Genomic DNA, 65,542 nt, shown 5'->3' with positions numbered 1-65,542 from the left:
TGAATTATGCAAAGACCCATGCATGATTCACATCTGTCCAAGCTTGGAGGTAACACACGAACTGTCAACTAAGTAACATGAACCAGTGGGGGATGTAATTGCATGCCTCTCATAGAATACATAATAACTGATGCATGTGTGTACATGTGTATGTGTGTGTGTGTGTGTGTGTGTGTGTGTGTGTGTGTGTGTGTGTGTGTGTGTGTGTGTGTGTGTGTGTGTGTGTGTGTGTGTGTGTGTGTGTGTGTGTGTGTGTGTGTGTGTGTGTGTGTGTATGTGTGTGTGTGTGTGTCAAGCTGATTTACTGACCTTGCCGGGGCCCAGTTTTCATTTCAGTTGGAAGTGATGGAATTTCTAAAAAGGCTATCTCCACCAGTTTATTCAATAATATATGAAGCGGTGGCATCATCCTGACACCCTACACCCCTCTCACTCTCAGGTCTAGCCATTAGTCCAGTCATGAGTGGAGAGCTGGAGAGACAGGCAAAACGGAGCAGCAGTGGGCAGGTGGAAACATCGATGAATAATTTAAAGTGAACCCAGTGTAGTTTTGAAAGAATTCTCCCTGTCAGTCCTCCAGCTTCGCTCAGTCCCTCAGTGTGTACAGCAGTGTGTACAGCAGCGTGGACTGGCAGAGGAAACTCGCTACTTTGCAGGGCACTTTGGCAGCACCACAGGGAGTCTGAGGATGACTCTGTATTCCTACTCCTTGCTGCTCTGCTGGCTGGTTCTCCCTCTACAAGGTAAGGGTTCATTGTTCTTCGGCCTACTTCAGCAACAAAGACGTTGAGTTGGAGACAAGTTGAGGCGAGTAGACTCTCTTTATCACAAACTGCCGTCATTATTTTGTCAGATTTCTAAGCACAGCCAGAAGGAGGGTCATAAAATTGGATCCATCAAATAGGCCTGAGGCATATAAACTGCGAGTGTATTTAATTATGTGTTGTTCATCCTCGAGAGCTGACGCAGTCCATTCCCGACAAACTGTGAGGTCTTGTAAAAGTTTTTTGAAGACACTCACTAATAAACATCTGCCCACAGGGTGCCTGCAGGGGAGAGCTTTTGTCAAAGTGTACCAAGCAACATTAGAGCTTTTCTCCCTGTTACAGTAAGTGACTGTGGTTGTCTTGTGTTACAGGTTTGGAGATATTTGACCCTGAGGAGGTGGAATACATCCGCTCCCATGCTACAGCAACAGTGGGAGGGTTGGTCACCTTGGACTGTGGCTCCACCATGCCTAATATCTTCATCTGGGGATTCACCAAAGAAGGGACTGATAATAACATAGCAGTGGCTTACAACTATGGACAGGGTCCTAAGCTCCAGTCTCAGTCCGGCAGCCTGGGCCGCATACGGGTGCCGGTCAACACATCTGCTTTAGTCATAGAGGAGCTCCAGAGGGATGCACAGGGAATGTACACCTGCCAGGCTCTGTATGATACCGATGAAGGAGCCAGGATTACTTTCTATTTCACCCGGCTGGATGTAGAAGATGAATGATGATGACTTTACCTCCTCAAATTCAGCTTTTTGTGTATGAGTTCATCCAAGTTCCCAAACGCACATATCTTGATGTTATCCAGCCATGAGGATAGTTTAGGTCTTACTGTAGAAGAGGAATCTGACAGATTTGTTTCAGCGTTGACACATTTCCTCATCAAGTATTTCTTGAAAAACAATACAAGTTTGAAAGAAGTTGGTGTGTGCAGAACAATAACAGCAAAGACCTACTGAGTCGCATGATGGAGTTGATAACTTGACACTTGAGCTTGATATTTAGGGACCAAAAAATAGCCTCTACATAAAGCACCACAACTTTATAGAATTGCACAACAACATAGCATTAATGCATTGTTTTAGAAACATTGTTGTGGTGATAATCCACAGACCTTGTTTTTATTGGAGACACTCTCTACTGACAAACGAGTCAGGAAGAACAATGACATTGTTTTCTGTGTATTCTCCAGATAAGCTGGAGAATACAGTTTATCTGGAGAATACAGAAAACAATGTCATTGTTCTTCCTGACTGGTTTGTCAGTAGAGAGTTGTCTCTGGAAAATAATGAAGCTATTATTATTATTTATTTATTTATTTTTTTTTCGGATGCATTTTTTAATGCAGCACCAATAAATCAAGTTCCATTCAACATTTTACTCTGGAGGCAAAAAAAAAAAACAGGAAAAAAAAGTCAGCCTTCTCCGTGACTAAGTATCATTAGAAGGATAATGGGAGAATCTATTTTTTCTTTTTTTTTTGTCATTTGGATGAATTGACCTTTTAGCATCAGACTGGACTGTAACACACACTGAAACACTTTGATCAGTGAAAGACTGCACTGTTGTCTCCTGCAATCTTTGTAGCCATATAAACTTAGGAAGCGTGACAACATGTAGACCTGAGGTTGTGGTTTCCATTTCAAATACTTCACCAGTTTTGTATTGTGTTCATTATTAAAACCATCTGGACCGTGGGTTCATTAAGACAAGACTATTTCTTTTGTTTTTCTTGAAATATACTGTTCATTACTGTTTCTGTTTAATGCCAATGACCACCCTGCCGTGTGGTTTTTCTTCCTTTAAGTGTGTTAGACTGTGCTTATTAACTACTGTGGGTTGTCACTTTCAGCAGGGTGAGAGACTGAGGCATATTGGAGCAAATGGATATACATTGCAGAATTTCAAAGCATATTGCTCAAGGCTGAAATGGCTCACTCCTGAATAATGTCTGTGGGATATTGTAGAATCCTTGCACATAAAACAATCCTCATTAATAAATTATCCCTATCAAAACAAACAGACTGCATTGCTCAAGGTCTTGCACATATATCCTCAAGTGCTCAGTGATAGAGATGACTGCATAGCTGCTTTATTTTTCTGCAGCCTGCTTGTCATCACTAGGCTCATTATTGATCCGGAGTAGACTGATTATGCTGGAATTGTGCGGTTTGCTAACGGGAGAGTGGGGATCTGCATCTGGGGCAATGGATGCAGCTGGGATAGAGATGAAGCTGTATTTTTTTTTTTTTTGTGTCTTAATCCTGATTAAATGCAGCAGGTGGAGTTGATAAATGCAACAATTTGACAACCCAACATGTGAGTCTGATTACAAATAAATAGCTGATATCTTTCAGGGAACAAGGAGATCATTGGTCTTATGCTGCACATGAGCTCATCATTTGCAGTGACCCACTGGAATGCTGTTGGAGTTTATCCAACCACAACATGCTTCCCTTGGGGTTTGTGACATCTCAAGGATAAAACTGCCCGGGGCTGAATCAAGCGAGTTAACAACACACTGCCCGATTCATAAGAATTGCATTCATTCAGGGTGTGCTGGAGAGGGGAGAGGAAGAATGGTGGGCGGAGGGGAGAGGGACTGGCGTTAACAGGTCGGCTCTGCAAGCAAGGGGCAGAAATTCCAGAACGGACAATGAGTTTTCTTGTTCCCATGGGCTCCTTAATGAAGGGGTGTAGCTGCGTGGGTAGAGGGTGCAGGGCAGGACTGAGGGAGAGTGCCGACTGACAGACGTGGGAGATGGAGAAGCAGCTCATTTAGAGACAACCCTGCCCTTATCTTTTCCTCATCAGCCCAGCCTGCATCTGTCAGCATCCCCTCTCTCTCTCCAGACCATTTCTCTTTCATTTCCAGCTTCATTTCCTTCCCATTGTTTGGTCCCTTTTTCTTCCAGCAGCAGCAGCAGCAGCAGTAGCAGCAGCAGTGAGGGATAATGGCGACTGAAATAAGCCACTGCATTAAAAATTGAAACAAAGCTTGAAAAAGAAAATGGCCAAAGGCTGGCAAGGTCTTTCCATCATTCTTGAGTATTTTTTGTTTTGGTCCCCATACTCAAAAACAAACACTTTCCTGATCAGTGTATATGTGAAACACTTTGAACGTTTCAGGATTGAGAAACTGAGAAACTCAGGCAGGCTATTCCTGGGGGGAAATAAGTGAGTTTAAGTCAAGACAACTGGGCAAATGCCACCAGCCTCAAAGCACAACAGCCGCCATGAAGACTAAAAATAACGGCCGGAAGAAGCTGTGCCACGCCTCAGCAACAGGCGAGTAAATCTGTGTGCCAGGAATATCCCGTATACCATCAGGGAGAGGAGAGATGCCAGACAAGCTAGGGCCTGAGGACTGGCAGCCGACTCTGGAGCAAACACGGGCAGACAGGCACCAGGCATGGAAAGCCTGCACCACAGTCATCCTCGGTGAAGCACAGCCAGCCCTGTCATCTCCCCCGCTGCAATCCTATCAACTCCAATCAGCCAGCACACCATGGAGATTATTCTAAAACCAATGGAGGATTTAAGCCTTCAGATAATGGGTTTGGCTGACTCAGGCTGAAACATGAGAAGAGTATATTACAACTGTTTTATGAATGAGTTGTCTGCAGCACAGAAGGAGCATCATGCAGCAACTTCTGATGACACAATCTCAACTCACCTATTTATGATTTGTGAGTCCAGTTTGTTGTCTGTGGTGAGTTACCACACACACATCACACCGCTTTGAATGTTGGCAGCTCAATGCAATGAAATTGAATGTCATTCAACCACTTTTTTCTGTGTTTGCTCTCAGGGTCGCCTTACTTCAAATCACGAAAACCTAGTTTCCCACTTAGCCCCTGATGGTATGTGGCCATGCAGATCATTTTGGTTTCATATATCACAGTTGTAACATTGTGAGATGTCTGCCTGTGAATCAGCCTGGAGGAGGTAAAGAAAAAAAACATGCTGCTTGTATTCCTGATGACTTTTGCTTGAAAACAGCACAGCCCCCTCAGACACAATATCCCATTTACTCCAGAATATCCATGTTCACACATTTCTTCTGCTCTGTCAGTCAAATGAAACAAAACTATCCACATCTTACCATAAACCACGTCAGGACAGTAAAAAAGAAAGGTTTGGGTGATTATGTATGACCCTTTCATACCAAGAATGCCACACTGATATGTTTCCTCTGAATGGAGCATTTTCTGTTGTTTAAATGTTTTGTGAGAGAATTTGACCTGGTCACATAAAGCCCACCATGCTTAACAACTCTGTTTTAATGTAACTACCCGACTCCTCCAACAGATTGGGGCCAGTAGGTCAACAGTCCTCTTGGAGCAACAGTGCATTTTGCGTAAAGTGATGAGCTATCAAGTATTCACTGAAGCACAGAGCAGCAGCCTCAGTCTGAACAGTGAGGGGAATGTTCACCCTGTTCAGGGGTCAGTGCGGTGGAACAGCCCATCACAGAGCCACATCAAAGGGCTGCCAGAAATATCGATGGGTTTGAACCGAGGCCGGGAAATTCACTCTGGCAATCGTTCATCTGGCACAGCTGTGCGTAGTCGGGGGGGAGGAAAGACATAGAAAGACATGAAAATAGGCTGTTGTGTTACTCTTCCATATCTTCTCTTTATATTATTACAAAACTTTACACGGACAATTGCTAATCTCCACACTGAAGTGGAACAGGGACGAAACAACAAAAAATAAAAGGTTTTTCTCATCCAAAAAGGCATAAATAATATAAAAGACAAACTTTTTTTCTTTAAAACAGATACATTCATATGAAATAATATTTTACTACTACAAAAAATAAATAAGTCATCTAAAAAGTTTTTGATCTTTTATGAGAGTCCTCCCTCCAGTGGGAAACAGTTTCAGTCTTTAAGTAACGCTCCCTTTCCTCTTTGTGTTACTCTCCATCTGGCTTTGCTCTCAGTCTCTCTTCTCACACGAAGCTCAGCTCAGCTCAGTCCATCCACAGTTTTGTGTCCTTGTCACAGTAACATGCAGTATCTCTGACTATCCCATGCTGCTTGTCCTCCTTCCTCTGTGGTATTTCCACGACTTTCTCTCTCTGCCCGGGTTCCTCTAAATCCCTCCACACTGCAGGAGAGTGTGTTTGTGTGTGGGCTGTGCTCAGACCTCCTGTGGGCCCGGCTGGATCAGCTCTCCTGCCAGGCTGCTGCTAGAGATCCACCCAGGCTTTTCGTCACAGTCCAAGTCTGGCAGGCCAAGACTCTCCCAGCATACCACAGGCCCCTCCATGTCCACGCACTCCAGCTCCTCCTCAGCTGCACAGAGAGAGAGAGAGTCTTTGGTTTAGACTTCATATTAAAAACGACAAGCACAGATTCTGCAGAGGCCCACAGTATAATTTGTGGTGATGCTACATAGTTTGCCCGCTCACAACACAGGACTGGTAATAATATAAAAACTTGTGAGTAAAGCATGTAGAAGACTTGGATTTCACAATCGTGCTGAACCATGACTGAGTAGAAATAAATGTTTTCACTTTACCATCACTGATGTTGCTCTAATGTCCAAGAGAAATAGTTTGAAAAGATCAATGGCACTCACATCTGTCTGGTAAATATGAAGCTACAGCCAGTGGCTGATTAGCTCAGCTTAGTTTAGCTAACAGACTGGAGGGAAACAGTCTGGCTCTGTCCAATGTTGACAAAATCTTCATCACATTATCATTTTTAAATATCACTATCAACATTTCACTCCTCTCTCAGGCTTCTCTAGTACAATAGCAGATGGGTGTCAGCCGAAGAGAGGAGGCTCTTCTGATTGGCTGACTATTTGCTAAATGATGGAATAACAATAGAGCAGATAACAGGTAAAATACTCAGAGAAACAAAATCCTGTTTTAGGTCCAGGTGGGTGGGGCTTGTGACTCCTTTTTTATGACATCACAGAGTTACAAGAATCCTGCTTTTATTAAGGCTCATTTTCTAAATACCGGGTGTGTGCATTTCTCTGTGAACTGAGCACTTGCACTGTCACATTATAAGCTAGTAGAACCTAGACCGGCTTTATAATAAAAAAAATAGACATTAATTTCTATAGATTGTGGGGCCTTTAATTTCTACACAAAAAGAAGTTCAAAAATGTTTCTTTTAATTGGTCTGGATTTCTAAATGGAAATCAAATAAGTGTGTTTCAAAAACTATTCCATTTGAAAATCATTTGAAAGTAACAAATTCAAAATGTGTTACTGTTAAAAGTTATTTGTTAATCATTTTAGTCATTTAATTTCACTGCTCTGCATTCCTACATTTATGATGATATATTTCACTGCTTACCATTTCTACCATCAAACCGTGAGAAGACATTCTTACAATCAAACATGAGTGCAATAAAAAAAAATACTATGCAGTATTTATATCACCTTATAGCTTTATTACAGTCAGACGGGAATATTTAAGCAATGCATCACGACAGGCCATGGCATACGCTAATTATACCACAGCTAAGGGACGTTGTTCAGCCCAATATGACGATAACCACCACCGCTAGTACCCACTTCAGTGCCCACTGCAACGTCCCTCCTACTCGTCGCAGCATAGCCCTTAAAGTTCCTGGTGCCAGTGACGACCAGCGCTTCACTCGGACTGTATTTCTTTTTTTTTCTTTTCTTTTTTCAGTCCTGACAACTGCTGCCACAGTCAGGGACAGGAGGCGTGCATAGACAGCTCAAATTAACCTTTCCGTTTTATAATCAAAGATAACCAGTAACTATCTGTGCCTTCTTTTTTTGAATAAACTGAAAAACTAAACTACATAACGAATGCTGTAAAAGCTGTGAGAAGTGTCTGTTCTCTGATTCTCTGGTGGTAATTTAAAATACAAAGAAAGATTTTGTGGATTTTGTTGGCATTGAGAATAAAAACATGTCTCACCAGTGTTGTCTGCTGGACAGTTTTCATTGTTCCCAACCAGACAGCAGGAATGCTGCGAGGGCGAGGACTCCTTGTGCTCATCTGGCTGGTACCCTTCGTCGGCCTCCTGCTCACCAGAGTTCCTCTGGTTGTCGGGGCCGTGGCACTGCGATGAAACCTGGCCCAGGGGCACCATCTCCAGCCCGTCCTGCTGGCACGGCGCCACGCGATGCATTAGAGGCAAAGTGCCACTGGAGAAAGTGCCATTGGTCTTGTTGTAACATCTGCTCAGAGACATGGGAGGATGGAAAGAAAAGTGGGACACAAACATACACTGGTTTATAGGTTGACAACACTCAGCAGTGATTCACTCACTGTGCCAGCTCTTCCTCTCTGTAGATATCTGTGGGTTTTCCGCCAGACACAGAAAACCCTTGTGTTAACACTCCTAACAGTGTCCAAAACAATGACAGCTCTAACACAACTGGAGCACTCTTGCACAGCTGCAAAAAGCATTTAACAGTTGAACCGGAGATTAAAGGTCCAGTCTCGCTGCCTCTAAATAACTGTGACACACTGTGGTTTTGCTCTCTGGTGAGGTTCCCATTTCCCAAATGCAGACGCTTGCGAGCAGTGATCTTCACCATGTTTCCCTAAACTCTGCTTCACTCTGACGGTACATGATTGGATAGTGACCACACCCCCTCTTTTCCCAGCAGCCGGAGGTAAATAAACACAGGGCTCATTAGGTCTGCTGGCTGGGTGCACACAGGGTAAACTGTGATGCTGGGGACCCTTAAATACATAAACAGGACTAGCAGGAGGGCAAATGTGCGTGTGCATGTGTGTGTGTTTGGGGCTGGTAGGGGTTACAAGCAAAGTAGAACACTTTGTCTCAGCTGTATCGTATGTAATATGAGTTATGTTTGATTTTCTCAGGCCAGTTCATCCCACAGTCACTTTCACTGAAAATATAGACAACAGAAACAAGTTGGTTTACTATGTTGTTGCTTTTTGTTCCCACGTGATCAAATGTTGTGCTTTCTGCAGCTTAAGGATAGATATCACTGTAGTTTCTAGTATGAACCTCATGAAATATGAAATACAGACATAATATGAGCCAGATATCCATAAACACTCATTGAAATAATAAAAAAGAGACATTTTCTGACCTGTTGTTGTTGCAGAGGTTCTGACAGCTCATACAATCAGAGGACTCTGTTTGAGGAAGAGCTGTGTACATGCCTCCACCCTGACAAGAGAACACAAACAACAGACTTAGCCAAGCTTAACCAAATTTTTACCAAAGTGAAACACCACACTTCATTCAGTGCTTGAAAGCAACGATTGAGACGTCCAGGGCCTGAGGTCTGGAGCACTTTGTGGCATCTGTAACTGTGACACTCACATTATGGTGGTGGTGAGGGTGAGGGTGCGAGTGCTCGCAGTCGCGGGTGCTGTGTGGCAGGGTGCCATCATGGCCGTGTGGGTGGCCAGGTGAGAACAGGCCACCAGAGCCGTTAAGCAAGGGGAGTTTGTGGTGGAGGTGATGGCACCCTTGAGGTAACATGGGGCCACTGTGCCCATAGCCCCCGTGGACACCCCCATTGATGCGGCCGGCACCAGGCAGTGTGGTGTACTCAAGAACATGGCCGTTCATCTCTGCTGGCTGGTACAAGTAGCCAGGAGGGTCGTACTCTACAGCGGAGAGAGAGGGAGAGCGGTGAGGACTGCGGTGGAGAGCAAAAAGTCTGATCTGGTTGATAAAAAACAACTTACAATAAGCTATAGCTCATTTACTCTTTTGTAACAACTGCACATAGGGTGAATATTTATAGAACCGATTTGAATTTAATAAGGCTTAAACTTATGTGTAATCAATAGTGGGGCCCCTTTAAGTGATAGGTATCGCCACATTTGTCTAACTGCTAGCTAGCTGCCTGCTTCAGCTGAATCAGTCACCGAGCACAACCACTTGGCTGTGTTTTTGGTGCCAGTGCCTTTAGGGAGATTTTACATGAAAATATGACTAACAGACAGAGGGGAAGTCTATACTCCTGCTTTTTGAGTTCAATAACATTTTTGGCTCGTTTATTCTTATGTTAGCACCTGTGCTGCTCACCATACATGGCTTGCTGGCTTAAGTTGTTACCAACTAATCAGTAAAAAAAAAAAAAAAAGGTTAGCGGCAGTGTACTGTATGTCTGCCACCGTTATTAAACTGAAATGCATTTAAGACTGGACCCCACACACACTCTGGATTAGCTTGGAGTTGGGTAGAGGCTCTTTATCCATCTTTATATACAGTACATTTATGGTACAGAGATGCTTTTTTATATTGGTATTGTTGGGCTGTTGTGTTCAGCGTGTGAAGAAGTTAAAATAAAAAAATATACTTTGACAGACAGGACTGAAGACAGAACTTTATGATATTGTTTAGTATCTATATTAAAATGTAAACTTCCATGCAGCCACAAAAAAGTTTCAGCTATTCCCCAAAATGTTTAAGCTGCTAAACTATTTACTGATCCAACAGGTCTGGTAAAGAGTCCATCCTACAATTTACAGGTCTAACTGTCATTTTAGAGTGATCACAGGTACAGTAAACACAACATATGAAAAAATGATGTTTGGTTTAAAACCACATTATACAACATGTTCTTTTCCATAAACTCACTGTGCATGTTGTGCTGCTGTCGATTCCTCCAAAGGCACATGGCAATAAAAGCCAACAGGATAAGCACCATCACTCCCAAGACACAGCCCACAATCATGTAGAGCAGTCCTCCAGGAGGGCTGGGCGGCTCCTGTGGATGAGGGCCTGGTGGGGTGATTGGGTGCTGGCTGGGTGACCCCGGGGACTGACGTGCTGCAGCAGAGATGGAGGAGGAGACAAGAAGCAGCTTTTTACCCACTAGCAACAACCAGAAATGACACAGTGCCAAACTATAAAATGCGAGCTATTGTTGCTGGTGTCATAAAACCTAGTACATTTATGTTGTGTAATTATGCTGATCATACCCATCGTTAAAGCTAGAGCCTTCGCGGAAACACGCCTGGATGTATGATAAAGCGGGGGGTTTGGTTGAAACATGTCTTTTCGTATGTGGAACAGTCTCTTGTCTTACCTCTGGTTTCACAGATCATGACATTGCTGTATTCGCTTTCTCCCCCATCATTAAAGCACTGCATCTTGATATCATAGGAAGTCTCAGCCTGGAGGTGTCCAATCATGTGCCAGTGTTTTACAGCTGAGAAAGAACGAGAGACAGAGGAGGAGGAGACAGAGGGGGACAAAGGTGAGAAACCACTTCCTCTGCAAGTCAGTGTTGACTCACGTTGCCTGTGTAAACTCACACTCGGTGTTCTCTTCCAACCTCTTCGTGCCTCACACTATCATGCAGGTCATGTTCTTTAAGGCTCTCTTGCTCTCTCTCTCATTCACTCCCTCCCACCAGGCCTTCTCTCTTACTCCATCAGTCCCACGAGGGCCCAGACAGTTGCTTTATTCTAGATGAGCTCCATATATGGCAGCTTCATGTTTGTGCTGGCTTACCTCCAGTATTCCCATTACACACACACACACACACACTGTAATACCGCACAAAATCAAACTACTATGTGCTCTGCAATCACAGATGAGACGACAATCTCCAACCTGGAAATGCTACATTTCCGACAAATGAGGCTGAAATAAGTTGCTGTTCTTGCTGTGTTTTGTTTAATATAAAGTGTAAAAAAAAGGCTGCACATGTGTTACTTCTACCCCAAGGTAGATTTGAGCACTTGTGAGTGACCTGAAACCTGTTGCTAAAGCAAAATCTCTTCTGTGCTGTAAAACTAAATAATACGGAAGCAAAGTTTAATTTACAGATAAACACCGATTACAGGCAGGTAGGGCAGTACTCAGACATGTCTAAATCATGACTGTGAAACTGAGAATCAAAAACAGATGAGTGCCATACACAGCAGCATTACACACTAATATACAATTGTTTGAAATTCTGTGGAAATTCTGCATCCTCCTGACATCAAAGAACAAAAACAAAACTTTCTGACTAAATCTAGTTCCAGCACATCTTTGACCTACAAATCAACAAAACAGTGTTGACTGGGTAGAAACCTCTGCACACATCTGTCTCCAAGGCTGTGGAAAGATGTTGAAGAGTTGGACAGAGTAAAAGGACATCCCTCTTCTCTCTCCTGTACCAGGCTCCACTGTTAGCATTCCACACAACAACCTGAGCCCCTCTCCTCTGACTGGGCTCGTATTTCAGCTCTGGCCCATTAGTTGGCAACCATTTATTAAAAACAGATTTCAGAAAGCCCTGCTGCCCAGGGACAGCTCGCTCTATAAATCAAACGGCAAAAAATGCCCCTCTTCACTACACCCCTCTCTTTAATGCTGAGTATCCATTACCCCTCCAACTCCCACTTTATCTGCACCGCGTGAGCTCTACGTCCGGCAACGGATGAGGCTGTCGACAAACACTCCACATAAGCTACACACTCAATTTGCAGTGAAAACGCACACACACACACACACACACACACACACACACACACACACACACACACACACACACACACACACACACACACACACACACACAAACACACACACACACACACACACACACACACACACAAACACACACACACACACACAAACACACACACACACACACACAAACACTAAAATTTGCATTGCAACCTACCATCCACCACATCCCTTTTGTAGTCGCTGTCGTTGTCGCTATCTGTGGGCCGGTAGTAAATATAGAAACCTTGGATTGGAGTGTTGTTGTTACTCGAGGGACTATACTGCATTGGGATGGAAAAAAAGATTACGTTAGACTACAGCAATCTGGTGAGCAATTATTATACAAAGAGAGGAAATTTTCCAGCAACTAATGGGTGCTTGTTATCAGCAGATGTACAAGGACTGCAAGCGAGATTGTGATTGCACTGTCTGTCTGAAGTTCAGGATATAATGAGACTGTCTGAGGTTGAGTAACTGCGGGGAACTATCTGCATCCATCTGCAGCTCAAACTGTTGTAGGCGGGAGAAACAGCTTTGAAGAACAACATAGATGGACAGGGCCTCTTAATCTCAGTGAGAGCGGAGCTCTAATCAGCACAGCCGCTCAATTAAAGGTCTGATTGAGACTCAGCTGCCGGCAGCTTAACAGCAGCTTAAACACAGGTGAGCCAGCTGGAAAACACACTACGTCAACCAGTGTTTACTACATTATTCTACCACTGGCTGGTCTTACACAGTAGTCAAACTAGATTATTGACTTTTAAGGTACTTGCACTCTTTTCCATTTTATGCTACTTAATCCTTTTCCTTCAGCGCTGGAAACCTAACACTTAATATCTGGGTCCAAGCCACACTGGAGTGTAAAAAACTCACATGACTTACTTCAACTTGAAAGCAAAGCTATTGACCAAGCCTACAGATTTGACTGTGTAATGACCCAGACCTGTGTTTATCTAAACCTGTGTTTATCTAAACATAACTGGCAGTGAATGCATCTGAAATGTTACCAACAATCCCTCACTGTATATGCTCAGCTACAGTAAGCATGGCAGGACAAATCTCCACTAGGAGAGTTTAGGTTTGTTTGTTTTTTCCTGTATGATCTTGTCATTTCCCTCTCCTACAGCTGCTTGTTTCCCTGCTCTCATCCTTCAAGTGAAGCATCTACTGGATAAACTCCACTAGTCTTAGACGTCTTAAGTGTGTCAGCGGTGTACTCACAGTCCAGCGCAGCATGATTTGTGTGTCACTGATGGCGTCTGTGGATGAAATGTGAGGTCCGACCACGGGGCGGTCTGCCATACGCGGGCTGGCCTGGGGCACCTGATACGGCTTTGAGGGAATGCTGTGGGGACTCTCGCCATACATGTTCATGGCTACGACCCGGAACCTGTAGGTGGAGCCTGATAGAGTGATACAAAGAGAAAAGCTCGGTTACAGTCCAGTGGCGCTGAAAATAAATAACTGATCAGCATCAATTGGTATCCATCAACAAATCATAACCTGTTAGGATTTATCGTCATTAAGTTTGAGGTCATTTAGCCAAAGCTGAGAAGTAAGACATGGAAACAAATCTTCAGATATTTGCTGAATGATGGAGTCAGTCTTGCAGGTAACATCATCCTGGATTAAGATTTACTGATCAAAATCTTGGTAGAAAAATAAAGTTAAGACAGATAAGCAAACTAGTCACTGGATGATCATTTTAGATTAGTGTGTTTTTCTCACTGGGCTAAGGATAAAAAAAAAACTCTTATCTGGGCAGTGCAATCATGTCACGCTCCACTGGACTGTGGAGAAAGGTTTTGAACTATGTGAAAACTCACCAGGCTCCAGATTGCGAACTTCCACGGACAGTTTGAGAGGCGAGATGTTATCCGCAGCCACAACCCACTCCGCGCTGCGGCCGCGCCTGTACTCCACGCGGAAAGCCGTGATCGGAGAGCCACCGTTCGCCCTCGGGATCCAGGTGACGTACACCGAACTTTCGGTCGCCATGGAGATGGTTGGGCGATCAGGGGCCTCGGGTACTGGGACAGAGAGTGACATACTTTGAGTCGTGCAGACTTCTGTGAATCAAATTACAAAAAAAACACACAGAGAAGCAATAAGATCTGGCATCACCGTGCCCCATCTCATGTGAGGGTGGAACAAGTTCACAGAGACAGAGAAGAGGAAAGAATACACAGTGGAGTGGCATGCCATGGAGGAATGTATACTTACTGCCTGGGCTCTTAGCCACAAAGTTAGAGAGGGCAGGAGAGAGTGAGAGAAAGAGAAGAGGGTTAGTGAAAAGACTAATGTGAGTTTCAGCTTGTAATTTGAGTAATACATGCAAACACACACACACACACACACACACACACACACACACACACACACACACACACACACACACACACACACACACACACACACACACACACACACACACACACACACACAGATGTGGCCCTGAAGCTGTGTGAAATCTCAAAGCCTTCTGCTTACAGCATCCTTCATCTAAAGAGACATAACTGGGTGTCAACGATGGCTTCACGAGAAACAAAACAGAACACATCTAAACATCGAGCTTAGAGATGTATTCAACACAGACTGGTCGTGAACTATCGACGCGACAGAAACATCCCACAGTCAACATCTGTGCACCATCCAGCTGCTGCAGCAGCAGCAGCAGCAGGTCAACAGTTTACAGACGGTGTCTACATCTACCTCTATCGTGTATGATGACGCCAAAGTGTGTGTTGGGGGTTTTGTCCTCCGGAGCTTTAGGGGGCATCGAGACGACAGGGGCCTTGGAGGGATTCTTGTTGGAGGAGGTGCTCTTCTCTGAAAGAGAGAGGGAGAAAGAAAAAAAGAAAGGTTGGGAGTAAGAAAACAAGGCTCAACAGGTTTTCAGGGCTATCGATTCCACCGAAAGCACAAGGAACAGCTCCGGATGTTGGCTCTGAAATCTAAAATTTCCTCCCTGGTTCTCAAAGCTGCTCTGCTTTTATCAGGGCGGGGATCAGGTTCCCACTTGACAACTCCTGGACGAGGGTGTGATGTGAGTGTGTATCCAAAAACAGAGCAGTCACTTGACACTTCTTGATAATTACGTTAAACCGATTCCTAACTAAAGATTAAAAACACAGCAGCAGCAGCAGCAGAAGCTTCCACTGAGAATACAGAGGTCATGTTCTTGTTATTATTTCTGGGTGTTTGCAGTTTTCAATGGACCCTGGAAGAGTTTTAGTTCTTCAGCTGCAGACAAATTACACGTGGCAGCTTTTAAAGGCTCATTTTGAAATGTTTTGTACTCACTATTTTTAGTTGAGTTATTAGTGCTTCTGAATTGAAGTCGTACTTCAGTAAGTGAAGAAAATATTTTAAGAAAAGTATCTTTCACAAAGATCAATGTCAAAGAAAATACAATAGAGTGGGTGAATTAATAAATTCAGCTCAGAACAAAACAATTCACAGACAGACTTGTAACGATCAGACAAATATTTCTTAGTAAGATGATGTTGGCAAACTCTGGTGAGTCTGAAGCCACATCATAACACATGGACACAAGAGCCTGGTTTTTAGACTGGGTGGCTTTTTTTTAGTTCAGACCATTTTGTGAAACAACCACCCTAAGGATACAATCATATCCATGGTTTTTGGCAGCATTTGACATATTTCTGACCACAGAACATTTTTTCAACCCTGCTGTGGTGCAGCATTATCGTTAGGTTTCTCAACAGTTGTTCTTTCTTATATTTGTCTAAAAAGCAGAAAAAAAGATCATTATGAATGTATTCAGGGTTATGATTGTATAGTGGACCTGGCTGTCTGTCCCCTTCTCTCCTCTCCTCTCCTCCTCTCCTCCCCTCTCCTCTCCTCTCCTCTCCTCAGTATATTTTTGAACTGTCATTTTCTGTTGTACTTTGTAGTTTGGCCTTGGTGTCTCGCACTCTCTCTGTGTTTCTGCAGATCCACCGGAGCTCCATCTCTCTGCACCAGCTGCCGCCTGCATCGCCCCCCCTTTCACCCTTTCCCCTGCTGCTAGACCGGCCTCCCCTCCCTTCCCATGGACCAGTCTACCACCCAATCCTCCCATCGAGCTGGCCAGCTCCCCCCCCCCCCCCCACCAGAGACTGCCTTCATCAACTCCTGCTAACATTTCCATATTTCGCACATTCTGTGACTTAAACTGTAAACTGTTTTCTTGTCTGTAACAACATCTATTGCACGTCTGTCCGTCCTGGGTGAGGGATCCCTCCTCTGTTGCTCACCCTGAGGTTTTTCCTCAGTCGATGTGAGGGTCTAAGGACAGAGGATGTTGCTACAATGCCATGTAAAGCCCTTTGAGACAAACTGTTTGTAAAAACGGGCTATACAAATAAAATTGCCTTGCCTTGCCTTGCCTGTTTATTATGTTTCATTTCTATGTGTGATAACTAAACTGCTTTGTTGAATCCATGTCTTCTCAGCCTCTCTCATCATCCGCTCTACGTCGGTTATTGATTTTTCTTTGTTCCGAACAAACTGTGGATGAGCTGACTTTATATTGTTCAGTACTCAAAGTAAACTTAATGTGATTCTATGGCTTTACTCTCAAGGTAGAAAAAGGGGGCGGTGAACGATGCATGTTTCTTTTCTGATAAATTACTTCCTGAGACTCTGTTGAATGTCAGTGCAAAATGTTGAGTCATGAAATGAGCAGATGCTCTTTAACTCAGAGGAAATGACACCGAAACCTGACATTTACTGTTGATGTTTGAGGCAGCTGAAAATTTTCCTCGTTCTCTTGAAGCTTTGGTGGAAAATGTGGAAAATGTGGAATGTGGTGTCTTCCAGTGGTCACTTACTCCCAGGAATATGACAAGAAGCAGCCTAATGTTACACTGCTAATAACAGATATTTAAACAGCGTTGGAGGGTTTTTGCTTCATGAGCCAGAGGTTGGACTGACCCTTGCCGGTGCGGAAGGTGAGCATGGCTGGCTGGCCCTCGCCTGCTGAACTCCGAGCCACCATCAGCACCTCATAGAGACTGGAGGACTGCAGCTCTGACAGCCGCAGGGTCTTCTCGCTGCCAGGGACACGAACCGTCTGCCAGCTCCCAACCACTGTTCCCATTTCATCGACCTGACACACACACAGAAGACCACACACACACACACAGAGAGAGACAAATATAAACACATGACTCAAAATGACAGAGAAAAACATTATCATCTGATGGCCAATAATAATCCTCCACAGTTCAGTCTCTTTCTGAGCCTGGACGGCGACAGGGAACGGCCTCGCAAACAATGCCTCAGAGATTTCTGTCACAATTTCCAACTCCAGCAAAACCGAGTCCCGCTGCCAGCAAAGTCTTAACCAGTATCGCTGCAGTTTTATAGTCAGAGCGAACTTATTACTGAAGCAAACACAGGATTTTAAAAAGGAAATGACCAACGTTCACTCGGTCCAGCCCTGGCCCTACCTTCTATATTTAATGAACTAATTGCATTCGCTCATTCTCAGCTGGTTTATAGCAAAACGCTTCAGGGAAAAGTCATGCATTTGAGGTAAACCAAAATAGTATGGACAGTATAGACAATGACAAGACAGTAGTGAAATGTGACTTTTTTCTCCATCACCTTACGGTACTTGACAAAATAATAGATTGGACTTCCTCCATCACGGCCCGCCCTCCACTCCAGATCGTACATGTCAGGCTTGTGAGTCTGCGGTGGGCTGATGATGATCGGAGCCTCTGGTGTTGGACCGCCGCTGCTCCTTTCAGCTGGCAGGCTGACTGTGTCGCCCACGCCATCATCGTGGCCCTCGTCACTTTGCATGGGCGGGAGAGATGGTGAAGCCTCCGGCAGCACAGCAGCAGTGGAGCCCGGATCTGTCAGTGAGGAAAAATACAATATAAGAGGTCGTAACAAAATAGATCACACAACTGTTTTAATAGTTTTCATTTTAAACAGTCTGTCGTTGTTGTTTTAGTTCAAAATGAAATTAATAAGTGAAAGAATATTTATTTTCTTTGTCAGGATAAAAATGTCTCAGTATTTAGATCAAATGAGTTGCATTACACACTAGTTAACATCTCCACAAAGAATGATTTTGGATACCATTTTAGTTTGGGGTTAATGCAAAGAAAACCTCCAGTGAGTAACAACCAAGTGGATTTAGTTACTGAGGTAGTTTAATGTCCATTTTATACACTCCTCTCAAAAACCATCTCAGTGTAGTTTCACATCTCCTGTCTCAGGCTTCTCTCTGGAGCTCTAGTAACAACAGGTCATTGTCAGCCAATCAGAGAGAGAAGGCCCTGTGACATCATGATGTTACAGAAGTCCTGATGGCTTGTTTTAAGGCTCAGTTTCTGAATACAGGCTGTGTGCAATTTTCAATGGATTGAGCACTTTGGTACTTTTACTGTCTAAATGCAAAACTTGGACCTACTTTACTGAAAAAAAAGACATGGAGGGCAGTGAACAGTTATGTAGTTTCATTATATTACATTTCAGCTCGAAAACATTTTTGTCTACATCCTTAAATGTAACTGTAAGCAGTTCATGAAGCTGTTTTTTGGTTGTGCTGAGTTATGGACGCTCATTTCTGTAGTAGCTGCATCATGTATTAAAGACTGAAGCAATGGTACCAATGCTACTCAGTAACTAACAGAGGTGGCCCAACTGGTCCACAGGGGACAGCCAGCACAGGAAAGTTTTACATTTGGAAGAAATCTTTAAATCTACATAAAAAAACAAGAACACCCTGGATCGCTGCAGCACTACATAATCATGCTTTGTTTGTTTTTTTCATTAAATCTTCAGCAGAGCCAGAGAAGTCCACCTGGGCAAATCATGCAAGTTTTGGCCATATTATGGCCGACACAGTTTGGCAGAGTCTGGGTGGAAATTTTCACAGGCGTTTGGAGGACACAGAGCTCAGCCCACGACAGCAGGGACCTCTGGACTCTGAGCCTCAGCACACAGGTCAAAGAGCAACATAATTGAATATTAAAATCTCAACATGCGAATGAGGAGGTTAAAACAGCGAGGCTAGCCACAGGCTCACGCTGCAGGGTCCGCGGTGCAGTTTTGGGGTGTTTTAGGTGTGTACAGCACAGGTTCACTTTGTAAAACAAACAGGCCCGGAGCTGGTAACACTAGACCTGATCCTGGGACTGTGGCCAGCTGCCACACATTCCACACGCCAACCATTAAAATACCGGAGAGAATCAGACCCCAGCACTACACCCTGTCCTACACACTCTCCTGCTCGTTCCCTCCCTCTGCCCTCCAACACCCTCTCCTCTCCTCGTAGCCTAACCACAGACGGGGCTCCTCCTCCACACACACTGGTGCAGGAGGCAATTAAGGCCACTGCACCCTCATGATGAAGTGAAGCGATATATCTCCGGTAAGTGCTGTTACACCTGGACAGAGAAGCGCTGCCAGGTCCTTCCCAGAAAAAGGTCAGTCCATTAGAGGAGAACACCTGGGAGTAAATGTGATGTGATCGTAAATCACCAAGGATTACCAGCACAGACAAGAGGCTCAGATTAGACAGTGCTTTACTATTTAGAAGAGAACTCAATGCTTTTTTTTTATATTCATAATAGCCTGGATGACAAGACGGTTTCTTTCTGATGTTGCAGTCTAATCTAAAAACCAAAGATGTTCAGTTTTTTCCATCACTTAAACCAGACCAAATCTCCAAATTTCCAGATGGAGTCAGTGCATGTTTTGGAAATTTTGCTCAACAACATCTATTAATCAATTATCACAACTCCTGATTAGATTTCTCTCAATCAACTGATCGAATAATCTTTTAAGCACCAGTTGTCCCTATGGTGCAGCTGCTTTGGGAGCAGGTAAGCACAGTGTGTTGATGGGAACGACAGGGAGGAAAAAGCCAATCACGTGACAGAGTGAGGACACCGCATCCATCTCCCCAGTGGTACATCCCACTGAATAAAGGAAAGCAGGGAGTTGTTATAGTGATGAAACCAACGATACCAAACATAAATCCAAACATATTTCAGATTGCTGTCTGTGGTGGATTATGATAACAGACTGCACACCTCAGTGATAGTGTTTACCTTGGATGCAAAGGGCATTCGATAAGCTCCAGTGCCTGGTACCTGGAAAACGACCCAACACAAACCGACCTCAGAGTGTTTACCTCAGTTGCGCACGTCCTTCATGCTCTGTGTTTGTGTCTGCTGCTACCGATATCAAAGCTCATTCCTCTTACTGCCGCCTGGGGAAGGGGAGCAACTGTTTCGCAGCGAACCGTCCGGATTTTTGTCTGATTCATACTCCCTTTGTACCACATGTAGCCGTATTAATCAGAGGGCCGAGCTGAGGAATGGGGCCCTGGCGTACAGCGTTTGGGGGATTTGGGGGAGAGTGGTGGGGGAGGGTTGTGATGTGTTAATAAATAAAAGGCAGTTGTGTATGATGTTGACAGCTGGGTGGTCTGGTCCTCGTCATAACCCTCCACAGCTACTCCTTACATTCCAGCGTCCGGGGGCTTATCCCCGACGGCGTGCACAAAGCTCACTCTCACGCTCAAGCTCAGTTCAAGGCTCAGGAGGAGGGCGGCCTTGGCCAAGCCTCTCCTACCAGCCTCAGAAAAACACACACTCGCACACACATTCAGGGAGCAAGGACTCCCCGCAGGTACTGTATACGAGACCCTGCCTGGTGAGATGCCTTAACCCCTTTCTAACTCTGGCATGAATTCTGTTCTGTAACTCCTCCCTTTGGTATCTGCAATGTACTCAGCTCCACAAGTCCTTACTGTACTGTCATGATTATGAGGATGATAACTGTTGACAAAACCTTTAAAAACTTAAAATTTGGTTCCAATGTCTCAAATGTGAGGTTTTTCTGCGGGGTAAAACATATGTAATTTGTATACCGACTCCGGGAAACTGTGATGTGTACTAAAGGTTTAATTGTTCAATTTATTAAAAAAATAAATAAACATCAACAAATAATTGTTAGTTGAGGCAAAAATGCCCCAAAAGGTCACATTTTGGGGCATATGTGACATTTCATAATTGGTTGCCTGTGTTCTGTAAACCTATAACAAATAATACCAAACCCTAAATAAGAGATCAGTGGAAAAAATGAATGGATAAATACCTGACTGTATCGAAAGCGTTGCAGATGACTGTGCCGAACCAATCCCGTTGTCCAGCAGACACTGATACACGCCCACGTCCTGCGGTGTCACGTCTGTAATAACGAGTGAGGATCCAGAGATCTGAAAGCGGTGTGACGGGATGATGGGATCAGCGTTGAAGAGCCATGTGATGTTTGGGGAGGGGCTTCCTCGTGCTACACAGGAAAAACGACCAGAGGAGCCAGGAGAGACGAGTTGGTTGTCCAGGCCCTCCACGACAGACGCCGGCTCTGTGGACGACAGGACAAAAGCATGAAGCTCACCATCATTGCCCGCTGCAAACAGACTCTGTGCCGCTTTGCTTTCTTGTCTTTTCTTCCTACCGAGAACATTCACAGTGTAGTTAGCGCTGATCACAGTTCCCTGCTCAGTCTCAGCAGCGCAGGTGTAGCTCCCTTCATCGCTCCTCGTCACCATCACAAAGACCAGGTTGTTGTGCTGTCGTTGGTGAAAGGGCCCAGGCGTGACCTCCTTACCAAACTTAAACCATTTGGCTGCTGGTGCACGACCACCAGACACAACACATTCCAGCGTCAGCGGCTGTGACTGCTGCACCAAAACAGTCCTGGAGGCTGTGGGGTAAACTATCCGCACTGAGGAGGACGAGGAGGACGAGGAGGACGAGGAGGAGGAGTCTCCATCTAAACAAACAAACCATGTTAGTGGACAATAACAAGAAAAAACTGCTGATGCGTAAAAACGTACAAATCTTCAATTAAACATCACCTGACTTACTTTTCACTGATAGCTTGGTGCCATGAGGCTGCATGACGGTTTCCCCAGTAACAGGGTTGAATGCACCACATTTGTACATCCCCTGGTGCTGGGTGGAGACAGAGATAATCTGAAGGTTTCCAGATGGAAGAACTAAGTAGTCACCTGAAACGACAAAAGATGCAGCATTTTCAATATTAACACAGACAAAAGATGAATTATTGAATCATATTACATCCAGTGATGATAGGACTGAATGATACATGAAAAAGTCATGCTGTGGTGCAGATGTTGCTATTGCGTTGTCACATGAGAATATCGATTTTTGCATTTGATTTTCTGTGAAACTAACTGATGATGTGATTTAAATTGTTTGTTTACCTCTGGAGAATATGAGGTTATCTCTGTAGCACCACCAAGCTTCATTTATGGTGTGTTGTGACACACAACGCTTATCAAAACATAGGTTAGGTCTTATTTCTATTTCAATGATATTTCAATTAAAGCAGAAGTAAGTGGTCCGGTCGTTTTTGCTAATGCTGCGTTCCAGGCAGGCTTTTGAAATCGTAAATTACAGCTTCAAGTCACAACTTACGACTTTGTAGTGTTCCAGGCAACCCACTCGTGTTTTTCCGACCTGTTTTACCGGTGAAAGTCACTATAACGGCCACTCGTAACTTCCGACCGGTGAACTCGTACCAGATCGAACTGATACGACTTCACGGTCGGAAAAATACGAGTTTCCTTGAACGCACCATAACAGTCCTCGTCCCTACGTCGCCACATTCACGGCGTCCCTTGGCTGCACACACAGCCCTGCATGCCGTTCTCTCTCCTCATTGGATAAAAACCGTAGGATACGATAAATGTTTTCTCCTCGGCTCAGAGCAGAGCAGAGGGACTGAGAGACCCGTGTTTCAGACCAAACACTCTATGTAAGTGATTGCTGTCGGAAGATATAACTATTTAAGACTTATATTAACACAAATATATCACTTACTTCTGCTTTAATTGTGCTGTCTAAATTGATATGAACAAAAACTGTGAGGTAATAAATGTTCTCTCAAGTCAACAGAGAACATTACAAAACAAGAAACTTTATCACAAGTTGTAACACTCATTGGTTTCCTCCAATCGAACAACAGATATTCGATATCATGACTATGAAAAATGAGGCAGAATTTATGAAATGGTATTGTCTCATTGTTATATAGACACTCTGGTTGAAGGCATCATTCAAAAGACAAAACAAAACATACCTGTCGACTCCTCCATCCACTCCCCTCGTACTCGTAGTCTAGGGAGAGCTGGAGGGACGCTGTGCGGTAGAGGACACTCGATAAGAACGTTGCTGCCTTCCTGCACTGATAATGACCGCCGTCGGCCATCTTCATATTCTGAGATTTCTGCATGGACAGACAGAGAATTTTTTTTAATTTTTTTTGGTTAACTGGACAATCTGTGAAGAGAAGGAGATGCTCAATATGTGCCGAGCCTCAGCACAGACAGGAACGAAGGCCAACAGGCTGTTTGAGTTGAGCTGTTTGTGTTGGATCGCTAGGTTTGTTTATTGTTGCAGTCAGTGATTCTATTGAGCTTGATACAGTTGCAGATCAGGGTCAACCCCTTTAGTGTAGTGTCCAACAGCAAGCAGCATCCCAGCAGGAACATAACACACTACACAGGAAAGCCCACAGCTCATTAAGGATACCGGTCAAGAGGCATCTGGAAGAGTGCCCGAGTAAAAAACTCCTACTGCTTCCTTCCCCTCCACCACTCAGCAGCAGGCAGCTGAGGAAAGGCATTCTCTCTAAGTGTTCAACACTCACAAAATGGCCTTCCTTTTCTCAAGGCAACTTCCTCTCTTTCTTTATTCACTTGCTTTGAAGTGAGTAGAAGTGTGTACAGACCTGCCATGTCTACGCGTGCGAGACGGCTGGCGATGGCCGGCCCGTGGTCCAAGCGTGCCACACACTGATAGGCGCCAACATGGCCTGGCTTAAGGGAGGAGATCTTGAGGGAGCCACCGTTGAGGTCCACACCGGACAGGGTGTTCCGGTCTAGGGGACGGCCTCTGAAGCGCCAGTAAATGGCAGCTGATGGAGGACTTACTACGCAGCGCAGATGAGCTGTAGAGCCTTGACTCTGAACCACGGAGGTCGGCTCAGAGCTGAAGGAAGGGTATTGAGCTGGTGAGGAGACAAACAGAGACGGTCTTCAATCAGTCATTTTTTCCAAGATGGTTTGTTAGTTGAAAATAACATCAGGTGCTCAAAGGAAACCACAACTCTTATTTACAGGACAAATAAATATCCATGGTTTTAAGGTGATAAAATAGTGAATGATAATCACTGTGTTGTTTTTGTCTTACAAATCAAAAACTAGCTATTATGAATTAAACCTTTTTGCTAGTGGTAATGTCTTTATCCTGTTTTCTTCCGCCGTGGTGGCAAGGAAGCAAACCCTCTTTGCTTCTTTAATCTGTCTACACCTAAAGTTTTCAACTGAAAAGCATATTAAAAAGTCACATATTATTACTTTATAGTAGCAAAAAATGATTTTCTGTCCAACTGGGGGCAGGAAACAGTCTGAGCCCTGGATATGCAACATTAGTCTCAATGTTTATTTTCCAGATGAGTGTGAGTATAAGTTTTTTTGTCTTCAACACTTGAAAAACACATTTCATTCTTAAACTGCTACAACAGCTCAATAGCTCCATGCTGCTACTGGAAATAAAAAGAATAAAACTAAAGGCTGATTAGACCTGCAAAGGAGGAGATAATATTAAAGCTCTTTTTTCTGTTATTAATTGAAAATATTTGCAGTGGAACTTCAAATGCCCCATGTTTTGGACCTTACTAGTATTTTAGTCATTCAAGAACCAAAAAACATCTCAGTGTAGTTCTACATCTCTTTTCTCAGGTTCCTCTCTGGAGCTCAAGTAACAACAGTTTGGTTAGCCAATCACAAGAGAGGGGGCTTCTGAGCCTCTCTTTGATATTTCACTGTATTAATAAAAGCTAGACTTGGTTTATGACATGAAAAAAAAATACTTTATACAATGTTGGACTTTGTAACTAACTGTTGGACAAATATATGTTGTTAAGCAACTGGAGGAAATTTGGTGTTTTCAGGAAAATGTATCTCTCAGAACAGGACAGCAACTTACATGAGCAGCTGATAAGCAGAGACTGGCTGAGACACAGCACAGTGGACAGGAGGACCCTTAGGCCACTGTCCATGGTGCTCCTTGACCCCTGTCAAGCAGCCGTGTTGTCCAGCACGTACACCTTCCTCTGTTCAGCAAACCTGCAACACACAGAAAGAGATAAGAAACACATGAAGCCACAGCTCTGCCAGGAAACATGACAGCATGCGCTTGAATGGAAGAAGAGCTGAGCCAGGAATAAACAGCAAAATAATGTGGAGGGAGATTTCAGAGGCGGATCTGAACTGGGGGGTGTGGGGATCCAGTAGATTCCAAATGAATCCTATACGACAATCCTTCTAATCTTCACGACACATCCTCTTTACACGCTCCTTGATCTCCACCTCCCACCCTCTCCTCTGACCCTTCTTCTCACCCACTTCAGTGTCTCCACGGAGGCTGGAATGTCCAGCCTCTCTGCCCCCCTGCTCTCTCCCACTGGGCCGCTGAGATCTCCCGCTAATGGAGTGGCTGTGGAGAGACTGTCGCCTCACTCTTAATATCACTCTCTTGTCACACTGTGTTGCTTCCTCATTGGTTCACTGTAGCCTGAAGTGCAGGCCCAGACACACACGGGGAGACAAGAGAAGAGGCAAAGTGAGAGACAGAAAAGGAGTGGAGGGCACGTAATTAGGAGCATTCCTCTATCCTTTTCAACCCCGACCCCCTCCGACCGCGGCACCTCCTCCCCTTTTTTCTAAGAGTAATCCGGGCCAGCTTTGATCCCAGGTTGCTGGTTGGTAACCAGGGTTTGAGCCTGAGGCCAGAAGGACAATGGCTGTCCAGCTGTGATATTCACACTGGCGCTTCGGTGGCTCGCAGACGTTAGCGGAAGGGCTGACCAGGGCTGAGGGGTGGGTCAAATTAAAAGGATGATGTCTGGGTGGGATCAGTGAAGCTGAACAGGTTTCTAACCCTCATTCTCCAACCTAAACATTGTTTCATCTGCTCGACAATCGAGCGGGTCAATTTGTTTAGCCTCCTCTCGAGACTGTACCGTAGGTTGGTTGATTATTGTCATTCATCTGTTGATTCCCTTTCCGTAAAGAAATGAGGAAAACTTAGATTACGCCTCTGAATTGCTTTGAACACCAAGCATCAGCTGTTTCAGCACTGGCTGTGAGTGATGCTGACGGCTGTTCCTCTGGGATCTAACCAATAAGACACAGATGCTTTGTTCATGCCCTCATTCTCACTCTCTTCATCTTGCTCTCTCTCTCTCTCTCACAGACACAGAGGGCAACATGAGAGGATGAGGAGGGAAGAGGCAGGAAATAATAAACTCTCCCAGCTCCTGGGCTCACGCCCCCTTCTCACCCTGAGGTCAAAGGTCAGAGAAGAGCAGCGAGAGGGTGAACCAGCGGGTGTCTAGTGGCTCTGGACCAGCCCCCAGAGTTCACCTCAAGCTCTCTGTTTCACTAGTAGACACACACACACACACACACACACACACACACACACACACACACACACACACACACACACACACACACACACACACACACACACACACACACATTTTCACTGTCCTCACACACACATTACCAAACTCTACCCACAAAACGAGAGCTTTAAAGAGACATTAAAAACCACTAAAAACAATTGTGCTGCTTTCTCAGTAGCTCGGATTTCAGACTGAACAATGACAATCTGTAATTTTGATGTTAGCATTGGAGATACTACATTATGCATGTGGTGTATTCCCTGCTTTTCAGCCTCCAGTTCAAGTGTGTGCATTCTCATTCAGGCAGCTCAAACCCACATCTTGCAGGCGAGCATTTCTCCATCCCACGAGTTGCAACAGGCCCTGTACACTGCCCCCATGTCATCAGTGGAAACTATCTTTCTCTCTCTGCCGGAATAATGATATATAATTACAATAATTAACAACAGTGCTATAAAAATGCACAGCCAAACGCGGGCACATTGGCACAAGGAACGATGAGAAACCAGAGCTGATTCTGTAACTCCCTCTCTCTTTATCTGCCTCTCTCTCTCTCTCTCTCTCGTACTTTTAACTATTAACTTCCTCCCAGTGGGCGTAACCGTTGGGCACCACAGCTCCGACTGGGTGCCCTTGTGTAAACACACACACAGCTGCCTATCTGCCCCATCGATCTGGCGCAACGAGGAAACACAGGGGCATCATTCCTGCTCTTATCTGTTTGGCTTTCCTCTGACATCCGCCACCATGAGGCCGCCTCACTGGAGACAGACACTGTGAGGATATCTTGTATCCCTCATCGCAGAGAGTCGTCCCGATGCTGGCAGCCCCGGCTGCATGGAAAGGCAAGTCCCGCTTCCTCCCGAGCAGACGCCCGGACAAAAGCTTGGATCAGAGGAAGTCCCTGTCAAATGAAGTCTGGTCAGTCCCCTGGTCCACTGCTGATCTCTGGCCAGCTCACTCCCTCACTCCTCTGCTCTCCTCAGAAACTCCAGACTATACAACTTAAAGGAAAAAAATCCTGTGTGCCAGATCCCCCCCCTCCCCTCCTATCCCAGATCTGATCTTGTATTACTCTCTGTTTTTGCACTTACGTTGGAGATGCATGGCCATTCTGGACTGGCTATAAATTGAAGAGACATCCTGCATACAAAACAGACTCTGCGCCGTTGAAAGCTGATACACAGACACAGGGACAGTTTATGAAAATAAATGAGGTTAGTGTCAGTGAGTTCAAGTGGAAAAGTTCCTATTTTTCTGGGTGCGGGGGTTAACCCGTGTACGTTTGGGAATGTTTGACTGACACCTGGCTTAAGTGTGTGAAAGCGAGGAAAAACAGCAGACTTCTTAGACAGCTTGTATCTCTCTCTCGATCTTTGTAACTTAGTTTGTGTTTTATCTGTCACGCTCCCTTCCAGAGGAATCCATAGTAGATAGAGATATACTGTACTGTTGAGACACAGAACCTTTATTTATCCATCCTTGGGAGTAATACAAAACTCCAGACAGAGGAATAGCACCATCCATTTCCTTATAGGACAAGAGAGATTCCCAATGATGACACAGGAGAAAATAAACACACTGACAGGCTGCCCTCAGGGAAGGGAAAGGGGTTTGTGTTTTGGGGGTGGAGTGGTGGTTACCACCTGTGCGTCTTTTTAGGCCTCTTCTCCACAGGAACTTTCTTAAAAGCCCCATCTGCCCCCATGTGGGGGCTGGTCCATATCCCTGTCATATTGGGTAAACAGGGACAAAAGCAACGCGGCGGTGCATCAAAGACCTGGAGGGCAGAGGAAGAACAGGTCACAACTGGTGCCGGGCCTGGCCTCTCTGGCTTCACACGACTGCACAGCTGAATGAAAGCCAACAGCAAACATCATGAAGAAGCTGCGGCCCTGATTTCGATAACACGGGCTGATGCCAACTGCTCCCATGATCAATAAAACGCAGGTATAAGTCCAATAAATCCAATATGAAGAGAGGAGCTATAATGATTGGATGAAGAGATTGGAGATCAGAGGTTGGAGATAAAGACTTCAGGGTGAGGGAGCAGTGGGGTGTAAGAGAAAGAGCAAGTCTTTTCTGGTATGATGGTCTAATCTGACATGTGTGCTGAAGCTGATTCACATGCTATACCCCAAACCTGTCTGCACTCGCCCCACATCTCACTGACAGAGGATCTGCAGCGCACACATTCCTCAGCTCCACAGACAGAGAGAGAGAGAGAGTGAAAGCAATGGACACGCAGAAAGACACAGAGAAAGACACACACACACACACACACACACACACACACACAAGAGATGGGAGATATATTCAAAACAAGAAGATGAGAGGCCACAGGGAAAAAAAAACATGCAAGAAAATAGGAAGAAAAGCTCTGTGGGAGAGGGGTGAAAGGAGATGGTGGTATAAAGAGGTGAAACATTCACTGTGAGGTGAAAAGTTGCCAAGCCCCAATTCATTTCTCCTCCCTCTTTATTTGGCTCACAGATAGAGACGTACAGATAATGGCTGAGTTCGCATCCACGTCTGCCAAAAACTGACTGATGATTCAGCCTCACTACATTCAGTTCGGCCCAGAAACTTGGGAAGAGCCCCGGGAGAGAAGAGACTCTAGGGGACCATTATGGGCTTCTTCTATTGGTCTGGGTGAGCCCACTGAGGCAGCCTGGGGCCACAGAGGAAACTAATGAGTGGAAACACAGGGCCTCTGGTACGGCCTAACTCTGATTAAAGACTGAGACGTTATTAAAAAAGTGGGACAGACTCAGAGAAGAGGAGAGAGCTAAAGGAAAGGAGAGAACAGGAGAAAAGAGACATGATTTGGAATCAACTGAGGGAATTAGAAGGAGAGGAGAGGAGTGGCGCTTTTTGTCCTCCCTTGAGACATAAAGGAGAGAATCACATTGGAGGAGTTCAGTTGATCTGTAAGAGAGAAGGACTCAATCTGACACTCTGCAGAGAGGGAATCATTTAAACTGAGTGGGACTGCAGAGGACAAATGATGATACATCTTGAAGGACGGTCTGCTGTTCAGACACTGCTGTCTCTCTGTGTGTCTGTGGGAGGGGGGGGGGGGGGGGGGGGCATTAGCAGTCCAGGAGGCACAGGGTGATGGCGGGGACAAGCGGGTCCCAGAACTCTACGTCTTAGCGGCCCTGACGACAACACCGTGGTGTGGGACCAGACGAGAGGGGAGGAATGAAAGGAGAGGCCCTGGGGATCAGACAGTCACATCCCACAAAGCCCTGTTTACCATGGACACACATACCCCCCCCACCCCGCCCCGCCCCCACCCTCCTCCCAACGCCTCCGCTCACCAAAGCCCGACCTTCCCAAAGTGCCAGGGCCGGGACCTGGGAGACAGCGCTAATTCTGCCCCGAGGCTTGTTGGCCGAGGACACAAACAAGGGAGCTGAGAGAGAGAGGAGGAAGAAAAGGGAGGGAGAGAGTGGGGACTGAATGGTACAGTATGTAAGACCCATCTTAATTGGAGATTGTTCTGCAATGTCTTGTTTTTCCTGGGAATCTGTGAGAGGTGAGGGCGGGAGGGTGGGAGGGCAGGGGGAGGTACGGTTGTTTCCCAAGGTCCTGAACAGCGGGATTAACCACAGGGGCGAAACTCAATAGCGGCCTCGGACACTGGAAACAGATCCCCGGGTATCGCCACCATACAAGTCCACCTCGAGACCTTTTGCAAAGCGCATGTAACTAACAACCCTTCCCCATTGTCGGAGCTCTCTGGGCCCTTCCGGCTGATTTCACAGGCCTTTCAGCCCACAGGGGAACGTCTGTTCAAACGAAAAAGGTAATTCTGATGGAAAGGAGGAATGCACAAGAAGGTCCTCTTTGCCCGCAGGGTGTGTTATAACACTGATCTCCAACATGTGCCAAGAGTCTGATTCATCACGCCAGGCAAGAGGGGAGGTGGGATTGTGCAGCCGCGGCACCGGGGCAGAGGAGGCCACAGATTCACATTCCTCGATATCAGCCTCAATTAGGGAGATGAGAGAAAAAAGACACGCTGATGCAGGGGAGGGGGGAAAAAAAGATCAAGTTTGTCAAATGTCCACCTTCCCCCCGAGGGAGGCCAGACGGTACTTTCTGTGTTTTTTTTAAATGTTGCCGTGCCGGCTGTGAACTACGGGGCAATGCAGTGAGCTGATCCACCCCTTTCCACTCTCTCCCCTCAGCGCCGTCTCCCGTCCCTCCCCAGCTCTCCTGGATTCCATCACCGCTCGTGTCTCTACGGCAACAAGCAGCGTAGACGCAGACAACAGTTTCTGCTCAGTGTCCTACTGATAGGTCTCTGGCGACCGACCAAAAGCACTCTCAAACTAAAACATATATTAAATAATGTAATTTCAAACATGTGCAGCAAAAACAGATTGGCAGGGAGTCCAAACAAATACCAACAAGAAACTGTTTTACACAGTTGAGTATTTAAAACCGAGGAGGAACAGAACTAAATTGAGTTACGTGCAGGCGTGTTTGTCTTTCCCTTTGTTTGTCACTGGAGACGCCTGAGAAAAGAAAGTACGCTTTTTCATTTCTCAGAATGATAAATGGCTCTACAAATATAATGGAGGGATGGTCATATATTCAGAGGGCGAGGAGAGAGGGAGTGGGGGTTTATGGGACAGACAGCCTGCAAAAGCCTGAGCTCCACAGCTAGCCAGCAGAACAAAAACAAACACATGTAAAAAGGTTAAAATATAATTAGTCTTCTTCACCAATTCTGTAAATCTCTTGCAAAAACCCAAACACACAAACCAGCTGTCTTGTATGTACAAGCCTGAGGATCCTAAGATAAATATGCAGTCTCAAACGGAGTGTCGGAGTGTGTAAACGCTTTATTTAGTTTGTCTAAATGTTTATCCGTCTCGCCTTGTAACACTCCACGCTTGTTGTGCGGCAATCAAGTGATCGCAAAACAAACTTGTGGCGATACACGAGCACACGTACACACACACACACACACACACACACATCATCTGAGTTTTTCCACTTCTGGCTGGCGGTCAAATCATAAAACCTCTCCGACATGTTTAGGGTCCGAGCGCTGGGCTCAACGCAGCGGCGCTGGAGGTGAGAAGAGCTTTTGGCAGATGACGTAATGCTGGGATGGCGCCAAGAAAAACACGACCTCGTGACAAAAGCAAAACACAGCAATAGCATAGAAACCGTGGTGTATGCTAATTCACTGCAACCTTTGTGCAGCTTTGTGTTTTCTTGGCTACTGTGTGAGAGCACCACAGACGGATGACAGTGACTTCATTTGCTTGGTTACTGACAGTCAAGGCTTCAGAAAAAGCATCTCCATCTATCATCAAGGCAGAATACACACAGCTGAGTATCTGCTCCATCTCCAGACTCTCAGAACAATGCAGAAGGCCCGACTGGCTGTACGTCCTAAAATCCTCCGCTCACTTTGAATATCTTTTTTTTTTAATAAGGGGCTCCACTGCTCCCTGAGGGGCCACATGTTGAAGGAGGGACGGCCTAAAACGGCACCCATAACCACAAGTTTGGAGGCAGGCAGCAGCAGCAGCAGCAGCAGCAGCAGCAGCAGCAGCAGCAGCAGCAGCAGCAGCAGCAGTACCCACACTACCTCACACTGATCTGGGAGAAAAACAGCCCTTCAAACAAGTAGCCTGTTTGTCAGGCAGAGGGGAGTGCCAGCCACTAGTTTTGCCTTAATATAGTCTTGCTGATCCCTGCGCTGGCTTTTCAACAGCGCACACATTCTAAAAAAAAAAAAAAAAAAAAAAACCCATGTCAGATGTGACTTATTGGTTCAACATTTGAAATAGAAAGCTGTGGTTGCTCCGAGTTTCAAGAAGAAAAGACTCTTGACTCTTGGGGCCCGCGCTGAGGCGACGGACTAAGTCAGGCATATTTAGTAGGGTCAGTCGCAGGAAGGGAAAAAGAAATGAATCTTGCAAACAGGAAGACGCTGAGGATGCAAAAAAAAAAACCTCACATGTTCTGAAATATTTGTGCTGTGCAAGCCGTCAGCAAGGGTCCAGTTCATAAGTTCACTCCCTGAAATCTTCCCTGAGGCCGGCGGAGTCATTAAAGGAAAAAACTACAGGAGACAATAAGAGCTGTGGAACAATGGGTCTCATCGTGCGTTTGCTTGACAATTATGAGGAAAATAGTTGTTTTTGGAGAGAAACGAGTGCCGTGTACTCCCAGTGCCACGTTGAAGCCTCCTGGGGAACTTTTTGTTCTCTCCCATACATGTGGTGTTCTGCATCATGTTTAAGGCACATATATTACAGCTACACGAGCCAACAAGTGCGCCATCCGATGATTATGAGTGTATAATAAAAGGCATCTAGAGAGAGTAACACACTTCAAGCCAGAAGAGGGGGGAAAAAAGGAGTTTGTTTCAAAGTGGCCCAGGACCTTTTTTGCAGTGTGTCATAGTCTTTTGGTCTTTCCATCAGTCTGACAGCTTCAGAGAATAATCATGTTTTTTCCTACAGTAAAAATCTATATCACTGTGTCCTGATGTGTCAAACAATCTCAGCTGCAGAGGTATTTTCATTATCTGCAGCTGCCTGGACAGTGTGTTTTCCCTTAAAGTGCCGTATGTGTGTGTGCGATGCTGGTTTACATTCCCTTATCATATTAAGAACACAGACGTATATTTAGTTGAAGGCTGCATTTCAGTTACATGAACAGAAAACAAACCATCTCCAGAGAAGAAGCAGGCCTCCTCGCCCAGGCTGCCCATCTCCAGCCCGTACGGCTCTGTCCCGCCACATTTCAGTGGCTGGCTGGAACATCTGTTTCTGCTGCTCCAAAAACTGTTTGTTTGTCTTAACAATTACGCCCCGATGTTTCTCATTTTATTTCTCAAATCTCCCGAAAGTCATTATCCAGTTTCAGGTCCTTCAAGGTTCTGAATTTTTCAGAAACTCAACACGACCATCTGTTGAAAGCAGGTGTATACACGGAGCTATACAGTTGGCTCACCTTTGACCTTTCCGAGGAGTAGTGCCGGAGGAAGCATGCAGCCTATCTGTAACCTCCTGGAGCAACATGCTCTCCTAGCAAAAGCGAGTCAGTGCTGGGCTGTTTGGATCATCTGTCAGAGTCAGGGGGGACAAGGAAGAAATGAGGAAGAGAGGGGTGAGGGTGGGGGGGGGTCCCACAGAGAGTCGTATGCGTTGTGTAGTTAAAGTAATGTCAGTGTGAGCTCAGAGCAGATAAGAAGTGCTGCTAATGACAGCTCCGTGTAAACACCAGTGACACCTTCGGCTACTGCATTTGCCTTCGTGGCTACTTCAACACAGCCTCAATTTATCCAATTTCCACTCACAGCTTGTCCCTAGAATAAATTTAGGGAGGGGAATCCGAGGGTGAAAAGTAAAAAAAAATCTTTTTTGTTAGCACTGCAGCTGCAGGGTGCACTCACCAAACCCAGCAGTCGCAAGAACTCAAATTCTGTCTCTGACCTGCCCATCTTTCCCATCGACCCCCTGCCCGTGGCTGCTGGGTGTTGTCAATCAGCACCCCCCGGGCTCCTTGAACATGGGGGCTGTTTGGCGAGCTGCCCAAAACTCCCCTCTGTCCATCTAATGGTGCCTGAGCTATGTGTCTGGCCTTAATGAATGGGAGTTGAAGCTCAGGGGGTAAAAGGCCAGAGTTAGAAAACGCTGCAGTATGACTTAATCTCTGAGCAATGAGAGTAAAAGAGGGGGTGTATCAAGAATTAAAAAGTTATAGTTTGGGAATAGCTTGGAGGGCTAAGTGTCAACAATACAATACACTAACTTCCACTTTATTATACTAAGAGGCTGAAATGGATTAGCCATCTGAGATCTAGAGAAATGAGTAAGACTTAATTCCAGCGGTCAAACTATTGGGAGGAGGATGAAAAATAAGGTGGCTGCTTGAAATCCAGAAATGTTATCCTCTTTTATGACTCTCCAAACATTTCTCTCGGCCAGAGGTTGATCTTTTGGAGCAATAATATGACAGATCACAGCGCGAAACCAAATAAACAACCAAACCGCACTGTGATTTAGGTTTTCATATTCACTTCCATTTGCTTAAGGCCAGGGCTGAGGTTTACAGCCTGGCCTCAAATCTGTCCGGCCTAGAAAGCGGGAGAATGTGGGAGGTGCCCGAAATATACTTCAGTCTCCCATGTGGACACGCCCTCTCCCACCACACTCACCTCACATAGACATCATCCACTTATCCACCTCTGACACTTGCTAGAAGCAGGACTGCAACTGACATTTCCATCTGGCCAAATCTTTCAATAGACTGATGAACTGTTTAGTTTTTTTCTGAGCTCACAGTGACAGGTTAAAACAAACACACTGTTCAAACCCTGAAGATTTATAATTAACAATTAAATAAAATACAGAAAAAGTAGCAAATGCTCATGTCTGACCAGCAATTGTTTATTATGGCACGCTTCTCAACCTCGGTGTTAGTTAATTGTCTGTTGTTCAGCTAAGGACTAATTGCTGACGGCCTCACTTCCTGGTTTTACCTTCACTATGATCATTTGTCCTTGTTGGAGCACATGCGGCTGTGTGATTATAATACTCCATCAGAGAAATCAGGGGAGCCATTATGAGAGCAGGGGCTGGTATCATTACACATGCTTACATTCAAATTGCCCACTTAACATAGTTCTCCTACAGCAACATGTGTTTATCATTAACAAGCACGCTAATGGCTCAGACATTATTCGAACTCGCTTAATGGCAGTTGTGCTTTGTTCGGCTCAGTCTGATAAGAGCCGGGCCACTAATGGTTTATTAATTTCCCTACAAGTCACAAAAAAACGCACTGAGAAAACACAACACAACAACAAAAAAAGATTCTGAGACTGTTGTTGTCTGATTCAATCATGGTCCCATAGTTACTGTAGGGAAAATCCCACACATTAACAACATGGGCAGTTGCAGTAAAAATACACCATGTATTTTAATGTTAAAGCAGATGTTAGTGATGTAGCGTGGATTCGTGGGATTGTTTTGTCACTATAAAGAGTTTTCATTCTAAAAATGATTAATATAGATTGCATAATGCCCTTTTTAAAATATCTCAAGCATCTGACAGCAAACGCATTTTTATATCATATCTGTAGAAAACAGACTGTCAGTCTTTCAAAATAAAAGTGTAATAAAGTCTTCCAATAGAAACCAGAGATGAAGAGGCAGCGAGAGCAGTTTCTCCACAGATTGACCAGTACACAGTGAGGCCACTGGACACTCTGTGGTTACAGCGAGGCAGAAAGGTACTGGAGGAAATTGTGGAGTAAATAAAGTTAAAACTAGGCAGGCTGAGGGAAAGTGGCCACAGGAAAATTCTACAACACCTTAACTAAAAAAGGAAAACTCGAGCAGACTCAGCCCCAAAACCTGAGGGAGGAAACGTCCTTTAAAGTGAACGCCCGTCAGCGCCCAAGCTTGAACACAAAGAGCAAATCTCTCTCTGCCCCCTGTCAAAAGCTCACCCAATATTGGGGAGCACTGAAAGGATTTGAAAGCCATCGGAAGTGTCTTCTTGTCCCCCATGGACGCAACAATGCATGAGCAACTGTTTGAACTTGAAAGTGTTTTATCTGCGAGCAGCCATGTGTGTCCCCCTGACTGGATGTCATGCATTCGAGAGGGATCCAGGACTTTGTTCTCAATAACTCTTAAGTGTTCAGTTTTCTGAGAGTCGCCCCTATGTAACAAAAGTCGCTGTGAAGTTCTGATGATAGGGGTGAAGAGCACACAGAGGGAATGACTCTCTGCAGCCACATCCATACTATAGGCCTAATATACAGACACATACAGTATACAAACTATACTATTCGACACACCTGAAACTTCTCATTACAATCCTCAGCATTTATGTTGTATTTTACATTTATGGCTGCATTGTTTTAGTGTGATTAGCAAATTATCAGTGTTAACTAGATTTATTTGTATTCCACAGAAATTAAAATCCATTCTAACAATGTGCATTAGTTTTATAGTTTCCTTAAACATTTGTCCATGAATGAAAACTACAAGTTTTAAAGTGTCATCCTCAAAGTTCCTGAAATGCAGCAGAGCAGATCACAACCCAACCAGACCTGAGCAGAGTAATCTCATGCACACGACTGCACACTCAGGCCTGAGCTGTTAGCAACCACTTTGAGTTTCAAATCAAACCTTTTTCTTGCTCTGAGGATATTTTCCACATCGAGAGGAAACAAGTGAAACTGAACCAACAGATAATCTCCATATATTCAGCTTCTTTTCTGTCAACTGACTTTTTAAACTTGACTTTCTTGTGTTTTTTTTTTTTTACATTTGAGTAAGGCACCAAAACAATTACGCCAAATCAAAAATTAGTCAAGGTTATGTTCCCAGTGAGTAAATAATAACTCCTTCATTCATACAGAAAGGTACAGTTGCTTTTGTTTGCTTTGCACAGTGATTTGTGCACTCTCCAAACTTCAGAGCTGCACTAACATGGATTTACCAAACCAACATTTATGACACCCTCGGGGGGATTTATCTAAAACAATAACGACTCTGTCTTTAGAAAGACAGACAGAGAAAAATCTCCCTCAAATATTAGTCGAAGCCACCATGTTTCTGCCACAGCGGTCACTGTGGCAGAAAGTTGGCTCCTGAAGTGGAGCCATAATAAAAATTCAAAAAGAAGTACAACTTTAGAACAAAGTAATGTTTCACAAACTCAAGTCCATTTTCACCTTTTAGTGACTGTGGCACCAATGTGTCAACCAAGGGACATATTTTCCATTTCTAAAAATGTTGTTTCATGTTTCAGAGTTGGGAAAAACGAGGCCTCAGGCCATCTGTTTTCAGCTGGGATGTTGGAGTGAAGTGTCGCTGTTTACCAAACAAATATTTAGGCATTTTTCTTGAGCTCTCAGGACAACGGAGCCGAGCTGTGTCACCCCTGCAGACAGACACAAGACAAACTGCTGGATAATGATGCTGTTTGGGATGAGTTTCTGTTTTACTAAAAACACAAAGCTGCTCAGTCTGCTGCGAGGATTCCCCCTTTTTCCCCTGTCTGCAGATTATAATCCAACAAAGAACGAAGTCAACTAAACCCAAACTGTAAAACAACTGATTTTGACTCCTCATATTAACTTTAGTGTTGACATTATAATGAGGTCAAACGGAGCAAACGTACCGTGTAAAACTAATAGTTTACAGTAGGAGTAGACTGCGACTTTAATGAGGACGCTTCATTCATGGTGTACACATCGGCTATAATATTAATTTCCGTACACGGGCGCCCCCGTTTCCCCAGACTGCCGGCGCGTACGCTCCGCTCCAGCCGCCCGTGCGGAGCGCTCCCCGCTCTCACCACTGTATAAAGTTGAGGGGAAAGCTCGGTAATGTTTCATAAACTTTTTATTATTATTATTATTTAAACAACTCTCTCTTTCAACGCCACGTTTTCTTTTGTTATTTCCAGACGAGCCCCGCTGGCCTAGCTGGTGCGCACACCGAAGCCTCCGCCCCCAGCCCCTCTCCCAGGCAGCCAGGCAGGCAGCCGGCCCGGGACTCCCCTCTCTCCGCCTCCCCTTCCTTACCTCTCTTGCAGGAGGGCAAAAGCTGCGAGCCGTCGGGTGGGTTAGCAGCAAGACGCATTCTTCTGGTGGCAAATCCGTACTGGGCCCTCCATTAGACATGGGCTAAAAGTGTGAGACGACGGGTGAAACATGAAAACAGCCGGAGGTGGAGGAGGGTGGAAAACAGACTTTTCAGACCCGCGGAGCAGCGCAGTCTTCGGGGTCCAAGGTGCGACTAACTCCCCTTGGTCTAAACTCGAGTGAAGGTGGCGGAGAGGTTTCTCCGGGGAACTTTGGAGTCCATGTGTTGAGATAAAGGCGATAAGTCCCAGCTCGGTGCATTCAGAGACACACGAACACACACGCACTGACGCACACACACTCTGTCTCCGTTATTGTAAGTTGACGGTCTCCGTCTCTGCCGCTGCCTTTCTCTCTCTCTCTCGCTCTCTCTCTCTCTCTCTACTCTCGCATCTTTGAAGCCAGTGTCGAATTGCTCAGCAAATCATGGCAGCGGCGAGGCTGGTCGTCAAACCAGGAATGTCCCAACCCCACAGCTCAATACGGCTCCTGGAGAGGGGAGGGAGCGACGGAGAGGGGTGTGTTTGGGGGGTGGGGGGTGTTACTCATATAGACTGTGCATTAACAAGTTTTACAATCAAGGGGGGGGGAAAAAACTTCCTCCTTTTTCCTCTGTGTTCTTACCTGTGTGATTTCACAAGAAACCTCATTGCATGTTCTTTCCTTTTGTTTGCTATGAAGTAGCCTTTAACATTTACACCGCAGTACGACCTTAAACCACGTTTAATTATTACCTCTTAAAATAAATAAATAATCCACTTGTTTTGTTTTTTTATTAAAATTTAGTTTGATATATTTATGGATCTACAAAGTACTACCCGAATGGAATAGCAATGTAGTGTGCACTCATTCACTCAATGACAGATAACCTAAGATGTTTTTTAATAAAGATTTTTGAAATCCACATCACCTCCAGGGCCTCTGGGTGTATTTTCTCATGTAGGCTACATGTGTGATTTATTGTAGCTTTGTATGAACACAGAAGAATAAATCTGTGAGCTGTAAACTGTTGTGTCATGCAGTCAGGTGGTTATCATAAGAAATAACACTGTAAACTTCAGAGATGACACCAGTGTTGACATGAGGACAAATGATTCGTGTCAGGATCGTTTGTCAGATTGAGCTTTGTGTTAAAGATTTTTTATATGATATAATATAAACTGCACACTCAACATTGTTTCTACCTGAAGTTTGACTGAGTGAGTGAGTTAACCTCTGTGACAGTTTAATCTGCTGCACAAACACTGCCTCAAGGCCATAAAGGCAGGTTTCTTTATTTTCCAGGGGGATACACTGTTCCTTGTAGATTAAACCAGCTCTCACTGGGCCCATTGAATTGAATTAAAGTTATGTGGGAGGGGGTTGTTTGAACAGCTAATAGCTACGGGTCGTTTCTGGCATCAGACCTGCTGGTTGGATAGTCTGAATGTTGGTTGGCTGCAGCCGTTTCCTCATCACTAGGTGAAATGCCTTCACAGAGAGGCGGGGGGAGAGAGAGGGAGCTGCGAGTGAGAAACAGTCATCTGTTGTGCGTATGGGCATGAGTAAACAGCATAATCATCTTTGAGGCAGTAATTATGTGCTCCAGTGTTGGCGGGGTGGTGGCGGCGGCGGCAGCGGCAGGCCCACCCTGCTTCAGACAGCAGGTGCAGCTCAGCATCTGACAGCTGACGATATGGAAGGTGTGAGCCAATCCTCCCGAGGCTGACTCGACCCAGTGAGGGCCTTCAGGCGCTCAGGGCCAAAGCCAACAAACCAGCAAACCTCTGACACAGGAGGAGAAGGAAAACAACGTGGAGGAGGATGAGACGAGGCTGATGAAGGACGGATGCCTCGGCGCTGTAATCACTGACAGGAGCTGGACTGTCCTGTTTTTCCTTTTACTTGTTGCTAACAGTGCCAGTTTTCTGTCATTGAGAAGTATGTTTTATCTCCTGGGCTTTTCTCCACTTTCTGTTAAGTCACTTTTCAGCACTGGTTTCTAATCAATCGTAGATAGAGGCCTTATGGTTTCCAGCTTTTAAAAAATCTGTTCATAGCTCTTTCTCAACCTGCAGGACAACACCTGGACAGTCTGACCTCAGAAACCAACATAAATATATCATGGATGTATGAATGCTCATTTATTATTGCCAATTAATACTTATTTTTGACATTAATGTCATCAGTATAATATCAGAGGCCTGCTGTCACAGGAGTACGTTTTCACAACTTATGGTTTCCAGCTTTTAGAAAATCTCTTCATAGCTCTTTTTCAACCTGCAGGACAACACCTGCAGTGGACAGTCTGACCTCAGAAACCAACATAAATGTATGGCTTATTATATATAAACTTATTTTTGACTTTAATGTCATAAGTATAATATTGTTTGTACATCAGAGGCCTGCTGTCACAGGAGTATTTTTTCATAAACCAAATAAATAAACAAAAAAAATATTTCAGCTTCGTATAGATGATGCTTTATTAGACAATGCTCACCACTTTCCCTCTCGTCCTTCTGATACAAGTGATTAATTTAATTTTCTTTCTCTTCCCCGTCTCTCTCTCTCTCTCTCTCTCTCTCTCTCTCTCTCAGGGTCAGGAGCTGGTTGGAGATGGAGACAGAGGCTCTGGGTTCAGAGGGGGGTGAGCAGGGTGATTGGACACAGTCGCATGTGAAAGGCCAGAGAGCGGCGAGTCCACAGGGAGCAGGGTCCACACACAAAGGGCCAGGGAGGGGTTCGGTGGGGGCGGGAGGGACGGCCAAGGAGGAGAGGCCACGCTGGGAACCAAAGCTGACAGCACAGACACTTCTCATCCACTCAGGGTTTGGCTGTCTCTGGCCCCCTGGGGTATATACTCACTTATCTGTGCGGAGCTGCCAGCTCCACACTGTTGAGCCACAGCAGCTTCAGAAAGCTGCTGACCGAGAGCAGAGGCAGCAGAAACAGTGCGCACACAAAGCACAGTGACCTCTGGCCCACATTTAACTGATAGGAGGCCTACCTCCTTCGTCATATCAGCCCCGATTAAAATATCAATAGATTACAACACACCTGTTGCTACTCATGCAAAACACTGGCAGTTTATACTATACTGATTTTCCCTCTTTTGACACCCCCCGATTGAGTTTCAAATGGCACAAGAGCTCTGAACAGGGGCTTTTTGATCACAAGCAGTGACTGTTTGGTACACTCAGCTTGCTGTGCATTGCTGTGAGGATAATAAGCCCCCGACCACTGTCAACAGAGTGTTTATGACCTGCAAAGCAGCCCGGGGTTGTGTTGACTCTGTCAGCTGGAGCCAGAGGAACGCCTGACTCCCAATGCTGTTAAAAGGCACTTCCAGATAACAGGAGTACCATCCTTCTGTTTGTGGATTGGCCAAGCAGGACTAAATACCAGAGCGTCATTGTTAGGCTTTTAGACGTGACAACTGCATTTACATCCTTTACTCCAAGCAGATGTTGTTGGTGAAATTTCAATGCCCTGAAAAGGCACTTGTTCTCTTTTTGTATATAGGATGCTTTGGCAAGAAGTAGGGCAATTAGAGAACTGAAAACAAAAACATTTTCTTCTTAGGAGACAGAGACATTTATTTGTGACTTTTTATATGTTTTTATAACACAAGGAAAACTTTGTGCAGGCGAAGAAATATATACGAGAGTGAGAAAAATCACAATATTTTACAACGCAGACTAAATGGATTTCCCCTCGGAGGGTCGTATCTCATGACTTAGACAGGTGTTTGCAATGTGTGTGTGTGTGTGCGTACAATTTGTCTTTCTATACGTTCGGGTGTGTGTGTGTGTGTGTGTGTGTGTGTGTGTGTGTGTGTGTGTGTGTGTGTGTGTGTGTGTGTGTGTGTGTGTGTGTGTGTGTGTGTGTGTGTGTTCATGGATGTGTAAAAGAAAGAAAGAGAAATTTGAAGGCACTCATCCCCATCTGGTTTCTGCATCACAGTGGTGGGATCACATTATACATCGTGGCCTCTCTGGGAATTTCATCAGTCTGTAACATCTCACTTATTCTCACATCTCCCCAGGCTTCACCATGTACAACAATCCTAGGTGTCTTTCTCCTGACACCGCAGTGACCCTGCACATCCTCTGGTCATCTTTAAAGCTTTCCCCCATCTGATGCGAGAACTGTATGGTGCATAAAACTGTCTAAACTATTCTGTCTACACTATTTTGCCTGAGTTGTCCACAACTCAACAATATACACGGGTGGATTCACAGTGAAACACAGCTACTGCCTTACCTGCTTACAAGGAGAGGGCCAACGAGTGTGTCTCTTATTGTATCTGCTGAAAAATGGCAATAAAGCAGATTTAAAAGAAAAAACATCAACAAAAGGAAACAAAAAGGGGAGTTGCTGCTCTGAGAAAATGATTCCACAGCTAGAAAGAAAGAAAGAAAGAAAGAAAGAAAGAAAGAAAGAAAGAATGAGCACAAATCACAAGTAGTTCCAGCTGAATGGATCCAGGGGTCGATGATAGTCCGTGATATGTAAAATGAATGATTACTGCACAAAGATCAACTGCAAAACTCTCCAACTTTTGTTATGTAACTAGCATTATTTTTTAATTTCTTCTCGACTACTAGTGTATTTTCTTAACAGTCCTTTTTTTAAACTGCAATCTTGAAGTGAAGCCATGAAGACTCCTGTGCTATTCCCCACTCCTGCCCTATATCACGTCCGCTGATCTCCAATGTAATTTATAAGTGATTTCCAAATCGTATGGACGTGTTGTTCCGGTCTCATCCCCAACATCCAAACCAGCAGTGACGTGAGGCTGTCATGATAAAGCATTCAGGAGTTGGTTGTAGTGGGTATCTGGGGAATAGTTGGAGCAGGAAGAGGCTGAAGTGAAATATCATTCCTGTTTAACACTGATGTTTCCTCTGGTCCCACAGGCTCATGGTGACCTTGTGATTTATGGTGCAACGCTGGAGGAGCAGATCAGAATACAGCTGCCCCACAGCTACACACAAACATGTGTCCAACTCCTGCACAACCTCAACTTTCATATAAGTCCAAATCTGCATTCAAACCAGTTCAGCTCCAGACTGAATGTTTTCCAGCTGTTGGGTAGGGGGGAAAATATATAATAAAACAAATGTATCAGCATTTCCTCTCTTTTGTGTGTATTTGCTTCTGTCTGTGGATCAGGGGATTATGTGCGTAAAAATGTGACGCTTGTTGCAGCTAACTGGCTTTTCCAGCTCATTCCGAATGGCATGAAGTGATGTAGAAAATGAGCTCGATGAAGAGGATTAGGACCGGAGACTGTGAGTGCTTATCATCTCCCGTAGCACTGGAGTGTAGCCATGGAAACAGGAAGTGAGAGGCAAGCTTCCAAGATGGCCACCAGCTTGTGAATGGATGCATTCCTCAACGGCAGGGTGTCTGCTGGAGGGAGGAGGGGTGAGCAAGTGTGTTTACTCCGAAAAGGGACTATATAAATAGTAACTGCTGCTGTTTTAAGGACTTCCTGTCACTAGGTATTCCATAAAACAGTAGTTAAATAAACAATCAGTTTCCCATTGGGGCTGCCTTGTCTATACTGAAGTGAGGTCTGCAGTGGGTTCAATCCAGGACCCCGGCGTGTGGATTTTAAAGCCCCAGACTGGAGTCACGGAGCTGTTACAGGTCACCACACTCTCTTTCACTCGCACCCCGTCTGGTCATATAACCTCCACACACACACACACACACACACACACACACACACACACACACACACACACACACACACACACACACACACACACACACACACACACACACACACACACACACACACACAAACTGATCCCACATTCAGCATGTTTTTTTTGTCGTTTTTTTTCTCTGCCAAGTAACTTCTATACTGACTTTTCAATCAGCTCTCCTCTTTGTTTTGATATGTTAGCTGTGCCTTTGGTTCTCCTCTGTCTGCCATCACAGTGCAAGGGCTCAGGGCACTATTATGATCTGAGTGGGACATCATTCAGCGTGCTGCCGCCAAAGATTTGGTCTCTGTGCTTTGCTGAGTTAATTTAGCTGAGAAGGCAATTTGGGGATGTGACTTTTGTTACCAATGCCTCTAAGCTCTGGAACTTTAGATATCAGGGAAGCCAACTCAATCTTTAAAAGTATGTCTAAAAACATTATCTGTTCACCCTAGCCTTTAACTAGCAACTAAATGGGGACAAAAGTCCTATAGTCGGAATCTCAGAGAGTACACTACACAATAGGTCAGCGACCTTCATTAATGCTCTGTACTAATGTTAGGTCAAAATAATATTTTTTCTTTCTTTTATTGTTGCTTTATCTATTTTCTTTTCTTGCCATGTCTCTTTTTTAAATATTCTTATGTTCTTTTAATGTTCCTTATTTTATTGTGAAGCACTTTGAGTCACAATAATTGTATGAAATGTGCTATACAAATAACGTTTTATTATTATTATTATTATTATTATTATTATTATTATTATTATTATTATTATTATTATTATTATTATTATTATTAATTTGTATATTATTTACATCCATATCATATGTAGGAATTATATCATTGTTTCAATCATTTTCAATACATAGTTTGTTTGGTTTGTCCTGATGGTGCATCTCTCTGTACTGACACTCAGAAAGAGTTCAAAAGTTGATGCTTTCCCCTCACACTCATTGATTCATCTTCAATCCAACAACGTGAATGTATAAATGAACAAAAAATGAACGTTTGACTTTCACAATCAGTAATCCAGGGACCATCATCTCATGTATATAGCCTTCATATATGTATGTATGCAAGGCAAAAAAATATATACAGGCTACATATAGATGTCATTACACAAACATCTACCAGCTGGCATTGTCAAGGAGGACACCATCCGTCATGCTGGCTCTGTTTTAGAAGAGGCCATGAAGCTGTCAGTGTGCATTCCTGAACGTAGCTTTTGCAGAGCACATTTGTCAACCTTGAGGAAAGCACATGCTCAAAATGTTTGGATGCTTAAACTTATCTCATTACGGCCTTTGAAGGTTACTGGCATTCCCGCTCAGTTCTAAAAAAAAAAATCCTCAAACAGAGTGCTGTGGTATCAGTGTGGTTTGGTGTTTGTGCCATCGTGCTTCATGCTTGTTTGTTTTCATGAAGACAGAATGGAGGCAGAGGGATGTCAGGGCTGTGATAGAGCATCAGCAGCCCTCATATTTGCTTGTGTATCCCGACGCAACCAGCACTGTGCCTTGGCCCAGGAGAAGCATCACTTTTGTTTGTGCGTCGCATTGGTCAAACACACCATCCAGGGAGATACCATCTATCTCTCTTCCGCTTTTTCAGATGTGGAGCCTTGCAGCCCTCAGCAGGGGCCGGGCACACAATCACTGCAGGATATCACCAGATAATCACTGTGGAGCCACAGGAAAATGTACCAAGAGTAAACAAAGAAAGCATGTGTGTATGTTTGTGTACTGTACCCGTGTGCCGATGTACTGTACATGTCTACTTACATTTGCCTATATATGGCGCCTGTTGATTGGATGAGAGACTCCAGTTCCTTTTACTGATGTTTTACTAACGCCGTAAAACTGAAAGTGCAGGCAGACAAAATAAAAACAATTAATCATGAAAATAGCATACATAAGGACTAGGTAGGTAGGGTAATACCTTAGCCTGCTTCTCAACCAACAGCAGAGTTATCTGGGATATTCCTCAGAGCCAACCTTCACAGTCCAATAAACATAACTAACATGAGCCTTTCTTCAAACTTTGTCTTGAAAAACGACGAAGTATGGAAAAACAAAACAAAAACGAACTAGCAAAGTTACAGTACATTTCTGCTACAGGTGCTTCTCAGTCTTTGTGCGTGAAGCTTACGGAGCTAACAGGCAGTACTTCCTGTTTTGATCATTTCATAATAAAAGTAGGCTATGTATTTTAAAATAGAGCCGCTGCAATAACACTGAATCTTTGTGTTTGTTTTTCTATGTATCCACATGGATGCATGTTTTGTCTCTCCAACCACAAAGTGATGATGATCACTGTTATCTAATCAGTGATAACACACAAGAGATTTGTTGGGTTTAATCAAACCCCAGAGGAGTGACTCTCAAACCCCAGAGGAGTGACTCACAGGATGGGCTGTGGGGAATCTCAGGCAGATGTGAAGTGAAGACACTGATGTCTTCATAATGATCTGTTTTTCCCCCCCCTTTAACTCACGGTATCTCACCCAGCTCTGCCTGTCGCCTCCTTCTTCTCCCCTTTATGCCAGAGACAAGCTAGATCCGTGAACAATCTGCTCCATTCCACAGGCTGTGCTCTCTTCTCTGCTCCATAAATCGCCGCTCCCAGGGGACAGCTGGAAAGACAGTACAAGTGGGAGCTAGATAGAGCTGTCTGAAAAGGCTCCTGTTTCAAATTAGGCTTGCTGGACAAAAGTCCCCTTGACCCCAAAGTTGAATCCATGTCTACTTCCTGTATCCCGTTTCGTGCGGCGGTGTGGACAGATACGGGGAGAGATGAGGTGTGGTGGGAGTGATGCGGCTGGTGTCACTGCGCCTGTGGTCTCCTGATCAGGGCACTGAAAGACAAGTTTACAGCCCTTTTAAAGGCGAATAAAAAGCTCTCTCTAAAGAGGCATATATTTCATGGCCTGTGTGCTCCCACAGTTAATGTCCCGGCCCAGCATGAGTTCACTGGACTTCCTCCCGTGTCCTGCCTCCGTGCCCCCATGGACTAAGGTCACTGCAGAGTTGTGCACTCAAAATGAAATGGGGTGAAGTCAGATGGAGAAGTTAAATTCAGTGTGTCCACATACAGTAGGGAAACTGGAAACATCAAATATTGCTATACTCCTATTGCTGCAGATATTCAATGGCTTTTGGCTGAATGTAACAGAGCTTCCTCTGGTTAAATGTTCAGCAATGTTATGTGATTGAAAGTATTTTGGGCCACTGTTGTTGTTGTTCACATTATCAAGTGATGCAAAACAGTGAAGCCCCAACTCAGTGAGCGTCTAATTTCTTCTTCATCATTCCAGTTTTCTCAAGATGGTTCGATAATGACTAATCTCACCCCAGGTGCTCATGGGTAGATGTAGTCAGCAGGTCAGGGCAGCAAAGGAGCGTGGCTAATATGAACCTGACCTCTCTAAGAATCATTCTCCACAACGTGACTGTCAAAACAAGTCAAAACAAGCTCAGGGGTCGAGCTGCCTGGCTCCTGCTCCTCCACTCACTTTTAGACTTTTATTCTCATGAATATCTAAAATGTTCTTTTCATTATTGATAAAGTTGCAAAGCAGCTTCCCAACTTTTCTCTTCAAAGTTTCAAAGACTAAATGAGTCATAAACAACCTCTCAAAATCTGTTGGAAATAGTTTCTGTAACACTTTATAATAAGTACACACTATTAAGATTAGTTAAGCATTAACAAATACTGAATTTGTCATCTATAACGCATTAATACTCATTAGTATGTAGTTTATAAATACAGTTTGTGCTTATCAATGCTGAGTAAAATATTTTTAATTGTTTATAAACTACATACTAATGTGTATTCATGTGTTACAAATGATGAATTCAGTATTTAATGCTTAACTAATGCTTCATGTGTGTACTTATTATAAAGTGTTTCCATAGTTTCCTGTATTACACTTGAACTTTACAATTTAAAGTGAACTTTCGTGTGTGTAGCTGCTTGCTGACGCTGTCTTTTGACTGGTTAAATAAAGAAAATTTGAAAAATATTTTGCCCCCAAAAGAAAAATAATTAACTGTAATTAATTTGTGACCTCATTTATGTCAGAAGGGCCAAATGTTGAAACTCTCCCCCTTAGATCCTATTCAGATATTGTTTCCACAGCTATTGAAAACAACACGATCCACCCATTTATAAATAAATACAATTTACAGTTTATAACAAACCTGTAACAGTCACCAAGTTGCATTAATTCTCCCCACTGATTAAGCGGCTGTGGCTGCACACATATATTTACTGTAATTAAAGACTGGCTGCTACTGTCTGGTCTGCTTGCAGAGCTGTCCAGTCAGGGGAATTTGGGAGATAAGGAGCGAAATAACAGTGTTTGGTGCCACAATGCAGACACTTGGCTGCAGAGGACAATGATAGTGCTCTGCTCTGTCATTGTTTTAGAGAAAATATTAAACTTTTATTGTGGCACTTTTTTAAAATGCTTTTTGGACATGGGGGTGAAAGGATAATGAGTTTTCAGTTTTTGGTCTCCCAAATCCATTAACAGTCACACCCACTGTGCATAATGTCCATTGCTTTGTTAGAATCATTACACATCCTCACTGTACAGGTGGACACACACAGGTTACCTGTCACCTTTTCCTAGAATGAGTGGCCTGATTTTTAGGAATTCTTTTGGACGGCACATTGATGGAGTTAATCTCTTCTGTTTTAATCTGGCTCATGGATATTAAGACCAGCCTCCTCAGCCCCGGTCCCATCACCTTTGACCCCCTCTGTAATCCGCCTCCTCCGCCAGCTCATTAAGCTCGGGGAGTTCACACCTCTCGTCATGTTGGGCCCAGCTGTGTCCCCCCAGTGCCCAGGCCGGCCCGGGGTGTCAGGAGAGGCTGCCGGCTTCACAGGCGCGCAACAGGCCCGGGCCTCTGATCTCCACTAAAAATGCTATAAATCACAGAGTGGAGGTGATGGTCCAAAGTGCTCATTAAAGTAGGCAGTAATAAATGTGGAGAGAATGAAAGGCTCTCTCTACCTGTCAGCCTGGGCTGGTTAATGAGAGGAGCCTGTTGGACTTTACTAATGACTGATGATTAGGGAAAGGCTAGATGGAGTGTTAACAAATGTTTAACTACAGAGCAGCGGTCATAAATGTTTCACAGCTACAATAGGCACCACAGTGCTTCATCTGAGTGCATAAAAATACCTTCTCTCATGGACTCATAATCATCATTTCTCCACTTTTTAACAGATTTTAACATGGAGTCTGACTCAGTGGGGTTTGTTATGCATATGTTTATTCTCCTTTAAATGTCACAGTGAACCACAGCAGCTCATGATCTTAATCGAACTTTGGCTTTGTTTGGTCGACTTTGACAAAGCACTTGCTAATGGACAAGCTAGTCTCATCAGTCAGACAAATAAATCTCGTTATGTGCATTCTTACCAAAGGAGGTGTTCACAGTCAAATGTCTTTACAGTGGCATCCGCACTGAGCTTGCCTTTTGGACTATCAGTTTAAGAAATATTCTAAAAAAAACAATGTACTTTGTTACCCTGAAATGATTTATTTCACCAACAACGTGTTTGAGAGAAATTTTATATATTTTACTTGTTCTGACTGTAGGTGAGATTTCCATGTCTTTTTGTTTATAGTTTAGATTTATTTATTAATACTGTGAAGGTTTAAAGCCTCAGTCCACAGAAAAATGCACACAACCTGTATTCAGAAAACAAGCCTAAAAATGAGCCATCAGTACTTCTGTAATTTTGTGATGTCACAACAAAGCATTTGCCACCATACAACCTTGCAGGGTTTGCAGAGTGTTCATGTGAAATCTGCTCTATTCTTTCTCAATCATTTATACATCAGAAGGAAATAAACACAGCCCACAGTGAAACATCGGACAATGACAGAAAACTTGAGTGCAAGTTCCCTCGTGGCTTTAAAAAAAATCTGCATCAGGGGGAAATATCAGCTGAGCTCAGGAACACTACACATGCATGCAAACAAACATGTTCATATTCATTACCTGGACTGGCCAGCTGCAGGAAAGCTAATATTGGGTTTGGTGGTTTGGGTGGCGCAGGGTGGATTAGGAAGCAGTGTGGGTGTGAAAGAGCTCTCTTTAGAGCCTTATCGCCCCGCAAACTTTGAGAGTCCATCCAAAGACTGCTTTCACCATCGCAGTCCGCTGGGACACAACCAAACAGCCAGACATCTCAGTCTGTTTCTGTGATACAAAGCACACATAAATTCTGGACTAAAAAATCCCAACTGGCTCATTTGTATTTTGTCCTTTTGGAAACCAATGTGTTTTTGTATTTATTTTTTTAGATAGCATAATGAAAGATTCAAATTCAAGACCCAACTGGTTTCTCTATGGGGGATTTGTATTCATACTGAGATATCTTGATGCTGGGTGAAAGTTGATTTTGTAGTCTATAACTTCACCACCGTTATACATCAGCTCACATCATCGTCCTGTTTTCAAGTCATTCTCTTGTTTTGTTAAAGCACCAACTGTGCAGAACAGTTGGATGCCTGAAAATGAAACAGAGGGAGAGAAAGAGAAAGAGGGAAGAAAAAGAGAAGTGCAGGCCTGAATGGATTAGGAAAGGGCCTGTTTTCCCTCTCCATGTCAATGCACTCCCGCACCAGAATAGATAGGTAGTGACGGCCTGCCAGTTGGTTTTCATTACGTCCTCTGCACTTCAGACTTACAAAAAAAAAAAGGCCCGGCACCCCCCCCACCCCCACCCCCCCTCCTGCCCCCTCAACTGAACACGCTTTTCCCTCTGAAGGAAAGGTACAAAATTGGTCCTGAAAGTGAAAAAAAAATTGCCAGAGGGGACGTTTTTCAATGTATTTTTCTAATATCCTCCTCAGACTTGAAGTCTCCCCCTGCATGCCTCTTTTCTTTTAAGTAAAACCCTGTCATCTACCCCGTGGGGGCTACGCTGGAATGCTACTTCAATATAAGATCTGTACCTTTGCATTCTCTGTAATGCATGCCTATGTGCGTCCAAATGGGTCTCGGCACGGGGGGAGAGAGGAAGGCAGATGGGGAGGGGGGGGCAGGTTTCAGTCAGGGATATGGGAACAAGGTGGAACTGTGCTTTGTTTGTTGGCCTCTGCACATACCGACGCAAAATTGAACAGCAATAAAATAAGGCACAGATGTGCATTACTGGCTCAGACTTCAATTGTCCGCAACCTGTGTCGAGGCCTGGTCACATGGTATTAAAAGGTGGATGGTCTGACTCTCTCGCAACCACCCTCACCCCCCTTCCCGCTCTCCCTCTCCTAAAGGCTTGTTATCTCTCCAACATGCTGAGCTGCCTGGATGCCAGCATAGCGCACCGATAACCACAACCAGAACATCTCCCCTCATAGGTCTCCTCACCCTGTTTGGCTCCAGTCACGCCATGCTACGCGGACGGGAGCACCACGCTTCAAAGCGAGCAAACTCGCACACGCAACAGAGCCTCAGCGGGCTGATTTTTAGTAGATAAGACAACTCCTGTCTGTGCTTTGAGACGCGTTGCCCTTTGACCCCCTGGGCTTTAACTTTGACAAACTGAACAGTTCATTATTTCAATCAATCAGAAATTCCTTCCTGTGTGCGTCTCCTGCTTTAAATCACTCGGTATTAGCTCCTTGTCTGCTTATGGTTGGGAAACGAAGAAAGAAAGACACAAATATTTTGATCCGAGGAAGTGGAGCAGCAAATATGCCATGCAGAGAAATAACATTGGAAACAAACAAAGAATAATCATAAATCAACCTTAAACATGCCGGCTCCAGCTCAAAGGGCCTTGGGGATGTTGCTGTATGTTTGTGATGAACACACCTACTGCAGTCATGATAAAGGTTCCTGCCAAAAGGCGCTGCTGCTCTTCATGTTTGGTGGCACTTGTCCAGACTCAGGCTGAAAGGTTTTCAGCTTGTAGGGCCATACTGTCAATAAAAATTTTGCTATCGCAATAGCCTTACATCTGTTTTGTTTCTCTATAAGAAAATGCACCGCTGTAAATGGACCCATAAATCTCATGAGATCTTCATTTAAACAGTCCCTCATGGTTTTCCAAATGCTCTGATTTGTGTTGTGTGTGTGTGAACCGTACACACATTCACTTGCACACTTTCCCTTATGGCCTCCTGCCAGATCTGTAAATGCAGATGCCAGCATGATGAAACTGGAAACTACATCTGTAGATTAATTTATCAGAAATTAGGAACTGCTGAAAACTGTCTTGTGGAGATGTATTGTACGGCAAAAGGCCTTATTGAACTTGCAGCAATGATTATTAAAGTTTGTTCCACATCACCCTATCACAGCCACGCGCATTTGTCAGTGCATTTTTTTGTGTGTGTTTGTTGTTGTTGTGCAGAAAAACACATGTCAGGAAGAGAAAGGGAAAACCAGCAGACAGTCCAACTGGCCATTTACTCTGCAGCTTTGGCCAAGCAGAGGGGGGACAGTATGGGAACTGTTTTCAGCTCCAGAGCCTGCAGATTTTTCCAGATAGCATATCTGCTTCTTTAACTGGCAGGAAGAGTCTGAATAGGACCCAGACCCTTCAGCAAAAGCATCAGTCTGCTGATACAAAGCAGAGCAATTACAATTCTTGCCCCAAATTACAGAACTCAGCTCATTGCCTCTTCAAGCTGAAGCTTTGGTAAACTGGACTCATCATGCATTGCGAGACCACTATGTATACAGGAGCTGCGTTACTCCGATCTGTTGTAGCAGGGAAGCCGGAGATAGGGATAAAGAGCTACGTCTGTGTTCAAATGACACACAGACGTCATTTAATCTCTGCACTAATCACACTAATTAGTTCACTCAAACAGGAGTTAGGTCTGAACATTAGCCCCGAGGCATCTTTTTCCTTTTATCTTGGGTAGTTCACTCTTGTCAGGGGAAAATATCAAGCGCTACCCGAATAAGACTGGAAAGACAGTGATTGTACTGAACATTATATCTGTGAAAAGCTGAAACTCCTGTTATTTTTCTTTATTCCTTCCTTTTTTTAATAACATAAAAAATGTTTTTGTTTTCCCTTATAAAAAAAACATGCAGCACATCCACGTTTTTTAAATCTAGAGGTTTCTTGCTCATCTCTCTTTTTAGCCATCTCTTTGCTCAATATTAGCTTCAGATTTTTAATGTCTGTTCGCCGTACACATTTTTTAGCCCAAACTTTAGTTGGCATTTGATTGAATAAATATTAGATTGTAAAGAAAATGAAACAAGATCATATTATAAAGCTCCATGTGCAGGTTGTAATCTATTCTTAATTAGGAGTAAAGCCATGACCCCATGACAAGGTCTTTAGTTTGCCAGTAGCATCTTGAAGTGGATTCATACACGGTCAGTTAACACCCATAATAACTTTCAGAAGGAGACATAGTTTAGAGTGAAGCATTTGATGTAAGGCAGCAGAAGTGAACAGTGGTAAGTGTGAGTCTGTCTTTGAGAGTCACCCGAGCGAGTGGTGTGTGTTGTGAACCCCGTGGGCCCCCGGCTTCAGCAGGTTGTGTGTGTGAAAGCTGCTGGTGCTGTGTGACCATCCCGCGGTGCGAGAGGAGCGAGGAGCTGGAATCATCCAAACTCCCCGCTGCAGCTCCAACATCTGCTCGCCCGCCGTAACCAATCAGAAGGCAGAGCTTGGAGCCGTGACAAATCAGCCTGCTTGGTGATCTTTTCAGGGGATCCTGGTGGAGGGGGTTGGAACAAAAGCCAACCCCCACCAACCCCCAAAACCCTCCCGCTGCATCAACCCTCTCCATCCTCCCCACAGCCTTCTGGCTTTGATATCTTAGACCCCTGCGTGGAGGAATATCCTCCCCTGTTCATACCCTCACACACACCCCACCTCCATACAAATAATCCCATGGATCACGATAGAAAAATGACGTGGGTTTTAGTCCCAAGCATAGTTAACATAAATCTACCTTGCTCCTTGAAAGGGTGTTTGTGTCCTTCCCTTTTCTTACCTTCCATGGGATAAATTGTGATATTTCCATGCTGGAATTCGAGGGCTTCGCCCAGTAGGTCCATTCTCATCTGAAGCCTCAGCGCTCAAACTGTCTATCTGGTTACTCATCTCTTATCTAGACATTCTCGCTCTAAGCCGAGATAAACTCTGACAGCCTGAGGATACACAGGCGTCATGTGAGCAGATAGACATAGCAACAGCGGTTTTCCAATACCAGATAACCACAGAAATATAACTCATGCACTTCAGAGTATTAAAGATCACAAGTTGTTTTGAACGCCATGTATTTACAAAAACAGACACAGTGACTGGATCGGACTGAACCAGACGGCTCTGTAGGAAGAGCCCAGACAGTCAGTCCTCCGGCCAGCCCGTCTCAGCGGGATAATGACATGCCTCTCTCTGAACATCTGAGGAATTGGCAGACAAGCAAAGGAAGGATTGAGTTCAGTGAGTGAAGTGCAGAAGGTAATTATGGGATGGAGTAATGGAGAGACGGACAGAAGAGACAGGGGGCACATCGAAGTATGTGGCAAAGGGCCCGTTGACACAATGGGTACACGCACAGGGATGACATCCACTCCATCCAGATGATAGGCCGTGACCAGCTAGAATTACGCCGTGCTGAAATATGCCCGTGCATTCCCCCTCCGCAGGCTCACATGATCCTGTTGTTTCTCAGAATGACTTCAAACGATCAAAAGTCGAGTTCACTCTGCCAAAACCCTGTCACATCATAGCACGTAAATCATGGTCGATAGATACACGATCCCTCCTCGTCCAGGTAATGGAGATTTTCTCTCATCGGTGCCCGCAGCCTACCTGTGAAGAGCCAGTTTTGGGAGGTGAGATGGCAATTGTTGATCTCATTGGGTCATCGGATAAGATACTGTTTGAATTATCATGAGTAAATAAAAGTGCGTATAAGTAACTCACAATGTGCAGGCTTTCTGGTTTGCTTTACTTGTTTTGATCTCTAAAAGCATCAGAGGGTGCCACAGCCTGCATATGACTCTGGTTTCAGAGCAGATGTGCGCGGGCACTGGGGATCACCTGGGGAAGCCTGGACCTCCTGGCGGGCCCAGCTGCTCCCCTCAAACAGGTGCCTAATGGCTATAAAATCAGGTTCGACCAGTTCATCGTTACCACTTGAATTCACGCATTAGTCAGTCCTCTCCCTTTCATCCTCTAAGCTGTCAGCTCTTATTTATCTAATTGGTGTTACTGGTGATGAGGCACTGACCCGCTGCCCTTCACCCCTTCCACCAGCCTCCCTCCCTTCTTCTCCACGAGTCCCTGCCTTGGCCCTCTCACCGGCCTTTAGACCTCATGTCTCCAGCTCCATACGTGCAAGCACACTACTTTTATGCACTTCTGCACATTGAACTCTAGGTAACCCCTGGTGATGATGAGCAGAGGCTCATCATCAGTGACAGATCAGACCTGGCTGACCATCTCACTGCTGAGAGGCTGAAGGGGGCTGCAGGCTGTATTCAGAGTCAATGTACAATGCAGTGCAATAGAAACCAAGAAGTTTGAGGACTTGCCTTGATGCCAAGTTGCTGCTATAGTGTTTTTACAACAGTGAGAAATGATCACAGAAGAAATAACATGCACCTCTGGCTCACGATTCAGCAGAATTAACACAACATTACACAGCACAAGCCATAAGGTGCTGTGCTGGTCTGTGTATTGGACACAGCAGTCCACTGCATGATGAAGCTGGGCACCACTGCTGCAAAAGCTGAACTGGGATTAGCCCCAGCAGTGAACTCACCTCTCTGTACGTTGGGTCTCACACAAGAGGCAGTTACTTTTTAAGTATAAGTCTAATTGTCTCAGTCTGTCAAAGTTTTGTCTTCTTTTCAGCCTGTATGATATTTTCTGAGTGATTAACACTGGTCCAGGTTCTACATACTGGTGGAAATGTTTGATATTTTTATTCATATTTCCACATACTGTTCCAACTGACATGGGTTCACTCCTCTCTTCATCACAATACAAGCTGTTCACCATAGGCTAATCTTTAACTCCGAATCAGCAGCTGGAGCTGCTTTGTGGTGACTCAGATATTGTCAGTTCAGCAGTGATACACTGTGAATTATTTTTTCAGTAAAAGCTTCCTTAAAGACCACAAGAATCATAAAGTGATAACTCATAAACAGTTGGCTGTGGAGCTTTATAAATAGTGTTTGTACAGGCTGGACCACTGCGGTGGACAGCAACCAAATTACCATGAACTGAAGTCACCTAGATTGTAAAAAAAAGTTTGAAAACCACAAATTTCATAAAACTTTTTGGAGTCAGTGAAGCAAATCAAACCCAGTGTAGGAGCCTAACTGCACTGACTCATGAGGATGGAGATACTCAAACATAGTGGAATCGATAAAGTTATGAAAACCAAAGTACGGACAGGAAGTGTGGAAAGCTGACAGGAAGAGAGGCCTAATGTTACTGCGCCAGCGCCGGCTAAGAGGGAGTTTCAAAATGAGGAAAGCAGAGAGGACAAGGGCGAGGAGGAGGAGGAGGAGGAGGAGGAGGGGGAGGAGTTGGGTCGACCGCCTGAGAAACGGACTGGCTCTCTGAAAGAGTTTCAGTCAGGAAGGCACAGTGGCTGGTGGGTAATTTATAGCACAGAAAGGCTTGTAGGGTGAAAAACATTATTTTAGCGGCCCCCATATCCTAATAGAAGCCAGATGTGGAGGGATTAACAAAGACCATTCCCCCCTTTCTCCCTCACTCTGCCTCTCCCTCTCTCTCCCTCCCCCCTCTTCCAGCTCGAGTCCCTACTGTCTCATTTTCTTCCACTCTCTCTTTCATACTCAATCTCAGGCTTTCCTCCACCACTCCTGCATATTTTTCCTTGAGAGTGTGAGATGCTCTGGGAATACGAGAGCAGTCAACACTCTGGTTTTTGAGGTGAGACTTAGGAAAGCGTCACTGAGCCTTTCCAAACAGATCCTCTGTTTATCCCCCGCTCCTTCCTCATGTGCAAACGGGAGCTTTGTGGTTGCTGATGTCACTTTACCCCAGGGGTTGGACGGAGTTGCCAGGCCACATGTCAGGCAGCAACAAAACAGCCTGGCATCACTTTACCCAGCGCTATCAGAATGTAATTTGCTTCCCTTTTCAGTGAGCTCTCCAGGCCACCAGAAAGGTATGATTAAACAGCACGGAGATACTGTTGAAATGTGGCGCCGCCGTGCCAGATTCTTCAAAAGCTCCGTTATTGTTGAGAGCTTGTGGCAACATCACAAAAGCCAAAGTGCCATTACCTGGCGAGGCTTTGAAGGCCAACCAAGCTGCCACACCGAGGACATGCTGAATCCCATATCGAGCAGCTAAGCCAACTGCAGAGCCAAAAGACAGTTAGATGAGAACGTAGGACAGATGTTTCAAGTCTGTTTGAGTGCATTAATCACTAAAATGTGTTAAGCGCGAGAGCTGCCAATGAAAAGGTTCTGTGTTCTTTCCAGCAGAGTGGTATCAGTTCCAAAGTCAACACATTATGTAAATTAAATAAGATTATTTTCGCTCTTCCCTCAACACTTACATCATCACCTGGGAATAAAAGTTTGATGTTGCAACCCAGCGCCTCGCAGCCTTAGAAGACCTCTGGCGCTGGAATGAAGGGTGTAGAGTTGGGGCAGGTGCTTCTGGGAAAGTTTGTGGTGAAGTTTGATTTGTTGCTGCTTTTAATTTTGCCTCAGATGAACAAATGTGTGTTTACGTGTAGTTTTTTCACTACTTCTTGTGCTTCTGTTCAAGAAGGTGTGTGCGTATTTTCTACATGTGCGTGCATTTGTGTGTGTGTGTGGGTGAAAGCAGCAGGGGCAGGAGCTCTGAGAATGACAGCGTGTCTGTGGCGGTCAGAAACTCGAACTCTCTGATCTCGTCTCAGAGTCTCCTGCCTCCCAGCTGTCACTGTGCCTCTGGCATCCTACTTGGCCTCTCGCCCCCCTCCCGCTCTCTTTGAAGACAGCTACCCAGGAAATTGAAAGCTGTTTTCAAACAAAGACAAGAGAGGAGAAAAGAGAAGAGACACTGAAAAAAAGAGAGTGTGTGAAAGAGGGTGATGGAGAGGTTTAGGTTAAATATGATTTGAAATGTACGTAACTACAGCAAAGTGAATCTATTTTTACCATCTGTTCTGTGGAAACACTGACGAATCACACTGTTTATCGGAGTGACACAGACCAAACAGTGTATTCTGCATTCCTATAACTTCATTGTTTTTATTTCCTGCATCCTCATTTATTACACCACTTCCAATAGGCGACAACCAATTGTTCTTTGGCAAATTAAAGCTGTAGTGTGTAACTTCTGCCGACCCCTATACAAAATCTACGTAATTACAAGAACTCTATTGCCGCTTCCAGTCGTGTCTGGCAGTATAGGCTGCGGTCATGCAAACATACACGAATGCAGGTGTTTTAACATCTACAGAAGAAAATCAGATGCCTCTATTTCACAGATGTTTTACCGCAGGACCAACAGTTGCCAACGGTTACAGAATGCACAGCGCACATATCAGTGGCACCATAATTTGCGTGTTCACAACCAGACCACCTTACCTTATCTTACCGGCTAGAGAGTCTGTCAGTTTGATGTAGCATTAGCTATTACTACAAGTAATAACAACACATCCTACTCATAACATCAGAAAAGTGACATCCGTGTCTGCCCTCAGTCTGATTTCTGCTTGCAGAGCTCTCCACCAAATTTTTTGATTGTGTTCCTTCTGCTGAACGACCAGACTTTTCCAGTGTAGTACAATCCACTTCTGAACCATGTCTTGGGCGCCTTTTTCTACCCGTTACTAGGAGACTCATTGCTCTTGCTCCCCTCCCGTCCTGTCGTGAGGTAAACTGCGTCATTTTCTGTCGCCAGTGCTGCCAACTTGACGACTTTCTCGCTATATCTGGCAACTTTCCAAATCTTCTTGGTGACTTTTTTTTTCGTCAAAAGCGACTAGCGATAAATCTAGCAACTTTTCCAGTGTTGTTTGAGACTTTTCTGGTGTTCGGTGAATCCAGCTTGTTATGAGTCAGTCTGGTGGGGTGTACGGTAGAGTGGTTGCTAGGGACTCACTGACATACACGTGAGAAGGGGGCATGGTGTTGGGGGATTCTCAAAATTGGTGGCAGCTGCTCCCGAGAAGGAAGTCGGGATTTTGGGCCGGAAGTAGGAAGAAAGCGGAGGTCCACGAGGAAGACGCCACAGGAAAAAGGTGACTCAAAGACGCACCGAGAGGACTGAAGCGACATCCACCACACCACCACTTGTTTTTCTTTTTGACCCACACTTAATGAACTTAAACAACTAAACAAAGAGCGGGCTGTCCGAGAAACCGAAGTCAAAGGAGACGGCCGGAGCCGACCCACGGACAGGGTGCGCACAGTTCACCTGGGTGAGTTTCCCACAATACACGACCCCCCTCCAGGTAGGAAACGACTGCACTCACCCAGGGAAATAACTTCACTTACAAGTCGATGCATCATGCAGGGACTGGTAGGTCTATGTTAGGTGCTGGGCTAACCTTTGGGAGGGGTTTTGATTAGGTAGAGCCGAGGTGAGCCTGGCATCGTAACAATTGGGGGCTCGTCCGGGATTGAAAGTTAGCGTTAGCGCGTCCAGGTTGGTTTTGTGAATGAAGCGTTGTGGTTTGCGTCGTGTGGTGGTTGATGTCGCGCGTGGAGGTTAAACGGTGTGTGTTGTGGACACCACGTTTTTGATTGATGCCTTGTGGGTTACAGTTTGTTCGGCGTTGCCTCATAGCTGGGTGAGGTGCACGTTTGTAGTGTGACAGTGACGCGTCGTCCTGTTGTTGCTCTCTTTTGTGGCATGTGTGGCGCTTTGGTGTTGCGTTTTGGAGAGCAGCTTTGTGCACTGACTTTATTTGGCTTTGCTGTTTGGTCTATAGTTGACGCATTGTTTGTTTTGGGTGTCTTTTGCCATCCGTACTTTGTTGTGTAGCTGAAAAGATGGCAGAGTTTGAGCCAGCAGAGTTTCTTGAAGCAGATGTAACCTGCACTCGGTTAGCTAAGCTTGACAAAGGTAAATTGTGGCAACTGATGGAGTATTTGGAGTTGGAGGCCTCAGAGGATGCGAAGAAGCCCGAGCTTTTGCTGTGCATTTTGGTCAATTGCAATCCTGAGGAGGAGAATAAAGAGCGTGAGCGTCAGGAGAGAGAGAGAGAGAGAGAGAGAGAGAGAGAGAGAGGGAACATGAGAGGCTGAAACTCAATTTGGAGAAGGCTAGACTTTCTTTGGACAATAGACGTCAGGAGCACAGAGAAACTTTTGATTTGAGTAAGTGTTTCTCTTTGGTGCCATGGTTCGATCCCGAGAGGGTGGAATTTTTTTTGGAAATGTTTGAGAAAATAGCGATACAGCGAACATGGCCTAAGGAAGAGTGGGTGACCCTCATTCAGGGCTCCCTGACAGGAAAAGCTCAGGAAGCTTACCTCGCTCAGATTGGCAGCTACGATGTGGTCCGACAGGCAGTGCTTAAAGCCTATGAGCTAGTTCCTGAAGCGTACAGGCAGGGATTTAGGTCTGAGAGAGTGCGTCCAGGACAGACTTACCTAGACTTTGCCCGTCAACAGGAGGCAGCTTTCGACAAATGGTTGAGAGCAAGTGAAGTGTACACTTTCAAGGAGTTGCGAGAGCTGATGGTGTTGGAACAGTTCAAGCAGAGTTTGCCAAAAGTCATACAGACCTACCTGAATGATCTTGATACCAAAACTGTGTGTAAGGCTGCTGAGGCGGCTGACAACTATGTCCTCATTCATAAGGACTCGTGGCATGATAAACCAAGTTGTCCGATTAAGAGGACGGGGGAGCTTGAACGGCGTCCTGGTGATAAAACTGGCGCTGGTTGGCGCCCCTCTGCGAACCCTCAGACTAGTGGGCGTCCACTTAAGCCCTCTCCGGTTCAGGGAGAGATCATCTGCCATTATTGTCGCAAGCCTGGTCACATTAAGTCACGTTGTCCATCCCTCCAGAGAAAAGACGGCTGGACGTTCAGTGCCCTGTAATCTTATGAGCCTGGACCCAGCCCACCGGCCCGTGGAAGCAGCTGAATTAGAGATGTTTGATGGTTTCCTGTCTAGTGGGAGGGTCGCAGTTGAAGAAGGGGGTACTGAGGCATCAGTTACTGTTCTCCGAGACACGGCTTCAGGTCAGTTCGTCATGGTAGCAGGTACCATTGACCTGCCAGAGATCTCTGCCTTGGGAACATTTGTGCCTATTAAGGGTTTTGGGGGTGCGTATAGTGCTGTTCCACTCTATCGAGTGTTTGTGCGCACCAACATCTTCATTGGTTATGCTAAAGTGGCAGTGGCTCCTGAACTTCCAGTGAGGGGGGTGACCTTGGCTCACAAACAGGTGGTGGTGACTCCCCTGTTGTCTCCAACCCCCCTGTGATGTGGTATTTCTCAGGTTGTCTCGTCTGCTTATCATCCCCAGTCTCAAGGAGTGCTTGAACGGGCTCATCAGACATTGAAAACTTCCGCCCCTCTGGTAGCAGGTAGGCTGTCGGCTGCGGCTGCACTTCTCTCCACGTTGTCCCATCCAGTGCTAATTTGAGTTATTTTGATGTTTGGCTTGTTTGGGTGTTGCTGCTGGCTGCACGCTGCTCATGCTGCTCACTGCTTCTACCGCTCCGTGCGCCGCTTGCTGCTCGCTGCCGGTAAGTGAGCTTTCTTCTCACGTGTCTTCCTCTTTGTCGTTGCACATGTGGCGACCTGTGTGGTTTGTTTACAGGTCGCTTGTGTACAGCGCCGACCTTCCTCTCCACGCCGTGTTGGCCGGGACTGCCTGACCGGTATGTTGTACAATAGTAGCTCCCTCCTCCAGCCACTTGTAGCTTCTTACATTTGTGTTTGTTTATTATTGTAGGGTAAAGATGTCCATGTAGCGGCTTTGCCTTGCTGGAGCTACCATGTCTCTCCGGAGCTCCGTGGCGTTCAGACACCGCTTGCTACTGATTGACTGCTTGCGGTACTGCTTTGCTCGAGCTCCCACTGCCGCCACGGCCGATTCGGCCCATGTTTGCCCTGCCTGGCTTTGATTGTTTGGCTTGCTGGGTGTCTCCGGTGCTGCCCGCTGCTGCCTGGGCGTACCTGCAGCTCGGCAACGCTGTCGCTTTGTTATTCAGCCACGTCTGAAAAGTGTGCGTGTGTGTGTGTGTGCGTGTGTGTGTGAGAGAACAGTGTGGGAATTTGCTTTGTTGTTGTTGTTTCTTTGTTTTGTGTGCTTGTTGGTTGTATGTTTATTATTTTTCTTTTCTTTTTGCAACCAATAGATTTTTGTAAATTTAAGTTCTTTATTCATTTCTTTTCTTTTTGTTATTAGTCATTTTTGTTTTTCCCTAACCTGTTCTCTGGTCTCCCCCCTTTCAGGTGCTGAGCCTACGGTGGTGGATTGGTGTCCGGTGGTGGTGCCCGTCCCTTTTTTGTGTTGTGTCTACACTGGTTTGAGTTTTTCACTTTATTCTTATTTTTCTGCACGTGTGGTGTCCCAGGTATCCCCGTTTTGTTGACCCACCCACACTAGTAGGCCTCAGCCCTGATTGGTCCCCTTTTAATTTCCCCCAGTGAATGATTTCTTTTAATTCAGATTTTTAAAGCAACTATTGTTAATAATAAAAGAATATTTTTGTACCTTCGAACTGCTGTCTCTGTCTCACTTTGTGGCGAACCTGAGTGCCTTCTCCTTCCGAGTTGGTTCCCTTAAATTTCCCTGGGTGAAACTCCCAGGGTGGCGTTGTCTGGCAACATTTAATACTTTTCTAAAACATTACATTAACCAAAAAATCACCTCCTCGCGCCACCACACATGTCAGGTGGCAAAGGAAAATCTCCTGAAAGCCCAGAACCATATGAAAGCTCAGTTTGACCGGAAGGCTGTTGATGGCCATTTTGAGGTTGGGGACCGAATCCTTGCTCTAGTGCCACAGCGAATGTCGGGTCTGAGTGCATCATTTTGTGGTCCCTATACTGTTCAGAAAAAGGTTGGAGACAAAAATTACATGATTTGCACCCCTGAGGGTAGGCGTAAAACCAGGTTATGCTACATTAATCTGTTAAAGCTGTACCAGGCTCGCTCACATGGGCCATCTGTAGCCTGTGTGGCTATGGGGAGAGTGATAGAGGAGGATGTCAGTGGAGGTGACACTGTTGGGTTCCTTTTGGAGAACTCTGAGGCCTTGAGATCTCTTGATGCACAGTTGGGGCACTTACCGTCAGAGTGGCAGTCTGACTTTAAAGCTCTGATAGCCGAGTTTTCATCCCTTTTCCAGGATATCCCAGGTCGTACAACCTTAGCTGTTCACAATGTAGATGTAGGCAATTCTGAGCCAATAAAACAACACCCATATAGGCTGGCTCCGTCCAAGCTGGAAAATCTGAGGGAAGAGTTGGCCTACATGCTGCAGATTGGGGCAGTGGAGCATGGGCAGAGTGAGTGGAGCTCTCCAGCAGTAGTGCTAGTTCCCAAGCCAGATGACACTGTGAGACCATGTATTGATTATCGGAAAGTGAATCAGGTGACAAAAGCTGACGCTTTCCCAATTCCCCGACTGGAAGATTGTATAGACTGGATAGGTAGGGCTGAAGTTGTGTCCAAACTGGACTTATTGAAAGGCTTCTGGCAGGTGCCGCTAACTCAAAGGGCTAAGGAAGTTTCTGCTTTTGTAACTCCTGATGGTCTGTATGTATGCAATGTGCTTCCCTTTGGCATGAAAAATGCACCTGCTACTGTGGCAATACGAGGGTTACTTATACTATGTTTACTAAATTTGTCGCCAACAACGCCACCTTGGGTTAGGGCCCAAGGACCCGTACTAAAGGTCAACTATCACCTATCAAAGGACACTCAGGTTCGTTCACTTCAGGGAGGGTAGGAGACGGAGTTCAATGATCACATACAAAAGTTTATTTAAAATTGACAAGGTTTGCAAAAATAAAATTAATAAACACAGGAGGCCCAAAAGAGGGGGGTTTACTGGCTGAGGCCGGAGGAGGGGTCAAAAGGGGGAAGGTGAAGTCCAAAAGAAAAAGGAGAGCACCCCACTCACACAGCAAAAACGTGATGTGCACACAAAATAAATCTTGAACGGGGGTCACACACACACACACAAGGGGATCACCACCACCCAGGAGGACCACCACCACCACCGTCGGCCTTCAGCTCTATAAGGGGAGAGGAGAACAAAATTAAGAGGGCTCTGTCAAACAAAAACAAACAAATCAATGATAAACTAATACAAATAAATTCCAAATGAAAACTAAATGAAGAAATTATACTATTAATCACATAACACATAACCAAAACAATATAACCAAACCTTGTCTACCTCCACACACACGCAGTCCAGGTGAGTGGCTGAAAGTCCTGGTAGAGCTCGTAGCAGCGCACACGAGTGGCAGCCAAACACACACACACACACACACACACACACACACACACACACACACACACACACACACACACACCAACCGGCACCACGCGCAGTAGCAGCGGGAGCAGCGTCAGTAACAGGAAGGAAGTCGGTCAGTAGGCCAACAGGACCCCGAACCAAGCCGAAGCAGCAAGGAGGGCAGAAACATAGTAGCAGCAGACTGGCAGCGAAGCAGCGGTAGCATGTAGCCCTGGCTAAATATCCATGACGGATAGGCAAGGCAAGGCAAGGCAATTTTATTTGTATAGCCCGTTTTTACAAACAGTTTGTCTCAAAGGGCTTTACATGGCATCGTAGCAACATCCTCTGTCCTTAGACCCTCACATCGACTGAGGAAAAACTCCATGGAAAACCCTTTTAACAGGGAAAAATTGGAGAAACCTCAGGGTGAGCAACAGAGGAGGGATCCCTCACCCAGGACGGACAGACGTGCAATAGATGTTGTTACAGACAAGAAAACAATTTACAGTTTGTCATAGAATGTGCGAAATATGGAAATGTTAGCAGGAGGTGATGAAGGCAGTCTCTGGTGAGGGGAGGGGGGGGGGCAGGGAGAGCCGGCCAGCTCGATGGGAACCACTGTCTCGTATGCCAGTGGGGGAGCCCACCTGAAGGCCTATTAGTCAGTTCCTGGTTTGGTCAGCATTTTCAGGGTTTCCTTCTCAAGGGAGAAGATGTGTTTGTAGCCTGATATCTTGGCAGAGTTTGCAAATGGGGTAGTTAGTCTGCCTTGCAAAAATGTTTGTTTACTTAATTATGTATTTGTGAATGGTGGTGTGGAGATTTTATGGAAAAGGGGAAAATTTGGAAGAAAAAAAAATTACTATTCATAGTGTGGGTGTTACTTTTCTTTTCTTTTTCTCTTTATGGGTTGTATGGGTTTTCTCTTTATGGGTTGTCTGCATAAACCAGTCGCCCCGCTTTCATCCGCGGTGTGAGAAACACATGTCATGCCACAGCCACCCGCCGCGGAGTGTGAGGTCCGTTGGCCGAGGCAGACGAG

The 65,542-nt window shown here is 45.0% G+C and overlaps 1 protein-coding gene across 2 annotated transcripts; it reads right to left on the bottom strand.

Annotated features, from left to right (window-relative positions):
* Positions 1–5,402: 5,402 nt before the first annotated feature.
* Positions 5,403–39,180, bottom strand: cdon (cell adhesion associated, oncogene regulated). Of its 2 annotated transcripts, none has more exons than XM_083985296.1 (19): positions 38,328–39,180; positions 25,264–25,403; positions 24,005–24,283; positions 23,354–23,500; positions 22,116–22,259; positions 21,704–22,021; positions 21,341–21,610; positions 17,828–18,081; positions 17,153–17,327; positions 14,927–15,043; positions 14,041–14,283; positions 13,436–13,617; positions 12,390–12,495; positions 10,800–10,922; positions 10,349–10,540; positions 9,080–9,369; positions 8,844–8,923; positions 7,693–7,955; positions 5,403–6,078 (listed from the first exon to the last, which is right to left on the bottom strand). In XM_083985296.1, exons 2-19 carry the CDS (start codon positions 25,334–25,336, stop codon positions 5,924–5,926), a joined length of 3,411 nt encoding a protein of 1,136 aa, XP_083841422.1. In that variant the 5' UTR covers positions 25,337–25,403; positions 38,328–39,180; the 3' UTR covers positions 5,403–5,923. The 2 variants fall into 2 exon arrangements, with proteins under 2 accessions (XP_083841422.1, XP_083841423.1); XM_083985297.1 differs by having other exon boundaries at positions 14,041–14,244.
* Positions 39,181–65,542: the final 26,362 nt, after the last annotated feature.

This window comes from Trachurus trachurus (assembly GCF_905171665.1).
Source record: "Trachurus trachurus genome assembly, chromosome: 13".
Taxonomy (NCBI): Eukaryota; Metazoa; Chordata; class Actinopteri; order Carangiformes; family Carangidae; genus Trachurus; species Trachurus trachurus.
This window is presented reverse-complemented; position numbering and strand designations above follow the sequence as displayed.

Coding starts and splice junctions, on each gene's coding strand:
- cdon (XM_083985296.1), bottom strand. CDS start 25,336: ATGGACAGTGGCCTAAGGGTCCTCCTGTCCACTGTGCTGTGTCTCAGC. Junction 22,260..23,353: donor GTGGATGGAGGAGTCGACAG/GTATGTTTTGTT, acceptor TTGTCGTTTCAG/GTGACTACTTAGTTCTTCCA. Junction 22,022..22,115: donor CACCAAGCTATCAGTGAAAA/GTAAGTCAGGTG, acceptor TTGTTTGTTTAG/ATGGAGACTCCTCCTCCTCG.